The sequence below is a fragment of the Daktulosphaira vitifoliae genome, unplaced genomic scaffold (genome assembly GCF_025091365.1).
Source record: "Daktulosphaira vitifoliae isolate Bord-2020 unplaced genomic scaffold, ASM2509136v1 Scaffold_1, whole genome shotgun sequence".
NCBI lineage: Eukaryota > Metazoa > Arthropoda > Insecta > Hemiptera > Phylloxeridae > Daktulosphaira > Daktulosphaira vitifoliae.
The window spans coordinates 74587592-74659680 of record NW_026099572.1 but is presented as its reverse complement, the minus strand read 5'-3'; the positions used below and the strand labels follow the sequence as shown (position 1 = coordinate 74659680).

General features: G+C 29.3%; 4 protein-coding genes across 11 annotated transcripts in view; 1 reads left to right on the top strand and 3 right to left on the bottom strand.

Moving 5' to 3' along the window:
• Nucleotides 1–12938, bottom strand: part of LOC126903240 (neurogenic locus protein delta) — a 14311-nt gene extending 1373 nt beyond the window's left edge. Inside the window, exons 1-7 of the mRNA XM_050681323.1 lie at nt 12275–12938; nt 9133–9399; nt 6852–6909; nt 4499–4774; nt 2208–2268; nt 1508–1826; nt 241–1388 (exon numbers count right to left, since the gene is read on the bottom strand). Coding sequence (XP_050537280.1) covers nt 241–1388; nt 1508–1826; nt 2208–2268; nt 4499–4774; nt 6852–6909; nt 9133–9399; nt 12275–12331 — 2186 coding nt within the window. The 5' untranslated portion in view covers nt 12332–12938. The remainder of the gene's footprint in view (nt 1–240; nt 1389–1507; nt 1827–2207; nt 2269–4498; nt 4775–6851; nt 6910–9132; nt 9400–12274) is intronic.
• A 26499-nt stretch (nt 12939–39437) lies between these two features.
• On the bottom strand, nt 39438–52734 carry LOC126897078 (chromatin-remodeling ATPase INO80). 2 transcript variants are annotated; one of them, XM_050670483.1, is made up of 28 exons: nt 52391–52734; nt 52275–52333; nt 51590–51786; nt 51354–51473; nt 51120–51293; nt 50932–51030; nt 49892–50050; nt 49582–49751; nt 45877–46081; nt 45725–45812; nt 45544–45659; nt 45136–45311; nt 44682–44884; nt 44361–44501; nt 44187–44296; nt 43042–43246; nt 42886–42982; nt 42440–42659; nt 41921–42263; nt 41733–41860; nt 41578–41672; nt 41358–41514; nt 41217–41291; nt 41040–41142; nt 40434–40603; nt 40004–40079; nt 39857–39931; nt 39438–39799 (listed from the first exon to the last, which is right to left on the bottom strand). In XM_050670483.1, the coding sequence occupies exons 1-28, from the start codon at nt 52510–52512 to the stop codon at nt 39672–39674; spliced, it is 4011 nt and encodes a 1336-aa protein (XP_050526440.1). In that variant the 5' UTR covers nt 52513–52734; the 3' UTR covers nt 39438–39671. The 2 variants fall into 2 exon arrangements, with proteins under 2 accessions (XP_050526440.1, XP_050526441.1); XM_050670484.1 differs by having other exon boundaries at nt 52275–52321.
• Nucleotides 52735–53003: 269 nt separating this feature from the next.
• Nucleotides 53004–60168, top strand: LOC126897079 (uncharacterized). Of its 4 annotated transcripts, none has more exons than XM_050670489.1 (11): nt 53004–53629; nt 54474–54597; nt 55732–57561; nt 57622–57738; nt 57811–57887; nt 57980–58093; nt 58618–58689; nt 58772–58948; nt 59251–59355; nt 59423–59610; nt 59808–60168. In XM_050670489.1, the coding sequence occupies exons 2-11, from the start codon at nt 54474–54476 to the stop codon at nt 59881–59883; spliced, it is 2880 nt and encodes a 959-aa protein (XP_050526446.1). In that variant the 5' UTR covers nt 53004–53629; the 3' UTR covers nt 59884–60168. The 4 variants fall into 4 exon arrangements, with proteins under 4 accessions (XP_050526446.1, XP_050526444.1, XP_050526445.1 ...); XM_050670487.1 differs by lacking the exon at nt 53004–53629 and adding an exon at nt 53790–54332; XM_050670488.1 differs by lacking the exon at nt 53004–53629 and adding an exon at nt 53791–54254.
• A 1218-nt stretch (nt 60169–61386) lies between these two features.
• LOC126903883 (uncharacterized) overlaps nt 61387–72089 on the bottom strand; it is a 12022-nt gene continuing 1319 nt past the window's right edge. The window contains exons 5-25 of one of the 4 annotated variants that reach the window (XM_050682431.1): nt 70800–71739; nt 69146–69283; nt 68947–69021; nt 67769–67810; nt 67203–67277; nt 67005–67138; nt 66760–66919; nt 66600–66682; nt 66103–66238; nt 65916–66033; nt 65660–65827; nt 65425–65598; nt 65159–65276; nt 64856–65067; nt 64513–64764; nt 64096–64194; nt 63884–64031; nt 62776–62972; nt 62071–62196; nt 61865–62009; nt 61387–61802 (exon numbers count right to left, since the gene is read on the bottom strand). In XM_050682431.1, coding sequence (XP_050538388.1) covers nt 61687–61802; nt 61865–62009; nt 62071–62196; nt 62776–62972; nt 63884–64031; nt 64096–64194; nt 64513–64764; nt 64856–65067; nt 65159–65276; nt 65425–65598; nt 65660–65827; nt 65916–66033; nt 66103–66238; nt 66600–66682; nt 66760–66919; nt 67005–67138; nt 67203–67277; nt 67769–67810; nt 68947–69021; nt 69146–69283; nt 70800–71739 — 3656 coding nt within the window. In that variant the 3' untranslated portion in view covers nt 61387–61686. The remainder of the gene's footprint in view (nt 61803–61864; nt 62010–62070; nt 62197–62775; nt 62973–63883; nt 64032–64095; nt 64195–64512; nt 64765–64855; nt 65068–65158; nt 65277–65424; nt 65599–65659; nt 65828–65915; nt 66034–66102; nt 66239–66599; nt 66683–66759; nt 66920–67004; nt 67139–67202; nt 67278–67768; nt 67811–68946; nt 69022–69145; nt 69284–70799; nt 71740–72089) is intronic. The other 3 variants (XM_050682441.1, XM_050682446.1, XM_050682456.1) reach the window with 3 other exon arrangements.

The window sequence follows — 72089 nt, the reverse complement described above, 5'->3', positions numbered from 1 at the left end:
GTCATTAACGACGTGTACCACAGTCTCGTATGACTTAATAATTACCCACTACCTTAAATAAAACGCCACTACGTTTTAGGAAAAGTTTTTATTTTAATGGGTTTTGAGAAAAGGATAACTGACCGTTCGCATTGTAGTTCACCGAGAATTATTAGAATACATTAAAAAATATCTAAGCTCTGTGCATTTTTTAAACCTTTCTCGCCAACACCTCGGGATAATATCAGTAAAAGTACTTACTTGGAGTTGTTGCATTGATTGGAATCGACGGATATCATTGATATTCTGCGGTCCAACGCGTTAATGACCGCGTCCTGTTCCTTGAAGGACATGCGGTTTTGTCTGTCTGTATTGAGCAGCTTTTGTTTTTGAAGCGACGTCGACGACTGCGACGGCGTCAACGGCGGCACCTTGGAACCGAAACACAACGGTTCCGAGTATACGTTCTCCTGCCTGACAGGTGGAGGCAACGGGTCCCACGAGTTGCGAATAACGTGTGGGTCGCCCAGCTTGGCCACGCTGTGTATGGAGTTCTGTTCGTTTTGTATCCGCGCGTTTTCATCGGCTTTCTTTTGGTCCCTACGCCGGCGATTCTTCATGCACAACACCACCGCGATGGCGGCCAATACGATTATGGGCACGGAAACGGAAAGTATGACCATGAGCACGCCGTTGACGGACGCCATTTGCGGTTCCATGGATACGTGTTTGGAAAGGTCTCCTGGCGTCGGTCGCTCTTCGGTGCAGTTCGCGCCCGTATACCCTTTGGGACATTCGCATTTGAAACCGCCGCCAACGTCGTTGGTTACGCATGTACCACCGTTGGCACATGGGCCGGACGCGCATTCATTGATATACCGACTGCAGTCTTTGCCACCGAAACCGGACCGGCAACTGCACCGGAAATCGTTTTTTAGATTTTCACATGTCCCTCCGTTGGCGCAAGGTTTGGCTACGCAGTAGTCCACTTCGCTCTGGCAAACGTCACCAACGTAGCCGGGTACGCATTGGCAACGATATCCGTCGGCTTGAGCTTGGCAAGTGCCTCCATTTAGACATGGATTTTTTTGGCAGTGATCAGGTAAATGGCAGTGAGCACCGGTGAAACCAGGAGCGCACTTGCACGTATAGCTTGAGCTATCCTTGCTGGGTACGCAGGTCGCGCCATTCCGACAAGGATCTGGCTGACACTGGTTTGTCGGTTGATGGCATGTTGGACCGGAAAATCCGACGGGACAGTGACAAACAAAAGTATTGTTGTTCTTGTTGTTAACGCATGTACCGCCGTTACCACAAGGAGAGCTGGAGCAAGCCGGTAAAGTAGAAGTCTCACATCTAACGCCTTTCCAGTTGTTGGTACAAGAACAAGTCGAAACTCCGCCGCTTTTCTAGAAAAATTAGAAGAAAAAAACTTATTATTAACCATCGCAAAATTTATGGATAAAATACATTTATGACTTTTTAATATTAAACTGATTCGATTTTGTGTTCAGATGTTTCAGCTTACCTTGCAAGTTCCGCCGTTGAGGCAAGTCAATCCCGTTGAACAATCTAGACCTTTTGTCAAACCCAAATCTATCTTGCATTCTGGTCCACTGAAACCCGGAGGACACGAGCACGTATAAAGTCCTTGTCCAGTGTTAAAACATGTACCTCCGTTTTTGCATGGTGCGTGGTTGGTACAGTAGTTGAGATCCTGGTTGCAGAACATACCACCCCATCCTTCTTTGCACAAACACTGCCACGGTTTTTGGCAATAACCGTTTACGCAACCCGGATATATCTGACACTGATCGCACCTGGATCCCGTCCAGCCAGCGTGACATCTGCAACAATAAAACGGGGAACGGTTTTTTAGTAATTACAATCGTGTATTTTTATGCAACACAAGATTGATAAACTATTGATGGGTAAGAGAGGGAGGTCGAGAAAACAGCGTTTATATTCTCGGCAGTGATTGAATCAGATAAATAGCCACAGCACGATCAATCCATAAATAAACATGCGATAGGAATGGAGTGTACACACGATGACCGGTTATGCGGTAGAGGCGCTGGGGTTAAGGTCGGATATGGATGACCGTGAACCAGTCGGAGACTTTTAATTACCAACTTAGGATAAATAATGACAAAAAAAAAAAAAAAAGGAAGAACATAGCACATAAAGAAGACATATGAACTCGTATTTATAAAAGAAGATATACTCACTGGCAGGTTCCTGGAGTCATGCATGTACCTCTCTTCTCGTCACAGCCAGGTGCACATATTGCTGAAAAAAAAAATCATAACATTTAACAATACTGTACTGAGTTATGGACAGGAGTTAATTTAAAACGACAAAATTTATTACGAGCTTTACATTTAGCGGATTTTTATCCCTCCCACCTAGAGTCCGAAAGTGGCAAAACCGGAAAACGGCAGATGTTGTCTCATGGGGTTCGAACTGTTTTTTGGATAGTATGAGGGGGGAAGGGAGACAAGTGACCGTTTTGCAGCTGCCACCCTGCGCCTGCAATGGGTTTTTGTTGTTGTGTCGGAATACACCCTGTGGACATATCTAATGCCATTGTTGCCCATTGGGAAAACACAAGTCCGCTGGCGGGCGCGCACAATAGCTGCGTTGGTATGGAAAACAACAACAGCGGAGATAGCAGTGGCACCGAAGGATAAAATTAATAAAAAATAAAATAAGAAATAGTAGTCAAGAATGTTGAACGGCGGCGGATGGTCGAGTGAGGAGAAGGCTGAGATTTAATGCGATTTTCGTGACCGGACGGGGAATTTTTATATGTATCTGTTTGCTGTGATCTTGTTTAGAAACGTTATGAATGGCGACAAATTGCACGGGTTCTGTAACGTAATTACTCTCTTGTGGGATCCACGCGGGACTATGAAAAAAAAAAAACGAGAAAGAAATCCGAGAGGAGAACATAATACCTCGAAGAAGTGGAAATAAATAAATACATAAAAAATAATCTTGAAGAGGAAAAGTAAAAAAAAAAAAAAAACCGGTAACTGGATATATAATGTGTACAAAAACAATGGCGTTTAATAATCGACGGTATAAACGGTTGTGATGCAGCGGATGGTCGGTGGCGGCGGCCGTCAAGCGGCAGCGGGAGACGCGATCAGGACCGGTAACCGATACCACCGTGTAATTACAGGCTATATCGTCTATATGATTATTGTGTCACCGGTTAAGAACTCCGGTCTCGTGTGCCGCCGCCGCCGCCGCCTAGTGGTGAGCCAGCCACGGCCGAGTGTATTGGAGTTATTGCCAAGTTAAAATAATGTAACAAATGACACATATAAAAATATATATGGACATGTAAAATTTAAGTATTATTTTCACACGTGAATACAGTACTCCAAACCCAAATTAAGTGGTGAATTCCTCGTGTCGGGCAGACAGCGCGGTGCTGAAATATTACTACTACTTGACCCAGGTTAACGAATATCGCGAGACAGTTCCATTACGGAGTAACAATAAGTCATAAAACGAGCATACACGAGACCATCGGTTAAATAAATTAATAAAAATAAATGAACCGTACCGGTTAGTAATTACTACAATGCGCCGATCGACACACGGTTTGGCAGACGCTACCGATTTGATTTATAGAAATAATTTTTTTTCTTTTCTTAAATAAATATATACGTAGTACATTAAACGCGTAAAAATGTCATGTTGAATCTATGAGTCACGGGACGTGGTACTGCACGAAAGTATACGTACTATAATCATATTTTTTTTTCCACATAAAACAAAAGAGATTGTAATCGAATACTGCAAGGTATGTGCCGCGCAATGCGTTTTGAGAACCCCTGCGTGCATAACAACCTGACAGGCACACACGGAGAGAAGCCCATAGCTATGGAACGAACGTTACCGTGGGAACCTGGAGGACTACCGAAGCAACGGCGGCAACGTGTCCGAGACGGAACCACTGCCAGTGTGCACAAAAGGACTGGTAAGGCAACGACGGCGATGTGTACGGGGCGGACGCGCGCATCAACGGAAGGTTGACCGGCCCGTCCAACGGAGAAAACTACTACCACTCATCACACGGTCCAACACCACACCGATAAATTATATAAAACGCGCCAGTCAGTTAATTTTACATTTTCCTTCTTCTAACTTATTTATTATTATCGTCAATGTTCACCGGTAAAGCGGCAGCCCGTACAACCTATTATCGCCATCGCAGTCGTCATTATTAGTACTATTATTATTATCGGACATAATACAACCGCATGTATTAAACGGCGTTGTAGCAGAAACGTCCGAAACAATGAAAACCACCGTTTAATACGTTCCTTTTTTTTTACTCGATATGTTGTTGTAATTTTTATTCTTTTTTACTTGCTCCCACCTAAAATTTCAACAGAGGCCCCCCTATATTTTAACTTGACGTTTTCGGTAAAAAGGTTTGAAAATATATCACACACACATCAATAAGGTACAAAGATACGCCTCTAGGGTGTAACATTCAACATACCTTTGCTGCAATAGCTGCCAGTCCATCCGGGCATGCATATCATGTCACCGTCGTTGGAACACAAGTAATGTCCGAAATTGTCGTCCCTGGGGCGGCAGAATTTCGCACACCCGTCTCCGTGATAGTTGTCTTCGCACCGGACCCTGTGCTCGTACACCAGCCGAGACCGGACACCGCCGGTAGACCCGGCGTACTCCTGTTGCACCCATCCGTCGCTCAGCTTCAGGTATCTTTGATCCGTGATGCGCGTGATCAGCGCCGAACCGTTGGTGGTACCTGACAACGAAAAAAAAAAAAAGCATACATATTAAAACAATGTACGTAAGTATTCAGTGCTCATACAAACAGGCGCCGCCGGACAAACGGGGCAGACACGTCGGCAAGAGGCACCGTGGGAGAATAAGACGGTCACCCGCCGCCCAACAATTGGTCACACACACACACACACACACCATATGAATGCTACGTGCCTACCGTTTTCTACGAAGCCGTTGCTAACGTCCGAATAAAATGGAATAATAATACCCGGTGAAATAAAAAAATCTATATTATGCACCTATAATGATAACAATAACCGATTGAGCAGATCGACTGGGAGATGAGGCCAATACCGATACTGTGAAAAGCATAAACCGCGTTATTACTATTTCACTGTTGCGCGATGGTGACGCTACATTCGAGTCGTATTATAATAATAACAATAACGTTAAGCATACATATCGAATAGGATTTATTTTCGGTTTGAGTTTCCGACTGTGGAATTCCTATTATTTTCTCCAAATTTCCTATCCAGACGTGACGAGATTATTTCGGGATTACACGTTCCGGTATTGTTGTTTAAAAGGATGCGATGCGACTTCCTTATCCTATCCTTGTGTGTCAGACGATTGGCTCGGTATCAAAAAACAGCCGAAGGGCAAGTAAAAAGGTCTATTATAAAATTCGAACCAAGGGACGCGGCGCGAAGAAAGAGCGAACACGAAGAAGAAAAGAATTCCCCGTCGTTGACAACAACGTCTGGTCCGGATTTTATTCAATACAAAAGCACGTTGAAATTTATGCGCTTCGCTATTACCTCAGCGCATACGAGTATATATATATATATATATATATACACACAACACGCGAGAATCACACACACACACACAAAACAACATGCGCACATTTTTTTGTTCGACCACAAATCACACAAAAGAGTACACGGGAACAACGCACACACCAGTCGTATACATTCGAGTGTACGCTAGATGAATTTTAAGAATATTATTATATTTATTGTGCGTGTGGTACACCCTTTTAATTTTCTGTGATCATATACGGGAAGACTACAACTCACGACGCTTTTAGTCGGTATATCGGCCAAAAACGCACTCCGTTCTCATGGTATAAGTTGAATGAAAAAAAAAAAAGAATTATGTGATAATTTGCCGGTGATTGGCCCCCGTCGCCGTATCAGTAAACACCAGTGAGAAACTATTATTGGGTGTGCGCGTGTTTTTTCAACCTTTAAATAATTATATTACCGACAAACCACAACAATAGGACTCGTACGATAAACACAGATAAAGAACGGGGAAGCATTTTACTGCATGAAAATACTTTAAGATAAATATTGATTCACAAATATAGGTGGATAACAGTAATACAAATACTTGCTGACGGCACGTTATCAGTTCGGAGTAGGAAAAAACCCCAGGAAAGTCTCGTGTGTCGGTAATGTCTTTTGAAAAAGCTTCTATGACTAATAAAATATACGGTAGGTACACGCGACGTCGCATCGTCGCCACTAATCAGTAGAGGTAAGCGGAGAGGAGCTTTGAGTATAGGAAATTGAGGATATCCAAAAGGACAGTAATTAAGCCGTTAATATTCCACGAATTCGCCTCGGAGATTGGTCTAACACAAACAATCGCGTCCACAAACAGCCGCCTTTTAAAGGCGTTTTATGATAAAGTTCAATGAATGGACATGTGGCTTGAATTTCATCACAAGGTTATTTTCGGGCGATTTCTATTCTACTGCGTCGGAAATATCGTGGGAAAACGGATACCGTAGTTAAGAACCGAAACAGGTGTTGTTTAGGACTCTCGAACGAGAAGGGTACAGAGACTGTGAAGGCAACTGCGAGGGCGCACGACCCATATAAGGTTTCTGAGACACACACCAAGGGTGACCCTACTGACTCACAATAACATGACATTATATTTCCAGCCCAGATCGTATTAATAAGGTTTTTCGGGAGCCGATTACCTACTTCACGATAATGGGTGATTTTATTAGTGTATGTGTTTGTATACCAGAGTAACTACATTTTGTTTTATTATAAATTCAAAATTCAATTGTAGATAATTACCTGAATTTCTCGCTGATGATGGTTCATGCCAAGCTTCAACAATAAGTGAAAACGTACCCTGAAAAAAAAATTACACAATTAAAATAACAAAACAACACTTTGTAATATAAATATCTTCACTGAATATTACAAAATAGACTTTCTTTTATATGTTTACAAGTACTATGAAGTATTTTACAGTGTAACTGATGTTTTAGTCTTCAGGTGTAAAAAAATAAATAAATAAAATAACACATACACGACTGGGCGCTATTTAAAGAAGCATTGAATTAACTACTACACATAGTAATAATGATCTTCTAAGGTTTTTTCGGAACAATAAAAAATATTAATAATAACGAAACCACCTATCCTTTCTTACAATGACAAGCGCTGCAGCAGCAATGGCCAAGTCAGGTAAAAGAAGAAAAATATACCGTCTAATAATAATAATAATAACTACAAAATGAAAAGATCGATTAGTTTTTATTCCTCTCCTATACATTTCATACGCCCATACTGACTGTAATTATTTTAACAATCGGGTACCTCTTTAATTGCCACTCGTGTGACAGGTAATCCCAAACAATTGCGGACCAATTAAAAATAATATAAATTCCAAACCTTATTTTAATTTGTGAGAATAATCAAATCTAATATTTCTCTGGAAATTGCTACGAAATTATAATATTTTTATTTTTTGTATCAGCCATAATTCGTACTGGAAATCAAAAACTTTGCACCCCAAATCATACGCCTATCACTTAGGTTATCAATAGGCTCAGGTGGTGTTCAACTAAAATATTCGGGCTAGATTATTCATATTAATACTTTTCAGTGAAGAAAATCGCCGTATTGCTACGAAAAAAACAAGTATACGCATTTTTATTAAAAAAAAAAAAATGGTTATAGCTCAGAAAAGCAATCATCATTGTATGCAAATGCGGTCAACTTGACGGACAGGTCACCACAGAGACGAAGCAGCTCGACAGAAGGACATATAATTTATGCCATATGGGAGAAGACTGACAATATTCAGTCAAACGCTTTTATATTAAAGGTTATCGATTTTGTTTCGAACATTTCCTCTTTCCAACCGCTACAGACTCCCAGTGGAAATCGGTCAGCTTTTAGAACCGCAAACTGACTGCATTACACGTCGCCCGGCTGCTGTTACACGCCATCGAGTACACTCTTATTATTATTCCCAAGAGACGTGACTCATCCGCTCAAAGCTCTTAAGTTCTCTCCCGAGAGTACATACGCGTTTAACTGTTAAATCGGAATATTTTGAATAATGCGTTTTTACTTATTCAAGTCCATTGTAGGGCGTTTTAGCATGTAAAACTAATTCCCCCTGACACGATGCCGATATATAATTTTCATAAAACCAGTTTTGATTTATAGTGCGTGATGTGCTCTAATTAAAATTTCTGAATTAAACATTATAGATAAAAAAACGGAAGCGACGGTAAAATGATTAAGTATTCGAGAAACAGGTATTCACGAGACGCCAACCGTACGAAAGGTCGCTGCTTCAGTCTGTTTTCTGGCCCCGATTGCTGTCAGTACAGTTAGACCTTCGTAGAAAAAATACAATAGTAAAGTGTTTTGTTGGCGAGGAAAAAAATGGCCCATAATTTTAACCGCTTTGACAGGTATAGATTTCACACTACCTATGAGTATCAAACATACAGCATTTTCGGCCACTCACTCCTATTAAAGGGTTCTTTCTCCTTATTCTTTTAAATTCAAGGTTAAGGTCGGGTCCCTGGGCCTTAACGGTAAAACGGCGTCGCACACCGGGTGCCCTGCTGCTATGCCCGTACTGACTTATGAGGAAAAAAGGCTTCTGAAAAACACAAATACAAAACAAACTAATCCGCCGTGAAAAACACCCTACCGAAAGAGATAGAGGATTCGGAGGTCAACCCTTTTGTTAGGAAACAAATGTGCGAGCACTGCTGTTAATCTTATCTGGTTTCCTGCGGTGTGGTGGCCAAGAAGGAAGTTAGTCTCATATGTCTACTTTATGTACACTCGGTTGTCGTTATCCGTAAATACAATTTATTGTTATAAATGTAAACGTGTACTAGTGGTAAACACCACACTCTTCTACCGACTGGTAAGCAAATAGTGGCGACACGAAGGAAACTAGACATTTACATTAAGCTAGGCGACTTACCGGCCATGTGAAATTGAAATGGAACGCTATCGGCGTGGCGTTAGCCGGCAACGTTAGGCTNAGCAAATAGTGGCGACACGAAGGAAACTAGACATTACATTAAGCTAGGCGACTTACCGGCCATGTGAAATTGAAATGGAACGCTATCGGCGTGGCGTTAGCCGGCAACGTTAGGCTGTTCTCGCCGAGCACAGGCGTGACGACGTCGCCAAACGTGCACGTGGAGTTCACGTTTATGTTAGTCTCGTAATGCTTGAGGCACGCCCGGAACTTTGTCCGGCATGGCGTTCCGCACACTCCGCCGCAACACGTGCCCGAAGCTTCTCTGCCCAATTCATTGCTGAACGATTTTATTCTCAGCTCGAAAACGCCGTTGCAACTGACCTGCAAACAAACACACATCATTACTACGTAAAGAAAAAATACTTGGTCATTGAAGGGTATAATATGTGGTACAGGAGGGTCGCGCACTTATCATTGCGAGTGGATGTTAGTTTAATAAAACGCGTAGGAGTCCAGTCCATTGTGAGAGAGGACCCGAGGGCGGCGACTTTGTCATCGCCCCGTCATTAGGCGGACAACTTTGACGCGAGTCGAACACGAACTCGTTGACGTTGACATAAAGGTCTCTTCAAAGGACGTGCCAAAACAATGAGTGAAAGCGACTACCTAAATCGGTATGGTATTATAAAGATGACTTGGGATAAACCGAGACTCGGCCGGATTAACGTCTTGATTATTTTTCCCCCTCGTTATTTGTTTGTACCGCGGTATCGGTTTAAAAAGGTCATCGCTTTGAGTTCCAACAAACCAATGGGAAGGTGGTTTAGGACTCGGCCTGTTATTATCTGTTTACGTTCATCAAAAATTCAATCGTATGACTAGGTTTGCAAAAATAATTTTTAAGCAAATTTTTCAAGCATCCATCCATTGTCTCATTAATAAAAAACGTTTTGCAAAGAAACTAATAAAAATAAATAATAACAATAATACACTGTCTGAAGTATTCGTCAAGGCTAATCTCGATAACGGAAACAATCAATAATTTATTAGCAATTTTTTTTTTCTTCAATAATATTTTAATGTCTTCAATACATTTTTATTTTCTACGAGTCGTATATCAAGTATAACGGAAAACCATTTGACCGTCAATTAATCGCATAACTAATCGCCAACGTCAGTTCTTAGGTTTTATGTGACATAATTTGACACAGCTCACACACTCACGCAGGGGTTTTAATAGTTGCTTAATTAATACACGGCTTGAAACACATAAAAAACCGGCTCAATTGAAATATTATTATTTTTAAAAAATCCATAACGACACAAGAAATGACAGTAGAAAGATTATATATGATTTAGTGCTCGTTATTGCCGTGTACAATTTTTACATCACAATAATTTTTCCCTGTACGCGCCTTGAAAATGGCCTACATAACTATGGGGATATATAATTGCCACTGCAGTTATTTCATACACCATCTTATTATACCAGTTATATTCAACCAAGTCGTTGTGTTTTTTTTGTCATAATTATCACCAGACCTACGATTTAATTCATTATATTTACACTCTGCTTTTTATTCTTTCATGATATTCCTATTATCCTACGTTCCGACCAACGATTATAGGCGTTCTCTCTTAAAAATGCTACAAGATGACACATCTTATTCTCCCAACATGACATAGGTTAAAGACGATATACCGCTGCATTTTATAAAAGTCATTCGTTTCAAAAAAAAAAAAAAAAACAATAATAACCAATGACTCGACACCTTTAAAGTTTCTTTTTTTTGTTAAATAAAGTTAGGTAATGAACGGCGGCAATAGCATTGTTAGCCACTCATATTTGTAAATATATAAACCAAAATGTACGATTTTTCGTTTTGCAATCTAGGTATATATATACAACCATTTGACGAAAAAAAAAATAAAAAGAGAATAATCATAACAATACTGCCGTTGCCTAAGAATGGGTTTTCGAACAAAAAGCGCCCAATCGTCGACTGTACAAAAAAATAATAATAATTCATCGAAGAAGCCCAATGTGAATGACAGCTGCCTCCTCCCCTTCACCGCCCATCGATCACTCCCGTTTAGGACTTGCTCCCCATCGAACAATGTAAAGATGCACATTTTTTAATCATGAGATTCTCTGTAGAGAAAATTCGCTGTCCAGATACATGCCAGACGATATTTGCTGTAATCCGCATAAAGTTTGAAGAGGAAAACTCACGTTGTAGTGACTGGATTTGATAAGAGGATATTGAAGTCGAAGGGTCACGCTGACGGCACACTACGCGAAGTCACGACCACACGTATCAATCAATTTTTGAATAGATTCAATGAATACATTAACAAAATTTAATTCGTTTATTTGTAAACAATTATTACCATTGTTTTGATAAAGTGAAAAACGCGAACATTTCAACAATTTATTGTTGTAACCAATTTAAAAATATATTCTTCATAAGATAGTAGTCATTAATGAGTGTTTAAAAATAAACAACAGTGTAACTATTTATACAAGAGCGCACGAATTCACGTACTTTAATTAAAATGATTTTAGGGTATCATCACTCGTCGACCGTTTTTGTTATCGCATCCCTGGCAATAAATTAACAGTCAGAATAGAAAAAAATAGTAATCGAGAAACCGCTAACCGGCGACGAAGATGCTTTTATGAGATTAAACAAAACACAACGGCCATTATGAGACGATATTGAATAAAATAAACATACTGGAAAGTTATGGAGTATATTAAGTAACGCATAACAGGCACATAATATCGGTTATGATAGAACATTGTATATTGGACACACAGGGAGATATAAATAAACGGGACAGGAAGATGAGTGTGTGTGTGTGTGTGAACGCGCGCGTGGTGAATCGTCGTCGCCGCCACCATATATATGTCAGCGGATCGTTTAATAATAAAAACCGGGTTATGGTTTTTTTTTTCGTATATCTTATTTACACTGACGGTTGATTAAGAGTAGGGTCTTTAGAGCCAAGTTGGAAATATATTAAACGATTAACACGCCGACACGCAGTCAAAAGTTTGCTCTAGTTTTGATTTTTTAGTCCAAGAAAAATGACTAGCACGTTGAGCGACCGACTTCCCCGCGAGATAACATCCCTCGAGACTATCATCGCGTACTATCAGAAATTTCAACCTAACCCAAAAGTTTTAAGGTTAAGCTCAAGTGGCGGGTTCCAGATTTCTCATGTATAATTTAATCATTAATTTTGTACTCACGTTTGCAACGATGAATGTTATTATGGAAACGGCGATACACAAACACCGGCACCGCATGGTCGCACCGTAAATTTACGAACACGGCACACAGCGAGATAAGAACGCACACGAAATTTCTTTCGGATATCTATGTGTTGGTATATATACACACACACAAATATATGTATATATATTGACCGCAATGCGCGTTACAAATACATGTATGTTAACAACAACAGCCGTCTACACGCCGTTGAAACAGTTCAGACCGTTGCGAGTTAGTAGATCGCACTTCGGAGACATACTCGGATGACGTTAATGATAAAAAAATTAATTGAAATAAAAACCACACGGTGGTACGAAAAAAAAAAACACACACACACACTATATATATATTTTCACACTGCGCGGTGGCGGTCGCAACGGACGGCTACTGCGAAATAATTATTACAAAAATAATACATATGTGACACGGTAGTAATGTATAAAAAAAATGTATAAATATACTGTCGTTAAACTTTTCACTACCGTTAAGTATAAAAATAAGAAAATTGATAATAAATGATTACACACAAATACACATATAAAATTCAACTACGACAAATGCGTTAACGATACGGCGCAGAGAGACGCTCTGTCGAACGGTCACAGATCAACGACTGGTGGCGGACTGACGTGGTGACGATACCCCGACCCGGAGGATACGTTCTTGCGTGCGGTTCCAGTGTGCCGCCGCCGCCAGGTGTCGGCACCGTACGCCTATCCGTCCGTCTATCCCCCCCGGGCACCAGGTGACACACGGTAGTGGCTCACCCTCGTCTCCCTACCGCCACCGCTACTGTTGTTATTGCTAAAGACGGGTTGTATTTTTTTACATTATTCTCTATTACTAATGTGTATTTTTTTATTTTTGGGCGTACGAATTTTCGGCTAGGTGGGATACCGAAGTCTGAATAGTGGACAATAACAATGGTACTTATTCCCCCACCGTGAACTCGGTATTATCAGGAGACCGGTGCAGATTATTCCCCCTAAAAAAGTAATAAGTTGCCCTCATCTCACCGGTATCATCCCTATTAAACAGTAAACGATAATAAGCCTAATAAAACTATTATAAACGCTGTGATGAAGATTTTAAATTCGGTTCGAATTTGTATTGAGCACGTGACATAAACGAATTTGTCGATTTTTTTCCCTCGAGCTTATTGAGACGTTCTTTTTTTTTTCTGTAACACTACTAAACATAATATAGAACACAAATATTTCTTACTATTTTAATGAACGGTGTTTATATATTTGATTAAAAAAAAGCGAGAGAGACCGTGGACGTCCAAATATCTACTGAAACGTGGCGGTTATGTGGTTCAACAAAATATACAAAAATTAATTCACTTTGAATTATTCAGCTAAGAAATACGTTTCGGTTACACATGTAGTACACAATTGATATATTTTTATATTATTTTGAAGTATTACTAAATTATATTTAAATGTCTATGAAATGAAATCAATTTTAAATCTAAATTTGTTTTCTCAGGTTCTACAAAAACAATTAACACTATTGAAGATATGGACGTAAAAAAAAATACTTCAATATTATATTATCGTTGAGTCTGAAAAAAGTTTTGAATATTCAGCAGTTATTGAATCACTATATCGTCAAGGTACACACCATGCGAATCGTGTTGATCAGTAATCTCATTATAATAATAATAATGAGCAACCTACCAAAGAGCTACCTCTTCATTAATTTACTTTCTAAATGAATGCTTGGCAACCGTGAATTTTTATGAAATTAAAAAGAGGACATTTTTTTAATCTGATATCACTATGGCATAATTAAAACGTAAATACTTGATTCAATTTAGACAGTTTTTTCGTGACAATTTCAAATAAAAACTTTACACCTCAAATTAACTATCACTTGCTAATTAATAATAAGATTCGTTAAAAAACGAATTCAAAAGTAAAGGTGTAAATGAGGGCGTACTAACAGTTAACTTAACACATATTTGTTGTTTCAAGTAAAACAATGCGAAATGGACAAACATGGATTATGATGGGTAAGTAGTGTAAGTTATACGCATATGTATAATGTGTATCTAAAGCGTGTCCACGTACGAAACTACACTAAAACCAGAGATGGCAGCAACGGAAGAGTTTGAACTTCCGGGCAGTAACTGCAGTAGCAGTCTAGATAAGCGATTAAAACGCTATACATACACATTAATCGTGGGTGCGCTGTCTTTCCATGTGAATATTTTCTCTAATTAATCTCCGCTATTGCCCAATTCGCATGATTTATAACACAAAGCGCCAATTACTGTAAATTATTTTAATTTTTCGGTCGGCCATTATCGTAGGTTGTACTATTGTGATGCCGGCGATGAGTATAAAACGATGTTGTGGAGAGTGTTACTCTCTGAAACACACGCGACTTGCACATATTAATCTTTCTTTTTGCGTTTTATATTTCGAACTCGCTGACCTGGTGCGTATCCAGTGCACTTAATAGAGTAGTGATAACCACAAAAACTGTGCGTCTCGTTCGCGTCCGCGGTGTGCATTAGGACGTACCGCCAACGGTTTGATCAACCGGCGAAACAAAACGCCTTTTTCAACGGCCCCGCGAAAATAATGGCACTAAACGTTTTTAATAAATCACACGTGCTTAATGCCAAAATGGGATTTTCAAATCCTATACATAAATATGACGTGTACCGTTTGTGTAGGAACTATTAGGCCCGTGTAAAAACCATACAGGCGAACCCGGTGCATTGTGTGTCGCGGATGGTGTCCAGTGAAAACGCAACAGCTTATATTGTACACGTCCTATGTGTTGTTGTTATTTTTACTGGGTGTTGTAACGGTTTTTGGCTCCGAACCCCTCGCATACATAATACAATATAAAAGCGGGAGGGGTTCCGAGTGAGCGCCCCTGCCCTGTACGTTTTCTATACGTCATTTTATATTCCACCCATTGCATGCGCGATGATAGAACTTGTATTTCGTCGACTGGCCGTCGTCATGCGCCGCCATACATACAAAAATCGTAGTGCACCGTATGTGTGTTTAAAAAATTATTTATGATTTATTGTTGTCATTGGTGTTTTGGAAAAAATACGATTAATCTCTGATACTCTAGTGACTGCAGATTACTACTATGTAGTAATTTATACATTATAATTTAAGTCTGTGTAACTAAAGTTAATGGTTATTCCACTTACATCTCTACACTGTAATAAACCGTAGTTGTTTCTTAAATTTGCCATACATTTATGGAAGACTTACATTTTATCTACGCAACAAAAATTTTAAGCCTGTTCTAGTATGTTTTTTTTATTAAAGACAATCACACGAGTTTGTGCAATCTAATTTATAACATGGTATCAAAAGCAATTAAGATAGAACTATTTAGGTTGCAAATGAAATAACTTTAATATTGCAAAATAATATATTAGTTATGAATGGATATACGTTTTTTATTTCTGTTAATAGTAAATGTGTTGTTACTAAATGTTAACAATTTTTTTTAAGATTTTATTTTGAATTTTATTTATAAATATTATTTCACAATATTAGTATGCTGTCCAACTGAGCGCTTGTTTTTTTTAATTGTTAAGTTTGTATTATTTATTGACACAAAATTTTGGAAACATTGTTAATTTATCAAACGAATTTGCCAATAAAAAATTGCATATAAAAATTTTTTAAAAAAAGTTTGGAGTGGATCACTCAATTTTTTAATTGAACTCCAGAACATTTTTGTGATATTGTACTTTTTAGTACGATATCACAGTAAGTTACGAATACCCAAAGTTTTAAATATATATCAGTCATAACGGTTATGAATGATATGATATTTTTAAATGTGAGACGACATGTCTGCCAGTGATCTAATACGTTATATCCAGACATAAACCCTAACATACACGTTTTTATTATTATTATTATTATTATTATTTTACAACCCCTTTACTGGTTGCACGGGGTGTGTGACAGACAGCCACCGGTTTGACAAGAGGGGTATAATAGTATAATAAGACCGGCTGCCTGTACCTGATACTAGTAAACTTAAAAAAAAAACCAATTTAGTGTGCCAAGGCGAAGAAGTATAATTATGAATTTTTTTAAATTATTTTCTATGTAACCAAGTATATCATAGTAAAATATTATATGAGCTCTTCATAAAATAAAAATTAATTATTACCGCATGACCAATAAAACGCCAATGTACCAGTAATAATAAGATAATAAAATACAGTGGTTCAGTGCACACTGAGAGGCGGCTTAGACTTGGAGTATAAATACCTCTGTAGATGTACAAGTAGATATTATACGGTAATATAATGCAACTGAATTTTCGCTGTTGTTAATTAGAATAAGAATTCCTACTAAGTTTTAAAATTAAAATCGAACCTGTTTAACACAATTTCTTATGTGAATATGTAATTAATAGATCAGCATTGGATAAACATCGTATAATATTATTACACAAACTTTATTGAATGTTTATTTTACTATATATTTCTATAGTTGTTATATTTTAGTCAGTATTTACATATTAATTGAAAAACTAATACTGTTATAAAAAAAATAGTTACTTCTATTTGTGTACAAACTGTACAAAGATAGTATTGAAAACTGATAAGCTCTCCAAAGAAGTCGATTGTTTATTTTAATGTGTCAACTTTTTAAAATATATTAAAGTTGACTCATAACCTCGCCTTAAAAAGATAATTTTTTTACATTATTTACATTTTTAAGGGTGGCCAGTGATTAAATATTGGTTTTAAAATTCTTTAGATAATTTTTTATCTTGCAATAAGAATAAATAAAATTCAGCTACTTTCAGGTTCATTTCCTGTTAAACGGTTTACTTAACCTTAATTATTTTATCATTGTTCACATTGTTCTTACCAAGCGCAAGCAGTTTTAGCAAAAATTTTACGTTTTAATTGCTCCGGAATAAACATTTAACACAAAATTATAATGAATGATTCGTATTGTTGTTATTCTAACAGTACCTATTTTTGTAACGCGTTACAATGCTAATGAGATAGCAGGGCGTCACGAGCCGAAATCCAGGTGCAATTATTTCTCTTTTTTAATTGTACGCCGAAAGCAATTAATTGTGACCAAATAAACGGCGTGTATGAATTAATTCGTAGGAATTAATTTTCCGTAACCCGCGCGTTTTAAAATATAACAATATTTTTGATGATTTCAAATAGATACATCCATTCGCGCAGCGTGTTCCAAAAAACACGCAGCACTGGATTAATTATATGCATAACACGGGCGTATAGGTTTTTTTTTAAATAGAAAATGTTCGCATCAATACCGGTCTGTATTTGAATAATGATTTTTTTAAAAGGTGTATTGAAAAGGTAGAGCAGCTGCATTCACCGAACGCGCACCCGAGAGGAAACGGCCAGCTGCAAAGAGCGAGGCACACGCGCTGTAGTATGTGTACAAGAAACCCCACCGACCACAGTAGTAATGTACACTGAGTGTTATTGCAACAAGTTCTTAAAAGTCCTACACATCATCTAGGGGACCGTCGCTACGTCACAGTACGCGAAACGGAATGACAATTGATGCATTACACGGCGGTGCGATGCAGGAAGAAGTGTTTTGCTTTTTTATTTATTTTTTCACTAATGTATTTACCTTAAACGGCGATATTTTTAGTCGGCTGCGCGGTGTTGCCTAAAAAATGCGCCTATATACCGTCTGGTATTTCGTTTCGGGATATAAATTTTTAGCAACACACATGTGTGGTTCGTTAAGGGACCGCATGCAAATCCTTTTTTTACACTCCTAAATATAGACTTGTAAAAAAACAGTTCCATTTGACGACTGACGAAAAACCAAGCGGCATCGGCGCAGCTGTCTAACAACTGGAGTGTCCCTTTTTGGGTATAGTTTTTTTGGTGGAAAAGGTGTTGAAATAAAGGTATCCGCTACCGTGAATAGTCGAGAAAGGCTTATCTGAAGTAAAGGGTTCTGCCAGAACACATCCTTGCTATTGACTTTTTTCTTATATATTTTTTTTTATACCTAAACACATAGGTGCGCGGATGTGTGTACGATTCCAGTACGTACGTATAGAAGCAACAGCTGCCCAGCAACAGTTGGCATGGGAAAAAGACAGCTGTCTTCTTTTTCAACCGAACCAAAACACATCTATTGTATCGACGTACTATTGATTTCAGAAAGATTTAATAATTATCGGGACCGAATATGTTCGCGGGTACATTCGTTAAAATCATACAAAAATTTATGTCACAGTATAAAAACAATAAAAATAACGCATTGTATGTACAGAGATGTGACAGATATAGTGTCTGTACAAAATGATTTTCGAGTAGAGCTGAACGAGTAAAGTTTGATTGTGAGAAAAATTATTGGTTTTTTCATAATTAAGGGAAGAAGTATTAATATTTATTCAAGTATACAAATGTTTCAGAATTTATTTATAAAATATGATTGCTAACTTAAAAACCTCAATTATAAATAGAGAAAACAAAAGATTATTCTTTATACTATCAATTAAAAGCCTGTGAAAATTACATCAAGACTTTCATTGTTAATGCTGTCTTAAGATTGCTATTAAAGAGTAGTATAAAATATTTTTCAAAACAATGATTAGAAGAGTTTAACAACTAATGTTGTCAAAATAATAATAAATAAGGTCAAGTAATATTATTAAGTACAGGAACTTGTAGCAATTAAACGTAAGACGGGTGTCAGGTTTTTACCGCTTATACTTGAGAACGCCACAAAACTGTTCTCAGTCCAAAGGACGATGCTGTCAATATATATCAATCTATTTCTACATAATAAATGACTTTTGAATTATATATCTAATACCTATACGTTCATATTGCAATTAATTATTCAGTCGTATAAATCAGTTAAACAAATAATAATGCACGATAAATGTGTCTTGGTAAAAATTATACTACTATTTCATAAAAACCTTGAACATAAACATATGCTTTCATCAATCTAACTTTTCCTTCTATGTAAACCTGTACTTTATCAAAAGAAAACAAAACGCTGTAAAAATATTAACATATTATCAAGTGGGACGCTGCAATTAGCATTATAATGTATTAGCTAGTTTGCGCAATTTGTTTTATAGGTTGACTAGATAAGTTTATAGATTGATCATTTGATACACAGATGTAAAACACCTATGTATTCTACAGCTAAGTAATAGTTTTTTGGTTCTAACATCTATTTTAAATTTCTGGAAAAATTATTATATCGTTGAAGTAAAATTTATTTTAACTAAATTACAAATGAACAAGTTTTATTACTGAATAATTTTTTCTTTCCCAAAAAAATCTTAGCTAGACAACTACTACTAAAACTAGTAATACAGAATGACCCGTGTCATAAACCACCCAATTAAACATAAAATAAATACAATATTGAAAAAAAATTATTTTATTTAGTTACGTATATTTATTGATTTATTAGATATTAATTATTTTTTAGCATCATACTTTATAACTCATATAGTTGTCAACATTATTTTTAAAACAACAACATACATATTTAACTAGTTTAATAAATGATTAATTTAATAGAATAATTTCTATTAAAAAAAATAACGGGTCAATAACAACTTTTGAATTAGAGAATCAGGAGTAATGATAATTTTAAAATATGACTAAAGAACGAAACTATTCATATCAAATTTATCGGTCACATTCCTCCTCCTGCCGATTTATAAAAATGTTAATAACTAAAATTGTTTTTTGATTTTAAAGTTGACAAATTTTTCATTTCAATTAATAAATTAACTTAATTTTTAAAAACTATGAAAGTGAATAAAGAATAACAAGTATTTAAAATAAGTACATTTTTGATCTTAAAAATTAACAACAATATATCACATTTATTATGTTTATTGCTGTAATACTAAATAAATTTTTCGATTAGTAGAAACACTGTGCTACGCGGTGTTACAAAGAGTATTTTTTTAATCTAGCGTTAACATTAAAAAGTGATATTTAACAAAACATGTTGCCAAATACAAATGAAATAATCTTATTTTTGGCTTGTTTTATATAAAAATATTCTTATGCTTATTTTATTATCTAAATCATGTGTGGTAAATGTGGCAAGATAATTTTATAAAAAAACTTCCGGATAACGATGATTAATCTATTTTATTAAAAAGAATACGCGCTAAATATAACATTGTTAATTAAATAAAACTGTTTCATACTATCATTTACAATTAATATAAAAATTTAACTATGTCTCTACTGGTCCAAATTAAAACTATTCTACTTTTGTTGATTTATAAATAAAAACGTTAACATTTCGTATTGTCATTGCAAAAAAATCGTATTTTTAAAAAAGTCGATTGTCTAAAGAGAGATGATTGACTTTAAAGATTTCACCTTCCACAAGAGTTACATTGTGTGTTAATGTATTTTTTTATTTATATTCNTAACATTTCGTATTGTCATTGCAAAAAAATCGTATTTTTAAAAAAGTCGATTGTCTTTATCATCTAAAGAGAGATGATTGACTTTAAAGATTTCACCTTCCACAAGAGTTACATTGTGTGTTAATGTATTTTTTTATTTATATTCAATTCAGGTCAACTTTATGTCGAAATATTTAGATAGAGAATAATAAACTTGGGTAATTGGTTCTAATTTCTGAACTTCCCCAATAAGTGAACACTATCGGTATTACTTGCAATAGTAACTTTAAAGCATTAATTTTTAGTATTTTGTATGACAAATTATAACATTTTAAATACTTATTTTGACATTTAAATATACTGTAATAATACTATAGCAATAGAAATTCCGTTAAATTACAAGACATTCTCAATTTTCTTAAATTTAAATTCAATTTCGTTTGTTTTTATTCGATATAGACTACAGTATCAACATTTAAGAGTGGATTACATTATTTATTTCATATTCATATATTAGAAATTAACTCATTGTAATAAATCTGTTATATACAGATTTGTAGTTCAATAATTTCTTATTTGTTCGATAACTAGACAAGTTACTGTACAATAACTTGTAAAAAAATGTCAAATATCACGAATTTCAATATTAACATCGCACTCGTAGTTTATACGTTTTTTTCTTACAATCAAATCTTAAAGATACCATTCGTGAAATTTATTGTGCGGCGTGTTGAGAAAACTGATTACTTGAAAGTAAACAAACAACGACTGGTGATTACAATCTTTGTTGTTTTTTTTTTAGTAAATAAATTACTTTTTATCGCTATAACTGTAGCATTGCCTAAACTTAAAATATACGTTGTAGATTAGTAAACATCTTATACCATTTTTTCTTAAGCTGTCAAATCATACAGACATTGTTTTAGAGGCTACTCGAGTAAAATCCACGCAAAGGTACACCGACCGTGTCATATTGTTATGTATTCGTGCGCACGACCATTACTCGGTCACAACTCAAAAACCGCGTTTCATCATCGGACATACACTTGTTCATGTGATATTATTGCTGTCCATGTACAAATAAATGTACTTTGTATGCTAGCGGATACTCGCGTACACAATCCGCTTATGATACATATAATGAAGAGGTTATTTTTTTGTACATCAAATGACTATCAGCACATGGGCTTCGTGATGAATGGAGACGTGCTGGAAGATTACACGAGTCCCGGCGATGGCTAATCTATGTATGAGTTTGTATTGTTCGTTTTATAAACGTTTTCATCTATCATTAAACATTATTATGCCAATGATGAATTCATTCAAACATATTTGTCGCTCCATTATGTTCATTGTAAAATCAAATAACAATTTTCTTCCGTTTTTAAAGCGCACGAACGATGCCTAATTGATATATTTTAAAAGAGCAATAGCGTAACCAGAAACCGCTTTGAATGAGAGGGCGATGGTGCTCTCCGAACAAGCAACAACCTTAACAATAATTTCGTGTAAAAATACTATTAAACGACGTTTAACAACAAATAATCAAACAATTGGAAAATGAGATACCGAAACAAAATTAATCGTACAAATGTATGTTCAGAACTTATCCAGTCACAACTATTTTATCGTTAAATGACATTTTTCTTGTCACAATTACTTCCGTACTAACAAAAATGTCCCACTTGTCCAAAATTTAAAACAACATTGCATTCATAATATTATTTATTGATTTATTTTCTAAAACAAATTATATCGAGCTGAGTATTAAGCGATGAACTGTGTTGTCTGTTTACTGCTTAAATCATAATTTGTTTTTTAATGTAAATATTATATCTACGGTCGATTAGTCGGATGTTTGAATAATGTTGGTAAAGTGTTACTATTTATCGAAACAAATAGTCTATATTAAATCTAATTTAAGTATTAAGTTTAACAGCTGTATCAATGGCGTATCCCGAATTGCTTTCAGATGTGGGGTTGAAAAAAAATATACAAATTATACTTTTTTAAATTTCAAGTGATTTTTACTGTACATTTATTATAATAATTACATTATTATAAATTGTATATATATACATTATTTGTATTACTATGTTAATTTCTGATTAATTTTTGTATATTATATTTTGTACATACTTGTATTTAGAAAATTTAATTATTAAAATTCACAAACACTTTTGGAGGGGTTACAACCCCTTACCCCCTGGATACGGCGTTGAACAGTAATATTCATTGTTCGTCAACGACAAAAACTGTTTGGTCACCAAAACGTGCCAAACTGAGAGGACAGTTGCTAAGCGCAAAGTACATGTTAAAAAAAATCATACATTTTCCGGGTTAAGTGCACTGTAACGCGTACAATGGCACACTAATACACATAAGGTTCCCGTGCACAGAGACGTGATGCCTACACGTTGCGGCGGTGCGTATAGGTGGACAGATGGTGTGAGCCAGGTAAAGCTGGAAATCAGGGTGTTTTCGTGAAGACGCGACCAACTGTTGGAATGAGCAGAAATCTGGCGGCAGATGCGGATTGATCGGCTGTGTACCCGGCACACGCGTCCGTCCACAGGAGACATCATCGGTGCGCGGTGTTGCTCAGTGTGTGTACTTCACATCACATCATACACACGGCAGCTGGCACGTGCCGGGCAGATGGTCTGACAGCAGACACGTGTTGCATGTACACACCACCTGGCCCCGCACCCCAACAGGTTCGCGCTGCACAATTTTGGTACCTATACGTTCACGTACGATAGAATCGCGTTCAATACAATAATATGCGACATACGGGAAAAGGACAACCGTGCAGGACCCCCCTCGCGTCGGATGTCGGTACCCCCGCAGCTCCAGGTTTTCCCCGGTGGCCTAGTACCGAACCGAAAGCAACAAGTCTGACGGCCAAAACATCAACTGCAATTTAAATAACAATTACGGTGCAAATAACGGCAACTTTCGAAGACTGCTGACAAAATTACGCGAGCGGCGTTTCAAAAACAAACTATTTTACTATTCATGACACTCAAAACGGAAGCCTTCGGGGCAAAACAAATGTTAATCAACGCCCTGAAGTTTTTAATTGTCTGTGAGCAAACGCATGTACTCAATAATTATATGTTATTATCTATAAATATGTAAATATTATTTACATTTATATTTTTTTCAGTCAACATGACAGCTAGAGTATACTGATTTGTATTATCAGCGGAAACTATTGATAATAGTTTTGACTATACTGATCGACCACTCCAAAAATGTAATGAAAATTCCGAAATCATCGGGTGCTGTGTCCGTTCGTTTGAGTGGTGGGCGCATCTCGTAATTGGTTTTCAAAATGTATTTTGCTCAAACGATGAATGAACAAAAATACTTATTGTAAGCGTACGCTTTTAGTAATCATCTGTATTGTATCTCTAACACTTCATTTGTCAAGACTCCAACTTTTTTTTGTGTGTTGTTGAGTGACCGAAGGTTTTTTTTTTTTGTGCGAGTGTACAGTATTTTTTATATTTTTATGATCATTAGACTTAGTCATTTTACTCTACACCCCGGCATTGGTCTCGCTGACATCTAATGTTTTTGCCCGTTAATATTTTTCAAACACATTTTCCACGTTATTATTACCGGTTTATTATTACAACTCGGTTGGTAGATCGCTATACAGAGATTTGTATTTTGACCGTTTCGTGGACTCGTTTTAATTTTGATTTTTATTTATTGTATTTTGACCGTTTCGTGTGCTCTCGTTTTACTCGTACGCAGAATCGATTATAAAAAAAAAAACGGACATGTAAATTATACAAATGTTTGCCGTGTAACCTCCTGACAGTGACGTGCTGTAATTAAATTATTCAATTTCCACGCAGCGCTTTCAAAACCGAAACCTTTTTTTCTAATTTTGTCGGTCGTTTAATAAAGACCGAGTCGTTTCCATTCACATTTTACAACACGGTGCCGTCTAAACGTCGCATAAACTATGTAGTGCGATTGTAACACTCATAAAAGTATTGTATTGCTCACAATGTTAATTATTATTATTGTCCGTTCATTCTGTTTTGTGGCTACTCGATCGCACGACTTGGTCTCATAGTTTTCCTTTTCGGTCTCATTTCAATCCACCGCCTCTGCCGCGTGTTATGAGTGTTCATCGAAATCGATTCACAATGTTTTAATGTTCTCGAGATCAACTCGGTTGTAACGCAACAAAAAATATTTGTACACAACATGTTATTGTGCGAAGACTCTTAAACGTGTGTACGTGTCAGCCACTGAAATAATAGCGACGGCCGTTCAATTATAACGTACGGCCGCTCCGTTCATAAAAAAACGCGAAATTTATGTGCATTGTTGTGGCGTCTACACTACACAAGCGGTTTTTCACAATGAAAAATTATGAATTTTTTTACAATTACCAATCGTATAACAGTGGTCGTATTGCCGTTCAATTCTCAATAGCACACAACTGTAAATAATTATGATATATCCAATTTTGTCACATCACTTGACGGTGAACATCATTCGCATACATAGACGTGTATTAAATCCGATGATCACATCTCTTAAACGCTAAGATTGAAATATGTAATATTATTCTTGCACCGAGTTTTAATAATGTCCTCGGCTATCGACAAACTTATGTTTAAAAAACAACGTGGTGCGAACAGAATATATTATATATATATATATATATATATTGTGAGAAAAACGTTTCCCATGGGTTAAATTACTGAGAATCACGTGTTCAGCTCAAAGAATATTGTAATATGCTCAGTCACCATTCGAAAATTCTGCAATCTGTACATAATTAATGAGATTACAGTTATAGATGGACGACCATGTGAGTATGTGCATCGTGTGTTTGCGTACTATCTGTAAAAATATATAATACCCAAAGGATAGGAATTCGGAATGCAAATGTAGAAGATCTCTCTGGTGCGTTTTTTGTTGCCACTATTTAATTCTACTTAATTTTGAACTATCGTGGCACTTTGAGTAACAAACTTATTATAAGTAATAGACTTATATACGGCAGGTTCTACTCGTTTAGTTGTTCCGTATCGGGTGAAGATTTGAACAAGTTATTTCTCTCGTTAACAAACTGAGCTTCTTGGATTTTCATTATTTGTCTTGATCATTAGCAGAATAAACGATTATTGAATTTTTCCAATTAATATTCTTTAAGTATACTAAAGCATATTTTGCGCTACTAAATTCAATAATTTCCAAAAGATTATTATGTAACGCGATGAGAAAACTAGTGTAGTCGTTGTTCCTTGAACAATTAAATGAATAAATTACCGAGGACACCCTGAGCGATTTATTATGAATCATCAAATTCTTTTTAACAAGTGTCGAGGTTCTCTCTGGTAGGTTTTTTCTGCGACTTGGCAACTTATAGATTCTCAATCATGTCACCCAAATAATACGTCTGATTATAGTGAGAAGTAGCTACTGAATTTAAACTGAATATTAAAATGTTTTGCGGAGCCAACTGTTATTAATATGTTTTATAGACACGTAATAGTGATTTATGGCATTCTTCTTTGTCTATAGTTTATTTTAAGTATTATGTACTCTGGGAGTAGTAGAATTGATCAATTTCGCGTTGTCCAAATTATTTAGAACTTACGCATCAACACGGAACTTTACCTAATAAATACTGATATCCAAATTTAATATAAATAGAAAAATATAAACATTTTTTAATTCTTCCGTGCCAATTGCTTTCGTTATATTTATGTACTCCAATGGTTCGCGTAAACCTCTAAGAGTTTCAAAGAATATTTTGTCACGCATAATTTCGAATTGTTTTTTTTTTAGATATAGAGCGAGTAAAATATTAAAAATAAATATCAGCGTAACATTGAATTGTATTGGTATTGAGTGTCGAGTGTGAGATATGCGTTTGCAATTGTAAATAAGTTTGAGGAACCTTAAACTCTGTTTGCAGCATTGACCAAAAGTTCTGTACCCTATTCGAAATTGGCCAGGTCATTTCAAGTGTCCCTCGCGCGAACCTATTTATAATGTTTATCAGCGTATTTATTCGACCTGTGTACAAGTCATTACTCTTTTCGTAACCGGAATTAATATAGAAGGTATTCAAAACGAAAATAAAAATGTAAATGATAGTTGTATTGTTTGGTGCGCATGTATAAACGTGACTAAAATAATATCACACGATAGTCCCTATATAGTAATACGTCGTGTAACAATCACTACAGCGCAGATATTACCGTGGAAACTTGACATTTTGCCTATATATTCTACTTGCAGCTTATTCGCCAAAGGTATAAGTTGTACAAATAAGTCGCATTTGCATCAGAATGTCCTGACTAGTGACATTGCATATAAATGGTCTTTTCTGTATTATAAAACATTCCTTGTCCGACAATCAGTAACAAGCGAGTTCACATCATTTTGAACTAATAAAAAAATAGACTACTGTTTGTAATAATTTCATGTTACACACGTACAACGAAATAAAAATTAAGTGTATATTTATATACTAAAACTGTTGGGGCTAAATTGTTGCAAAGTAAAATTCTTTGCTATTTAAAATATATGCAACAACACTGATATTCTCAATCGCAAGAGATTATTATTTTTTCTGATATTGAGCAAACTCTTGATTTTATTTTATTCGTTAATGACAGAGAGTAAATATTATGTTTAGAATCGCATTATTTATCAACAAATATCCCATCAATTTTTACTGTCTTATTACTTTAAAGTACTCAGAGTTAACCATGTCCAAAGCAATTGGCATTCTTTACAAACAGTCTTTCACTTTTAATTATTTGTTTATAATTCTCATGTTCATCTTATTTTACGACTCTTATAATAAGATAACCAAATAAGTTATAAAAAATATTTGATATACTTGGTTTTTATTCCTTAACAATGTGTGTTTCAATGTACGTGCTTGAAAATAGTACACAGTGTAGTCTGGAATAATTTATTTATTTAATCTGTTTTAAAAATTAAAATTACACGCATTAAAAAGATATAATTGTTAGAGGTGGCGGAAAATAATATGTATATACTGTAATGGTGTCAAAATTCACTTGTCGTATTTTTATCTTTGAAAAACACTATGTCATCATGTCCATATTTGCCACAGTAGGCAACTACTTATGGCCTCCGTTTATTAGTGGCCTCAGATTTTTATGTCAACCCTTTTTTTTTTATATATATATATAAATTTTACTGTATAAAATAAGGGTCCTCAATTTCAATTTAGTCTTAGGCCTTAAAATACTCGAATCAGGCTCTGTATGTAATGTTTCTTGAAACTATAGCTCGGGATATTTCAAAATGAATATCGACCACGTTTTACCTTATTACTAAAATAATAAATTTCTTTAAGAATTTTAACACTAAATTTTAAAGGCATGATTATTTATAACACAATTCGTAAATAATGTAACATTACTAACGTTTTTTTATAATCTATAAATATGAGAAACAAAATCAATTTATTTAATTGACTGGTAATTTGTATTTTTGTCGACAAGTAGAACTGTTCAAATTATTTTACTAAACCAATTTGATTCGAAATGTTTATTTTAATTAAATGCTGATCGATATTTTGACTACTATTGTTATTTCGTAAAAATTCTAAGTAAATATAATAGTTCTTAAAAAAAAAAAAAAATTGTTGTAGTTAATTTTTCTTTAGCCTATGACGTTTACTGAGATTTGTTACAGAAGTGTGTATCGATTGAAACTTGAAATAACAGCACATTGAGTATGCATTGTGTATTTAATTCAATTGTATTGCCACCAGGAGAAAATTGAAATATTTATTGTTTACTTATCACAAGGAAACGCGTGCGACGGGAAGGAATTTTCAATACGATATCCTCGTTTACCATATTGCTCTATTGAAACTGGGGTACGTCCTTGCGGCAGCATCAGCCGATGACATAATATGCATACGGCTTATCTCGCATTATAAATACACATTGTGTTATTGTGGAAGAGCACAATGCAAAAGGTACCAACTCGCAGATAACCTTATTTTTATACCTACGTAACACACTAACCAACATACTGGCTCTGATGCAGCTACACATGCATGCCGTCGCTGTTGCTGTGCAATGTGTTGAGGCGCATATGTCGACAGCGACCCCGCGACCGCGATACAATCATATAATAATAACATTATGAAACTGTGAATCACGGGCGAGGCGTGGGGGTGTACTGGTAAACGATTTTTTTCATTCCGTACCTGTGCGATTGCCTGCCGCCCAAGTCCCCGTAACCTCCTCCGACAGGGTACACAGTAACACCGGTGGCAGTGGCGGCCCGGAGCATTTGGTGCAGCAACAGGAAACCATGCCCCAAATCCCAACAAGCCGGTCAAACAGTATCCTGTTCCTGCGACCAGGTGCCACCGTTTCCTTGGCTGTAGGCACACGTGTCGTGCACCAACACCGCTCTAGTACGCACGCATAGGACAACGACGCCATCAACCACTGCGTCTACCGTAATAATAATAATATAATATAACATCATCTTCCTGCACCTTATGTTACACATAATTAAAAACGCGTCATTGGAAACACGAAAAAAGGGGGCCAAAAGGAGGTACGCAGAGACTTATGGCGACGACGACTGCCGCTGGGTCCAAACTCTTGGCATTTGCTGTTCTTGCACGTCTCCCGCCTCTTTAACATAAAAATTTGTCATTGCGCAGACGGCCAAAGGAACACCGTCCTACAAAAATTGTTTGTAATTTCAATACAACCTTTTTTTTTTTTTATCGTAAAAAACCGATTGGCATTATTTGTCACCTTAGTCAGTCCCCCATATAATGTACTCCACGGTGCAATACACTATTAAAGAGGAAGGACTAGGTGTCATCCTCGAACGATTTATCGATACAAACACCCGCATTTATATCAGGCAGGTGCCTTTCAGAGAAAATGCCCTCATGTAACGAATATCATACCGGTATGCACATTTATAATTAACATAAAATATGTAGAAAATCATAGGTAAACGAATGAATGTTTATCAAAATTACATTTTAATTTAATTTGACTAATAAGTATTTTAATACTTTTTTTTGATGGGGAATATGATGTACCTACTATTTATCTAATTTTCACAAATATTAAATTTCAGTATAATGTAAAATTTAGGAAAAAATAAATTTTCCTATGTTTATTATTGAAATAGAAAACGGAAAAACCTCAATATAATTTTTACATGAACATTTTGTAATTTCGTGAAAACAGTTGTGTGATAAAAGATACATATGATTCGAAATTTAATAAATTGATGTGTTGTTTGAAAATATTTGTAAATCTACATTTTACCGGTACCATTGATACTTACACGGTAATAATAATTTAATAATAAATTAATTATAATTTTATACATAATAATAAATTTTATTTGCAAGTTTAATTTCAATTATTATTTCATTATTTATATTGTTATATTAGTAAATATTTTTATTTCAAGTAGTAATAACTGTTTAAAATTAACTTATTTAATAAATTAAAGAAAATTCATGAATATTCATAAAAAAGTATAATTAAAAATTATATTTAAAATTTTATCAACAAAAAAATATATATGCAAGATAATTCTTTAACTACGTATTACGCAATATATTTAAACAAGTAAAATAAAACTTAAAATATAATTAGATTTATATCGTTATTTGTTATACTTCGAAATTGTAGTTTTTTATTTCTATCAATTACATTTAAACAGCTTAAAAATTAAAAAATTGTGTTGTTAAACACTTTCAAACTATTATTTATATTCAACGGATTTACTGTCATTCATAATAATAAAATTAATTAACCCACAAATAACTTAGGCCTTTATTTTAATTTTTAATGAGTAGCAAAACAGAAGTTATAAATAAAAAGGAGATATAATTTTTTTTTAAATCAATCAAAAACTTGACTAAAAAACATATCAAATTTTTTTCTATTTTCTATTTTCAATTTTTGATAATCTTCTGAAAAATTTACGTCCTTTAAAACTAATTTAAAATAAAGATGTTTCAATGTACTTCAAGATAAAAAAAGAAAAACTCAATTTCTTTGAGTTAACAGGCAATAAAGTCAAAAATCATAAAATTTTCTACAAAAATGACTGATTTTTTTTGTATAATAATAAAATACTCGCTTTAATCTTAATTATTTCAAATAAAAGTTTGTTAAATGTCATATATGATTAAAAAAAGGAACAAGTTTTGGAGATTTGTCCTCTATGAGTAATTGAGCTCGTAAGTCAAAAAGCATATCAATTTTGGTAAATAAAATAGATTTTTTCTTTAATTTGTTTCAAATACGTGTAGAAAAGTTTCATTACAGAAATTGCAATCACTGCCAGATATGTCTGTGATTAATCGCTGAATGGCAACTGTAGCTAACTTTTTATTTAGTTATTGGTTTCGTGTTGATCCAAGAACCCATTCAAAAAAAGGCACTGTGTAAAGTTTTTGAGATGACAACTGACAGTGATTTATATCACTATCACAAGAAACGCTTCGATGCGAAACTGTTAAATTTCACAAATTTAGGGCTGGGCCACCATATCCAATATCGAATTAATCGCTATGGGGGTTTTTAAATTAAATATTTATACCAAAATAATTGTATTAAAAAACCTGTAATCAGGATGAATTTATTAGAATAACTGATAATTTGAGAAAAAATATTGTAACTAAAAGAAATTAAATGAAAAAGTTGTTACTATTAATTTTATTTTCCGAATAATCAACTAGTTCATGATAAATGAATCAATAATTTAACATTTATAATCAAATAGAGACATTTTTTATCAATATGAGATATAAATTAACTTTTATTTGACTGTTAAAAAACATATAGACACAAATATATAAGTTGAATGACTTGAACAAGACTCTCCTGAACCTATTAATATGGAGAGAGTAAAATAATTATTTTAATAAACTGAATTTTTTATAGCAGTAGTCTATAGCAATAGTAAGCCTAGTTCATACGATGACACAAATTCTATAGTACCAAGTTGCATGTTTTGCCAGTGTCACAGTATATCAATTGTTTTTTAATAAGTGACGTGACTGTCGTCATCGAGATTTTTTTGTATAAACGGCAATAATTGCCACTAATTTTTATACTTGATGCATTAGTGTCATAGTATGAATTGCGTATAGTTTAAGCAGAATTATTCAGTTGGATTTTGAAAAAAGTATTCTAGTAATTAATTAAACTAAGCGCATGCAATATTTGAATTAAAACAGCTAAATAAAATAAAATATTTAGATTAATTTTATTTAACTAAATAATTTTAACCGGAGTAAAAATTTAATTTATACTATTTAGTCAGCCTGGATTACTTATAACGTTGTATACCAATTTAAAAATAAAACGTTACAATAGTGAAAAAAAGCACTACTTACAGGTCAAAAAAGTTGAGAAATACAATTATTGAATTCATAAAATATACATTTTATATATTATTTATATATATATATATATATATATATATATTTATTTGTTCATTTGTCTAACATATAGAGAAGTTAAGTACTACCATCAGCACCAAATCAAAACAGTATGGATTATAAAACGGCTATTCGTAAATAATATATCACAAAGTAAATCATTGATTTTCTCAAATTAATTTAAAAATTGTACAATATATTATTTTTAGCCGAAATATAATTTAATAACTATTGCACCCTTTAATAATAAACGATCAAAAATAATAATACACAATTGACTGAAGCGCAAAATATACAGATAGCATAAAAATAGTTCAACCTTTTTTTTGCCGAGCTACAATATTAGTTTAGATTGAGTATCGATTAATCAATTACTATTCTGCCCAATTAAACCTCCTAAAAATTCTAGACCCTATTTACAGTGAAAGGAACTATATTTATATAGTCGGTATGTATAAAAATATATACCTTGTATACAACAGGGATTTTCGATCTTATTCAATGATTATCTTAATGTATCTTAAGTTACATTGAAGAATCTATTCTTTAAATAACAAGAGAAAAAATTGTGCTTTAATACTGTATAAAATAGTCTAATATTTTAAGTTCAATAGCTAAATATAAAACACCTTAAATTAATTAGACTTTAAAAACTTATGACTGACAACATCATTTAAAATGACGTTTTAGCTGTTTAAAATATTATCAGTAATATCTTATATATATACACGTATGCAGTGGCGTATTTAGAGGGGACACAAGGGCACGTGCCCCCTGCCCCAAGGACTGAGTCATAAATATTTATAATATTTTATTATTTTTATATTTTATAAATTTTCCATAAAATGGAATAAAACAATGTTTTTATCGTCCTTATACGTTTTAACAATGGTTTTTAGCAACATGAAGAATTAAAGGTCTCGGTGTAAATTTGATTTTAATAGTTTTCCAGTAGAATTAAATAATTAAAATATTTCCTATAGAAATTATTAGTAAATGATTTAATGTTTTTTAAATATATAAATAATTTGTATATTATAATTAAGTGTATATAATTGTGACACGTTAAAAATACATATTTATTTAAAGTTAAAATGATTTTTTGTTTTTGAAATTATGACATATTGCATATTCTTTGAGACTAACTTTTATAGTCGTTTATAAAATGTTTAAATTAATAACATTTTTTTTTTTTTTTTTTTCTTTTAATGTTATTGATGATTTGATTTGTCTATCAAATCATCAATAGACAACAAAATTTCAGATAGTCTATTATAATCCAATCATTCATAATAGTTCAAATATAAGCATAAAGAACATTAGTATAAACTATTTCTCCGGAAATTAGTTGGTAAAGTTTCCATAGCACAGTATTTTAAAATGTTACATAATTATGTTTATAGAAATATTTTTGGCATTAAACTCAAAATAGTGAAATGTACAAAATTATTTTATTTCTAAATATTCATCCAACATTTCTTAATGATACTGCAGGTGACTCCTACTTTATTGGTGAATACATAGGAATTCATTTTTTAAACATTACCTATACTAAACTAAGGTATGTCAACTTACCTTATGCCTAGGACAAAATGATGAATTTTACTTTTTTTACTAATTAATTGCTAATTCTTTAAATAATAAATACAAATTAATCAGATATTTACCAATTGGTCTCAATATACCAAGTAGTACTTCTACCACGTTTTAGGTTCTATGGCGAATACTTAATTTTAAAAGATTCAATTAATGTTTAAGAGATTCCAATTACCCCACTCTTCACTAAATGAATTGACAATCGAATTTTTCGATTTTAAAATAACCACAAAAATTATTAATAGACTCATAAATAAAATTCTATTTCGAGGGGAAATAGTTTAAACTCCAATAATTATATCAAATAATCGAACGGCAATTTTATTAAGGGTGGGCATGTCCCCTTTTTAATAACATCTTAAATTATGTTTTCGGTTAAGGACTTAATTTATCTGTTTGATTACTTTCCAACTTGTCGTTTAGCTCTTATCATACTATAATTATCTTTTGAATCAAAATAAAAATGAATTAATAAATATTTACGTCTAAAATTAACATAATCATGCAAAGTTTCCCCACTAGATCTAATGTCTCCTTCCATTACCTGCTGTGTTTCAATTATACATTAATAGTATATGAATCTAGTTAATAGCAAATGAATTCAATTATTCGTTATAACTAAATTAATTTAGATATCTTACCCTCTGAATTTACATTTTTGCGCATTCTTGCGTTTCATTTGGTGTTGTTTTTATTTTAAACAAGTTATATTAATGTGCAATTTAGATAAGAAGTCCAAATTAGTCATGGAACAAACATTAGTGAAAGATATCGCATGCAACTTGTTTATAATTACGTTATTTTTTAAATCGTTTATCATTTTGTTGGAAAAGTAATCTAAGCCCTGTGTAATAGTTAATACGACTCTGTCTATAAATAAAATTACAGCAAATTTACTACTACAGACAAACACAATTTTTTGACTACAAAAATATCTAATTTTTTTTTAATTGAAAAAGAAATTATTCATTTGAGTTAAAAATAAAACTGCCAAAAAAATTATACTTTTAAGGGTGAAGTGCTCAACAGCATAGACTGTTCTACTTGGTACAATGGGTCTTCAATCGTTACCGTTCAAATCTCAGGTAAATCGGTCGTAAATTAGTGGAAAGCAAGTGCTTTATCGAAATAGTCAACAGTGCGCTGAGATTATGAAAATTCTTATCTAAGTGGTAGACTTTCCGCTCTAAGCGTAGAACCGATCGATTCAAAAACACCTGTGCTGATAAATACGGAGACATGGTCTAAGTGTTGCGTTGCAGTTGTCTGCTTTTCATGACAAGGTTTTCGGCCCCGTTCGACGAGTTGGTTTTTCATTTTAAGTCGGCACTCTGAAACGGTCTGACCGCAGTCCGACGTTAATCCGCACGTACCCGAATAAGGACGAGTAGGTAATCGCCGAGTGCACGTCACAGTAATCTCCACAAAGACACGTGGCCTATGAAAAACTAATGTTTCAGTAGCTTAACAGGATGACATGTACATGGGTTTTAATTATCTCATACGTGAATATTACCAGTCAGGAGAGACACGCGTGCCCGTTCTTCGGCTATCGGTTTAATGTATGTGTTGACACGGAATCATTGTCATGACGGTGCCATTGGATATCCTATACGGTACGGTTAGATATTCTCCAGTGCATGGAGACGTGGCGTTTCGTGTCGGGCAGCTGCGACCTGGAGGGACGTCGTGCCGCCCGGGCAGGTGTTTGCCGGTGGTAATGTGCCCCTGGCTGGCTGCAGCGGTTGAAGACCGAGCCACGTGCCCCGACAAGCCTAATTGATCGGAACCGAACGAGAGTCCGATTGTAGTTCTTCTCGGATACGCACGTTGAAAATCTGGCGATAAAAAAACAAAGACGTCAAAAAGTTTTAATACAAATGAATTATTAGAGTATAGGAGAGAAAAAGGACAATTTATAAAGTCACGATTTGTGTTATAATTTAATATTTTATAATTTATAAATAATCGCTGTTGATCGAGGGTGGTGTACTCGAATAGAAAATTTCGGATTTTACATTGTTTGGTCAATAAAAAAATACTAAGCAAATATCATCTTTATAATGAATTATAATTGATAACTTGTTAGTAGTGGATATATTTATGAAAAGACTTCCTAACGAGTTTTAATAAAACACTTGCAACAGTTAATACTCAATTCGTTTTGCCGTAACAAAAAAAAATGTATTTCCTATGGTAATTTTGAGAGTATAAATTAGGAAAATTTTCTACAGCGCATCAAGTATAATTTTCGGTGATTTAAACGGGCGGTGTGGTTTTTGCCGAGTTTTTAAACGAAGAATTCAAATCGCACAGCTGCTTGTCTTACGGCCTATCTGCTTAGCATCGATACGGATGAGCTGAAAAGATAATTTTTTGGACTGAGATTATTTTGGCTTGCTGCGACATACTCTTTATCAAAATCAGGTTTATTGCAGCTGCACGAAACGCATTTGAATTCAATCGGGATACGCACTGCCGACGTCCGTATGGGTACGTGCAAGTGGTCGTTTCTTATTTCTTCTTTTTTGAAATGTTTATTCGCGTGCTCTACGGTGAATATATTATTTATACCGCCCGCGAGACGTACAATGAGACCGGAGATGATAATAATTTCATGATAACATCATTTGCCGATGACAAATCATAGAAAGTATGTCCACCGAACAAGCGGAAACGTTGACAGACAACAAGCCATAATGCAAATTTATCGAAATAATTGATACTTTTCTACTGTTGTTCGCTCAATCGCGCACCAATTATTATTTACAAACGAGTATCTAAGAGTTGCGGACGATTCGTCAAGTCCGTTTTGTCCAATCGTTATTCTTATTTGAGTAAAAATCACACGTATGCAAATCTCCATTGCCTTATATAAACTTCATGCATAATACTAACACTTTGAAATATTTATTCGAGTTACCCGAAGGTATGCCATTTCAGCGCTTACATTTTAAACAAAAAATTTAAATAAATATATTTTATTTATTTTGGAATGACATTTTTGTTTTCAAGAACTACAAAAAATATCTCAACCCTTTTTTTAATTCGGTTTTACATCGATTATTTGTAAATATCAATCAACTAACACACTGAGAAAGTTTTACTTTAATTGAGCTAAGCTACCTCTATTAGTATCTGGAAACAATTACCAACAACTAATTACTGTCACTAATTGAAATATAATAATCTGATATTATAAATCTATTATTAAACACTGTATAGCTGAGCAACAAACTTTATAACTTGTAAATAAAAACCTACGACGTTCAAGTTAGAATTACTAATTAAATAAGTTTATATCATTTTTTTTTGTCCTATATTTAATAAATGCGCATAACCATACAACCAAATACATATTTAGCTTTTCCCGTCACGTTTGATTGTTTATTATTTAAGAAAAATTTCTACATTCTTTCAGTATCATGTCTAAGAAATATTCATTTCTATTAAAATGAATTGTATTTATAAAAAATGTTGCAATTATTGTTATTATTTTTTATTTTATAATATCTGTGAGTTTAATTATAGGCGACTGCAGCTTCTGCCAGCTAGTCCAATAGGTGTATAAAAAATTTAAAAAATAGAAATTCTGTGTGTAATGTGTACGCCACACTCGCATATTATACGAGACGTTGTATACGAATACACATACATAATACGTATATAAATGCGCGTACAGAAGGATGTTATAAGTTTCCAGTGGACAGACACGGTGGCCAACCGAGCAAAACCGAATAGCACAAGGCACCAACGGACCACCACAGTACTTCAGTGACGCTAATTGCGCCGATATGTTCTGGTCTGGTTCATAGGGGAACCACGGGTTCGTGGTCTTCACGGTTCTCTTGTTCTACACCGCTGTTGCGCTTCACATGTCTTCTTCGAGGAAACATACGCGCATATAATACAATACACGCACGCGTGCCCTAAAAACTGCACCGGTTGAAGCTGACAACAAGATAGTTGGAACGTAAAGTAAGAGGAGTCCCTGAAAAAATCTTGTAATCCTTCTGGTATACCGACATACAGCTGTTTTCTACATTTTAAAAAATCCTGATCAAGTACAAAAAATGAATTCGAGAATTTCCATCGGCAGATATATTGAACAAGTTATTAAATTATTTTTACCGGCGACGAATATAAGGGAAGAGGCAAACTTCGTAAAAATGTCAATAAGCTAACTAGAGTTGAAAATATTATTATTATTATTATTGAAAGATTAATTTTATTTTTGTTTACTTACAAATGTTTTCTTCATATTGTTCTATTTCTAGATCGTTTATCTTTATTTTGCTCATATCAATAATAATCATTGACAAAATTCTTTTAAAAGCAATTTTTTCTTATTTAGAGACTATTAACCTCTATATTTGGTATAAGGTCAAATATAAAGTTTTAATGGGATTATCTTCATACAACCATCGTGAGTGGATGTTTTTCATATTTTATCTAGAGAACACCAAACCTTGACTAAATAAACCAAGAAAATATTTAAAAAATTTTGAAGTTTTATACTTAAATTTCCGTAAAATAACTGTTGACTTTAGTTTACTAATTAGAAATCTATAACTCAAACTCAATTAGAGTATTATTTATAACAGTGAACTTTGTTTTTAACAAAACTTGATTGCCAAAATAATAGAGTTCAAAAACAAAAGATTTCCAACAGTACGCAATAAAAATACGGAATAAATAATTGTAAAGTAACATGCAAAAAGTTTTAATTCAAAAGAAATGAAATTTATTATTTTGAAAAACTAAGTTGTAATAATATTTTCAATTGCAAAATATGCAATTTTAAGATTTATAAATTTTAACCATGGTTAAAAGTTCAAACAAAATTTGTTTTAACTTTAAACAAACTTATTAATAACCAAAAATTTTTAAGAAATATGACGTGCGTGCGTCAGTAAATACATAATAAAATCTTATAGATATATATCAGTTAAGGTTGACGAAGACGTTCCATTTCATGCACAATATTATTATTCTTTCGTCATAATATTATTCATAAAGCGTTTCTACCGTTGAATCGTGTTACATCTCGAGTACTGAGTTTTATAAATTTTTGTTTGTGTCCTCTATCCCTTCTCACATTATTTTCATGATAATTGAAACATAATATCCCCTTTATACTGAGTAAATAATATTTCCATACCTATACTACAACTATTTTTTTTTTTTTGAGAACAATAAAATAAATGGGCATTGTTAAAGGTTCATTTTTAACGACAAGATTTTCTTTATCACTTTTAAATATTGTTGTATATTCTTAGAGAGAATTTACTTTTTTATTCGAACATCTGAATATTCCTAGCAAACGAGCATACTTTTAAAAAATAGTGGTCAATTTCTATAATAAACAATTTAATTTAAAAGTAAAAAATTGGATCATATCTTGTTAAGTACCATAAATCTCCATAAAATATCATACATAAAATCAATTAAGCTTTTTTCAAATAATTATACCTAATATTTTCCATCTCTATCTTAAGTTTCTAACTACATAAATTTGAAAAGTTTAATAATTTTTTTACAATAACTGTTAATAATTAGAGACCTAAAATAATTTATTAAATTCAACTATCGAAAGAAGAGATTCCAAAGCACTATTCAAAACTTAAATATTTATTTGAAGAACTTAAATGAAAACAAATCATAGTCAGTCAAAATTCTTATTTATATGTTTATTGTACTAATAAAAAAAATTATTTAGATATTTTTAATTTAACAAAAATAACTGATGTCTCTAGTCACAACACATTTAATTATTATACACAAATCTATAATATAAATATTTAGAGTAATTTATTTAGAAATTACCAAAAAAATTGTCTAAAAAACAAAATACTTGCATCAATAAAACAACATACAAATCACAAATCTGAAAAATAATAGGAGAAAAATTATGATTTTTTTGGTGTACTTCTAAAACTTGAACTAGATGTTGCTGAGGGCATGGGTTGCCTTGGACGACCCGGTCCTCTTTTTGATATTATAATTCTTTTTCTACCAAAATTGTCATCTCCCGAAACTAAATTTAGTTTAAGGGTTAATATTATACAACAATATTAATTTTGAAAATACATACCTAAATTACCAGGATTTACTGAAGGTCGAGTTCTTCGTCCTACACGACTTCGTTTAGCTATTGATGTTGGTGTTTCTAAAATAAGAAATTTATATTTATTTATAGTCATTTAATATTATAATCATTTACTAATTATGAACATAATACTTGGAGATAATTTAGTAGGGGAATCATCATGTTCAATTGTTGTTTCACTTCCTGTTTCATCATGAATAAAACTACCCTACAAACATATGAAATTTAAATCATAAATAAATTCTAAACAATAATAAAAATTACTATAAAATTGGCTAATATTTTTTTTTTTTATGGAAAATATTTAAATATTTTTGAAAAAAAAAATGGCTAAATTAACATAAAAGTGTTATCAATTCATAAGTATTTCATATGTATTTTCAAAAAATTCAGGAGGGTAAAAATTTGTGATTTTAATTTTATTTATTAGTCATAAACTAATATGCTAAATATTTTTCCTTTATTCACATTCATAATTCAAATGATTAATACATTAAGAAAATGTTTTTAAAAACAATGCATTTTTATCTATTATTATAAAAGCTAAATCAAATTGTTTTACTTCACTAGGAGGACTCAATGGAGGTTCATCAGTTAATATTACTTCTTCAGTTTTCTTAATTTTAGGAGAATTTTCATTTTTAATATCCAATTTTCGTTTACGATCTTTTTCTTTAGAACCTTCAGCTCTTGTTTCTTCTAGTTGTCTACGTTCTTCTTGTTTTTGTCGATCTTTATAAAATTTTAAAAAATGTATTAGGAATTTTATACCACAATACAGCATTACTTGTTTTAAACAAATTATGCTTAGTTTTTTAAATAATACAATTTTAATTAAAAAAAATATTCAATGTACTTTAATATCAATAACTGTTAAAAATATTGATTAATTTATAAGAATAAATATACATTTTAGAATTGAGGAATAAGATAATACTCTAAAACTATTTTGATATGTAATGATGTAAAAATCATACAAATTAATAAATAACATTCAGAAACAGAAATAAAGTAAATAAATTGAAAGAATTGGAAAAAGTTTTATATAATTTAAAATTATTATAAAAAGTAAAAATAAAAATAAAAATATATACATATGTTGTATTTTCAATTTAACTAAAATGTTTAATTATTCATCTTGTGTATATTTGTATAATACTATACTAACATTTGGTTTCAATTTCATCATCATCTAAAAGTAATGAAACAACTTCTTTTGGCTTTAGTGTATCTGGTTTCAAATTACCACCACTAATTACCATTCTTTGGATCTAAAATTGTTATTTACACAATGAATGTTATTATTTAAATTTTCAATACACAGTTTTTCAATTATAACACATACTTCACTTTTTTCTTTAGCTCTTTGTAAAATTCGCTCTTCAATAGAATGTTGAGTTATCAATCTATAGACAGTTACCTATGATAATACATTTTAGTAATTTGTTTATAATTCAATAAAAATGTATTATTTCAACAAACATACTTGCTTAGTTTGACCAAGTCTGTGAGCTCTATCCATAGCTTGTTGATCTACAGTAGGGTTCCAATCACTATCATAAAAAATTACTGTATCAGCTGCAGTTAAATTTATACCCAATCCACCAGCTCTTGTGCTCAACAAAAATACAAATATATCTGAACTAAAAGCAATTAATATATTTGATCATATTACAATTATAAAGCATTTTTTATTAGTTACTAACCGATTTTGAAAATCAGCAACCATATCTCGTCTTTCTGATATTTTCGAGGACCCATCAAGTCGCATATACCGTAATTTTTTAAACCACATATACTCCTTCAATAAAAACGTAGATAATACAGTTTATAAAATACTGAATTTGATTTAATATTTTACCTCTAAAATATCAATCATTCTAGTCATCTGAGAATAAATTAAAACTCTATGATTTTCTTGTTTCAATTTAGTAAGTAATTCATCTAATATCTTTAATTTACCACAATCAGTGACCAAACTTTGTTTGTCTAAAAATCAAATAATTGTTAATTTTTTTTAATTAATTTTTTTATGAAAAAATTATATACCAGGTATACTAATATGAAACCATCCATTTTGAGGCCTAAGTGCATTTACTCCTCCAATATTACTACAAGCCCATTGATTATGACACAAGTTTGGTTCCCCATTTAAAATGAAATTCTTTCCTTCATTTGAATCACAATTTTCATGTCTTTGCCAAACAAATGCAGCAGATCTGCTTCCGGGAACCCATAATTCACGTGCTTTAGTAGCTACTTTTGGTGAATAAAAATATATAAATGATGGAAACTGGGTTGGGAAGCATTCATATATTTTAGGTGGTCTAGAGTTAAAACTATCAACTGCTTTAATCTCAATATTTTCTAATGTTGTATTGCCATCATTAACCTACAAAATTTAAATGAAATTATAAGTACATTTGATTAAAGATAAAGACAATGTGCAACAAAGAGAATTATAACACCCGTTTTTTAAGATATTTTTTAAAAAATATGATGCTATGGCACACATTTTGTTTAATATTAGCCTAAAAATTTATAAATAAAATTATTCTTTAAAAATACTTGTTTCAAGCGATGAATTTTATGTTCCATTGTTTCATTCATATGATGATGAATATGTGTTGCATGAGTAATTGTACAATTACTAACAATTGGTTTTATAAATTTGAACTTTTCTGGAACTAAATCTTCTACAAATGGCCATAAAGTAGAATTATTATTCCAAAAGCTCTTTGATTGCTCTAAATAATTGATTTTCTGTTGTATCAATATATACATAAACCTAGAAGTACAAATTATTACGTAAAATTTAATTTGGTTTCTTAGATTATAAAATTAAAATAAAACTTTATTAAAAAAATATAATTAAAAATATTATAAATTTTATAATTGCCATTATAAATTGAATTATTACTTTTAAATACCACTTAAATTAAAATATTTCAAGACCAAAGATAATTTTTAAGGTAAACACTCACACTGCATAATGCAAAAAAGTATATGCTTACTTATTTAATAATTCTCCATTGACAAATTGATAAAGTTCAGTTGCTGAAAGTTTCAAAAGTCTGATAAAACAAAATACATTGCACTTTACTGAAATATCTAAAGTTAAAACAATATAAGAAAGAAATACATTTTTTTCTTTTTCATTTAACTCTTACTATTTTTACTAGAAAAACAACTGTGCTGGACATGTTCAACATTAAAAATAAAAAATTTATTTGCAAGTAAATGTCGTTTATTTAAGTGATTATTCTGAGCAAAACTATCAAAGTAAATTAATTTAGGTATAATGTATTCAGTCGGATGAAAAAAAAAAGGCGATCTAGCTTCTCTTCTTTCAAATAGTTCTGGATGGTTACATACCTAGAAATAAAGTGAAATATTAGTTATCTCTTTGGTATAAGGTGAGATGGAGTGTGATTTTTAGTATGTCTGCTGCATATTTGTATATCATAACATTTATGAGTTTCCATTAGAATAAATTTAACTGAAGCATTATGTTGTCTTCTTTTAACTGTTTAAATTTTTATGCTTGTAGTCCAATTAAATATAGTTATTGAATATTGTATAACATAGTCTATTATCATTCACTTATAAAAATGTAATATCGTTTGATACAGGTAAAATACTGATTTTTTCATGCAATTGATTTCAACTAAACGATTAATATATCTTTTATATTTTAACATTTAACAATTTAATTATATAAAATAATACATAATTTACTTAAATGCGATTTAATATTTACCTTAGTAAATTTGTGTACTTGGGTAAGAGTAATACCATTTGTATAGATCTTATTAATTAAGAATATTATGACTTGGATTATTTGATAAGTCATAGTTTATTTTTGTTTATCAATAAAACATGACAATAAATCGATTAAACATGAAACTTGAATAATTGATTCGAGATTAAAAATAAAAATTCATAATTTTTAAATCTAATTAGATAATTTATTTTATATTTGTTTCAAATAAATTATATTATATTACAAACAGCCCACATACTTAAATGATTAAAAAATATTTAATATCATTGTTTAATTTGCAGAATCTCACTTGTCCTTTATTGGGAAAAATGTGACTATCATTTTTTTTTTCTATAGTAATGACTGGAAAATTGAACTTCAATTTATTTGAACTTTTTTTTTAATGCAGATACTCCGATAGTTTTTATGATATATATGAAAATTATTTAATAATGGAATAGTACACAAATCATTTTATGATCACATAAGTAAGAAAAAGACTTCAAACTTACCCCACCTTGCCTTACTCCTATTATAATTCATTATTCTTACTTTTCTAAATTGCATAACTAAATTCATAAGATTTGATGTTACATTTGAAGATGATTGATATGAGCCATCTGAATGTAATAAATCTTCAATACGAATTTTTTTTCTTAGGGCTACAATTAATAATTTATATGTAAATCACCATAAACCATAACTTTAAAAATAGAAAGAAAATACCAGAATACAACATTTTTTGTCGAGAAGTTAAAGGACAATACATTAATATTTCAATTTTATCTGACAACTCATTTTCAACATCTTTTTTAATTCTTCGTAACATAAATGGTTTAAGAATTAAATGTAAGCGAGATAAATGTTCTAAAATAAAAAAATTTAATTTTTTTAAATTTAAATAAAAGTAAGAAGAATAATAATATATCAACAATAATAAAAATTGTAAAACATTCATTTTTTAATTAAAAAGTTAAATATTCCATAAAACTAAATTCAATAACATAACAAAAAATAATACAATTTTATTAAAAAATTTGTTTATACTTTCATCAATGCCAGTTTTATTTTCTGCATGACTTTCAATATCTTTAGAGAACCATTCAGTGAATTCATCATGTGAATCAAACATTGTTGGCATGATGAAATGTAACAAAGCCCAAAGTTCAGCCATACTATTTTGTACAGGAGTACCTGTAAGTAGAAGACGATTGCGACATCTAAATGTTAGTAACAGTTTCCAGCGTACACTGAAAATCAAAAGAAATGATATATTTTTAAAGTACAAAATTTTAATAATATATATTTTATATATATATAATCAATCTCCACACAATGATCACCAAAACAAGGTCAAAGTCTTGTTTATAAAATAAATATATCATATTAATCCTATAAAAATGTTATTAAATTTAACATTTTTTTATGCTATCTGGGTAATTATCAGAATGTAACACAAAACAACATTTGTTTTGAATAGATAAATAAATAAAATAAATACCTATTTGTACTTTTAATAGCTTGTGCTTCATCTAGTACTAAATATTGCCATTTAATACGGTTAAAATATTTAAAATCACTGACAATTAATTGATAACTAGTAATAACAACATGAAAACTTGCTTCTTCAGTATGTAAACCTTTTTGATCCCAAAATTGTCTTAAAATTTTTCTTTCCTATTGAGAATGACAATTTAGTAAAATAAATTTAATGAGATTTGATCAATTAAATTCTATGAATTTATTGTAGCAAAAAGAGAAAAATTAATGTAAATAAATATAGTAAATGTTAAATAATATGAGTATTAGTTTCATAAGTACTCTAATCTATTTTTATATATTAATAAAAAGAAGAAAAATGTTTCTTTGTTACTTAAATACTTCTTTTAAAAAATATTTATTAAATTACCTGAGGATTTCCCCAATATGGAACTACTTTAAATGCAGGAACAAATCTTGCTATTTCTTGTTGCCAATTATGAAGAGTAGATGAAGGAGAGACAATTAAAAATGGTCCCCACACACCTATTAAAAAATAGTCACATAAAAGGAATAAAGTAATTTTGAAAATTATTGTAAATATTACATACGATAAGTTTCTGCAATATGGCACAAAAAAGCAATTGATTGAACTGTTTTACCTAATCCCATTTCATCAGCCAAAATTCCATTTATACCCTGTATTAAAAAATCATAGATTATTTATTTTATCAAACATAAATGTGTTAAGTGAATAATTTACTTGATCATAAAGATTAGCAAGCCAGTTCATTCCTTTTAGTTGATAATGCTTAAGGCTACCTTGGAATATTGTTGGCTGAGGACGTTCTTCATTCGGGGGTGGAGTATTGATTTTTAAATCAGGATCATCAAATTCAAAAGATTGGTTAGCATGAGCATCTAATGCTTTTTGAGTATTTTGTAAAGCTTTTTCTTTCATTAAATCACTATAAATTTTTTGACAAATAACTTGAAGTATTAAAATTTTATAAAATAATATATAAATAATAAAATAATCATAATAATGTATTTATATATTATACTTAAATATCAAATTGGCAGATAATGTACATTATTTAGTTAACTTAAGCTAAACTATTTTAACTAATGTCGATAAAAGATTTTTAAATTACTATGTTGATTATAAATTATAATATGCAGCAAACTTATTTTTTTTAACAATGAAGTTCTTTTGATCATTAGTAATTTAAATAATCAGCAAATTAAGACTGAGTATAATACTCATTTAGTTGGCTTATTTAGTCATAATGTTGGCTTCTGTTAAAGAAAATGTTTACATTATTACAATATTTAAATTGTGTTTTGCGATGTAGATTAGATATTTTATAAGTTTCATTTTAAAATCGTCTTTTTTTCTATCTTAATCAAGCACAACAAGCTAATAAAACTGTACTTCACAGCTGTAAAAATAACCAATTTCTTTTTTGTAAAAGTAATTTTACATTGAAAAAATAATTTTCAAATATTTCTTTGTTACTTGATTATTAAAATATGTTTATTTACACATTTTTCATTTAACTAAGATTTTCAACTTTTGAAAAAAAAAAAAAAAATGATTGTTAATAAAAAAAGGAGGAAAACAGTAAGTAAGGAGTCAAAATAAATTCCCTTGAAACAAAACGAGTAAATAAAATAAAAATAAATTATTAGGTTTACAACCTTATATTTTCCAAACTTAACGTGCTACAGAGGGTGGTGGCCCTCTTTCACATGTTAGGGGGTTAAAAAGTCTGGTTAAGCCATTGATGAACAGGATGAGTATTATCGCTGGCTTGCACCTGACACAGACATTACCAAAGAGTTTCTAATAATCCTGTATATTATTATAGTTTATTTATCGAACGGTTAACTAACAATAAAAGGGCCTAGGGCATTTTTTCCACTCTCTTAGTACTAACACTGGGGCTGACAATAAACAATGATTACTTCTTAAATATATAATATTTAATACATATACTGTACGTCATAACAGGTGGTGATTTTAAAGTGTATTTCATTATTTATACATATTTATAAATATTTTTTGTAAACATCATATCTTATTACGTATTAGGTCACTATGTTGTAAGTAATGCTTTACGACTAGTTTTACCGGGGTGATTTAAAGATATACATAAAAAATAAGAGGGTCCCTAATTTTTTTTTAAAAATAAGGTATAACAGGAATAAAAAAAAGAGGCAAATTTTATTATTCCCTATTCTATAAAATGTTTTATATCAAAATAAATAAATAAAAATATATTTAAAAGTAATTATATGTAAATTTAATATCTAATTAATTTTGTTGTCAAGCAACAATAACTAGTTACTGTCAAATAATATATTGTGAAATCTATTTTAAGTGTTAAAGTTGATAATTCTTAAACATTTTTTAGTGTTGGGATTTATTACAAAATTAAATAGTGAAAACAATATAACAGAATGAAGTTCTTAAAGAAAATTTTTAATAAGATTATCAGAATAAATAACAAACATGATACGATAAACGTAGGAGTACATGATTAAATAATTAATAATGTAAAAAAAATTGCAAGTATTATTATGACCTCCAGGCAGCCGAGAAAAAAGCAAGGCTTTTAAAAGAAATGTTGTCAAAGTCACAAGACAAAGTACAAGATTGTTTGCGTGAGATAGAAAATCTTAAGTCATCACTAAAGATTAATGAAAATGTTATGAATGAAAATTTTACGAGTGACGTGTCTAAAGTTTTGGTTGGTGATGATAAACTTTTGGAAATTGATTGTAGAATTTTTTTAGCTGGAGATACCATTCCAAAAAAAAAAAAGAAAAATTGTACATCTCAGTTGACTAGATCTGCTCAGCACAAAAAAAGTTTGAAAGAAAATTGATTAATGCTAAACTAAATAAGAAAAATAATTTTACTGAAAATTCAACTGAAAAGTTGAAGAATTTGGAATATTAGGGTTAAAAAAACTTATTTATTTACTTATTTAAAGTTGACAATAAGAGTCTTGTCAGATTTGTTTGTGAATAATTTGTAATATTATTGTCATTAGTTAGTTATTTAGTAAATTTATATTTGCCTATTCACTTAAATTTAATATAACAAATAGAATTCCATGCATAAGTACTATGGTAAACAAAGGGTTTACTTCTTAATTTACCATAATCTAGTAATTATATAGTTACCTCAAATAATTATATAGATCATACACCAGTATCTCCAAGTCTATCATTGTTTAAGTTTAGTTTTATGTTATTGATTGAGACATAAGTACTAATTGTATTATTATTGTTGTTGAAATTTAAAGAAATTATTTTTCTAATTAATTTTATATTTTAAAGACAGCTGATGTGAGAGATTGTGTCAAGTGGAAGTTTAGGATAAGGGTGGCCGGCCCCAAATAGTTGGGACTAAGGCAAAGAAGAATTTTTTATTAATGCTATTGAGCCAGAAATGTTATTTAATTATATTTTATTTTACAATTTGTTGATACGCCAAGGGAGCTAACATTATATATTAATTAGTGATTATTATTTTTGTTAAATTATTTATTGATAATATTATCTACTATTGTTATTTAGACTTTGAGTAACTACTTATTTGTTTAGTTTTTAAGTACTACATACAAACCTACATTCCTACACACTATACACATTTAGCATCACATAGATCACTTGTCTTGCGCAAGTGACCCCTCTCATCACTAGTGACTCTATTAGATATTAATATACATACTAACAGGTTGATCTGGTTCGGTAACAAAAGACGACTTAGCGTTGGCATCTTAAGCAGTTAAAACTAACATCCCTAGACACTACAATTATATAAAGAAATAATGTTTTTTTTATATTATAGTTATTAGATTAATATTTTGATTAAGAATTTATTAAAACTTTTCAATGATGAATGATAAAACTTGATAATAAAATGACATTATAATAAATATGAAATTGTTTTATTACAACAAAAAAGGTCAAAAACTTAGGTCAAATTTTTATCATATCAAAGAAAGCAAAAAGTTAACTTTCGACATCGATATTGACGAAAAAAATAATAAGTTGATTATTAACCATAAAATGAATTTCTTATTATAATCACTGTTAATTTATTATGAGATCGATACGTGTACAATAATATGATGTCGAATAAACTGATTTACGATAGGAAAAATCATTACGGTCTGTAACGCCTCATCGAAAAATTAATAAAAGACTGAACATACTCCCCGCCTTAAAATATTATATTTCAACATGAATAAATAATAAATAAATATAAAAATCAATAATATATATGATAGAAACAACTGTTACAAATATCAATAAAGCATAATGCAAAGATTAGCAAATAATTACAAGCACATAATAGCTATATTAATTTAAGGAATTTCTTACGAATTTCACTAGACTTCTTTGAAACAAAAAGAGTAACTGACTTAAAATTTCACTTAAGATAAAAATTTACCTGTTATAGTTTTCAATTTGCATTAATCTAGGAATTTTTTCTTCATCTAGTTGATTTAAAATTCTTAATTGTTCTTCAGCAGAACTTTGACCAAGTTTTTTTGACATAAAATGTGCATATAACTCAGTTTGAGTAATTAAAAAGTTTAGTTTTCTTTGTTGACGTTTAGCCTAAATTGAAATACAAATTTATCAAAAAGAACAAAAATTATAGTAAAATGCTTAATTTATAAATATTAGGAAAATGAATAATTTTTATTAATTTAACTAGTTTTATTGATATTATAAATTGGAATTGTCTTAGAACATACTTCCATTAATTCAACATCCATTTTCCTTTGTTCTTCGGCTTCTTTTTCTTGTTTTTTGCGAGTTTCTCTTTCATTTCGATCATATTTTTTCCAATAAGTAAGCATTTCACGTGTTAATCGTTTTGCTCGCCATACATTTTCCTTCATGTTTTTTTGACTCTATTTGGTCAAAATAAAACATTATACTCTTAAAATTTGAACTAACTTTCAAAATAATTGAAGTGATAAATTTTCATTAAGAAATAATTTTAAAAAAACGTGGAAATGTATTGTTAAATTAGAAAAATAGAATGATATAAAACTAATCATTTATTTTTTCCAAGAAATAATTAAATACTCATAGGAATAAGTAAAGATTCTAAACCTTTACACAAGTGAATTTGAAAAAAATTTTGGATTGCATTTTGTAACTTTTATATATTTTTTATTTTTTTTCTTATGTTCAAGTGAAACTAGGAGTTTATTATCAATCTGGAAAAGGATATCGAGGCGGTGAAATTAATTTTCCTCTCTAAAAGTTTTATAAAATTATATTTTTATAATTATTTTGGCTCACATAAAATGCTTACATTATAGTTTTTAAAATTAATAATTTTGTAATATTATAATAGTGGAAGCTCACTTGGTCAAGTTATGCCTTCATTTTTTAGAAAGGATCCAAAATATAATAAATAGATTAGTTGGCACCACTATAAGTTTGCCTATGTTGATAGGATAAAAAAAATTTGATGTTATATAAAAAATGAAATATTATCAAGGTACATAAAATAACAAACATAATTTATAAATAGAATATTAACAGAGTTTAAGAAACCTTAGACTCGAAAAATTCACAATTTTTCATTATTTTTAGTTAAAAAGGATTAACATTTAATTTATTTAGAAAAGTTACATGTAATATTATGTATAAATATTTTTGAGAGGGAAAATTAAATTAATCTTAGTTTTTAATGATTTTATTTAACTCTATGAAATAGTACAATATAAAAATAACTATCACAATTGGAATATTAATTAAATTTAGATTTCATATAACTTACTTGTATTGCTTTTTGTCGTAAATGTTTCATACAAGATTGAGCTGTTCGACGGCAAGTAATCAAAATTTCTTTATGGTTATTATTTTTCATTCTATGTATCTAAAACAAAATTTTTTTTCTCTAGATTTCACCTCTTATTTTATAATATTTATGTCATACTAATTATAAATATTTAACAAATAATATACCTTCCCCATTTCTTTTTTTGCCATATGCAACCATAATTTTTTTCTTTTCATAATAACTACTTGGGCTGTTTTTGCTTCTAATAAAGCTTTCTTTTTTTCAAGTTTCAGTGTTTTGGCAGAAGGACTAAGTGATCGTGTTTTTCGTTTAGTAAGTTTTTTATCATTCTCTGAGCTCTATAATATGAATACATGTAAGGTTTATACATGAAGAATATATATAAAAAGTATAAGTACTTTATGCTTGTGCCTGACATTGGATGGTTTAATTTTTTGTATATTTTTCTTCTCTGTTCTAGTTTGATATTTGTCAAAATTAGATAGTAACCCAGAACTATAATATCGACATCGGTTTTTCTAAAATAATAAAATTTAATCAATTTTTTGATTTTATAAAAATTTAGAAAAATAAAGTAATAAATGAAATGTATATTTTTTTTTTAATAAAAAATTAATAAAATGAAACTAGTTACATTTTTAGCCACTTGAAATTGTTGTTGACATTTTTTCTTAAACAAATGAAGCTTCAACATATTTTCCAGATCTTCTTCAGTTACTGTTTCATCTGGATCATCAGAATCATTACTATTTAAGAGAAGACTTTGAAGCCATAAACGGTCATCTCCTACATTAGATAAATTATAAAATCTCGTACGGTCAGCAATTCTTTCTGAAAAATAATTTTAAGTACTTTTAAAAGTGATACCATAATTTTAACATTTATTCAAAGATAATTATAAAATAATTCCCTCCCTCCAGGGACTTTCATACACACGTAATTTATCTTTTGTCAAATGCTCCTATACAAGAAACTAATTAATTTATGATGCATTAAAAAAAAAAAAAACTTTTCAGAGTTATTTATATTAAGAATAATAATCTTTACATCAAGATATTTTTAGCCACTATTGATATAAAAATTACTTTAACATTTTCAATAATTATTGATGTTGAATTAATACCATAAAGAATGTTCAAAAAAATTCTAGGGTTCTAAATAAATTAAATATTACTCTGTGTGTGTTTTTTTTTGAAAAGACTTTTAAATTAATTAAAGACACATGACTACATGCTACAAAATAGTTTCAACACTAAATTTAAGAAGTGTCCATAAGCTTAAAGATTGATAATTTAGTTTTAAATTAGTTAAATAATTACCTTCTGGAGTTTCAAGATCACTAAAATCTCCATCTAAATCAGTATCACTAGAATCCTCACTATTAATAAATATTAAAATAAAATAAAAACATTTATAAAACAATTTTTTAAATTACCCTAATGGAATCTTAAAGATATTTTCTACATAATTTAAGTATGGCTCAATATTAATTGCTTGAATGATACGTTGATAATGAAGAGGTAAAGCTATCTCATTATTATTCATTTCTCCATACATTATTATTTAATTATAACTACAATTAAAGTCTGTACATTTTTTTTAATTTTTGTCAATAAATATTAGGTACACAAACATATTACTAAACTATTTCGTTTTCTAAGAAGTAAAATATATTTTATGACACACTGAAAATTTCAATTACACTAATTACATAAATATCCATAAGAAGAAGTGTGTATAAGTAAATAAATAAGTTAAGAGTTAACATTTATTTTCATTAGAATTTTAGAAGATTGTTTACTGTCAAGCCGACTAAACTGATAATGAATTATATTATTTATAAATGATAATAATATTGATGCTATACCTCAGATCATTTATAATGATACATTCACATGCGACATTAATCTATCCGACAAAAAGCCACATGTCAAACAACTTACTAATATCAATATATATTATTAATATATGAAATTACACTGATTAACAAAATGATTGTTTTTTTTAATCATCGGAAATAAAAGTGTACTTTTAGAAATTTCTAAAATTATCTATAATTGTGTACTTACTGGGATTAATTGTCGTTAGTTTTTCATATTTTAATACATAAGTTAGAACCTTAGCTAGTCAAATATTAGACTTATTTTTATAGTTGCGTTTCCACGCATCAACATACATTTTTCAGGACCGTTGAGGGTTAATTTTTCCTAGATTTAAGCGTCGTCGTATTTTTTTATTGCAAAATTACTTCATAAAATTAATTTTGAGATGTAAAAAAAAGAAATTTTATATAAGGTCCAGATAGCTTTTAAAATATAGAATAGTAGGGAAATTCACACCTCCATTACCTCTCATACAATGTTTTAATGTCTAAGTGGGGCCCGAACCCCTATTAAATAGCTCTCCATTTTTAAACAAAATAGTCTTCGAGATTTTTGTAGTCAATTAAAAATGGACATTCTGCCTAATACCGTGTCTTAATCAGTAGAACGTGTGTCCGAATAATTCGACAACTCAGAAAACTGGAATTGTTCCATACATAGAGATAACATCTTTTAGTATGTTATGCTCATCATCCTCGAGTTCGTTTTTAACGGATTAAGTTAGGTTGTCTATTGGTTTGTGAAAGAATTGTTTAGCATCAAAATTACGTTTTGTTCACAAAACATAACAGGCATGGATCATTGTTGATTTTTTCGATTTCTTAACTCTATAAAAAATAATAATTTATTTTTCAGTAACCATTTGAACTAGTAAATGATTTGTTAAAAATTATTTAGGATATGTCTATTTTTAATACCAAGAGTAAATTATTAACTTAATTTATTTGTATTGAATTTTTTTAAAGATATTACTTAATTCAAAGTTAAACAATTCCCTTGTATAACATGAGAAGGATAGTTGAGTTTATATTTTATTACACAAAATATTTCATGATCAGGCTGTGAAATTAAAAAAAAAAATTGTATTTAGGGAGAAGTTTTAAGAAGATTGAAAATCTGTGCGGCTGCTAATGTGTTTGAAATTCTACCGGAAAAGAACTTTACAAAATTTATTGTCCCTTTTTTTATTTGAAACAGTAGGGGTGTTTTTATTATTGATCTTCCGATGTTAACTTTTATCAGTTTGCTAATGGCACGTATTAAGACACGTGTTGATCAATCAACATGTGAACATTTCAAATCAAGTAAAAGTGTGTACTACGTAGTAACGTATCAATGCTTGATAAGGAAAATATCTAGTTTAAATTTTAAATTGAAAAAACCCACCAGGAAACTACTTAATGCCACTAATTTCAGGTTTTTATGTGAATTGCACAATTAACTTTTAAACTGTTACTTCATTTTCTAAATGCCTTAAGTATCAGTAGATTTTTAGTTCAGTAAGATAATTTAATCATTTAAAACTACATTACATGAATTATATTCTATTTATTTTTGTTATTTAATGTGTATAAAGTCTATATTGAACAAATCCTATTAAATTACTATTTTCATTAAAGCAATTTATTCTCATAGATGGCTTCTGCAGTTGATATGCGCTGGAACTGTATGAATACTAAAGAAGATCTAATAAAAATGTTTACTGGATATATTGATCATGATGTTATAGAAATGATAATAGAATGCCGAAACAATGATTGTAAGTTATACATTTAATAATATATTTGTATTAATATTTTATTGAAAAAAAAAACAAGTCCATATGTTATTTTTCTAACTGAAATATTGAGGTTGTGCTTTAAGGATTGTGTAAAAATTAAACTTCTTTATTATATAAAATAAAAACTACTAGTGGTATCAAAAAAAATCATTTTATTTTTGAATTAATCAACTCAAAAATGATTTTTTTGTACCCTCTTTATTTTCTAAACATTTTTGTGATTGTGGTAGGCTTTTACAGTCTAGCTTCATAGCTCTTTGTTGTCCCTCCCTTTAAAAGTCGGTCAGGTCTAGAGAGAATAGTGAATGAGGAATTTTGTCCTAATTAAAAGATTTAAGTAAAGCAAAAGAACACCTTTCAACTATAAACTATGACATTGATTTTGAAGATTCTTTTATAAATTCTTCAAAACTTTTCAATATTTGTTAGCATTAATAGTCTCTTTTTTAAATTGTCAACGAGTAAAATGTCTTTTTTTTGTTAAAAATATTCCAGTAGAAATACTTAGGAAGCTTAGGAATTTTTCTAAGCTTATCTCTCCTCTTGCCAACATTCAAGTTATATCAAAGAACTGATTAAATAGTTATATATATTTTTTTATAAGAACAGTCAGTTAAATTATAGTTTGATTTATTACTATGAATGGTCTAATAACCCCCTAACTTAAAGATAGATTAGACACAATAAGTAGTATGCAAAAAATATACTATTTTGACAAATTTTTGGAAAATTTTTCTGTGATTTAATTTATCAACATACTATAAAAATAGTATTTAGAGAATATAAAAAACAAAATTAGTTATTATAATATATGAAATTTAGTTATTAAAAGTAAAAATTAATGAATTATTTTTAGTTTTTAAATTTTGTTGAAAACACAGCAGCTGGCATAATTTTTATAGTATACTACTATAAACTGCTCCTCAATTTTCTCTAACAATGTGTGTTATATAAAGGTCTTAGTTGATTTTAATCTTTTTTTTATCAAATTTAATTCTAAACTGTTAAAAATATTGGAGTAAGATTGAGTTTGGAAGGTAAAATATATTTATTTAAAAAAACAAACTATGAGTACATTAAACATTTTTGTTAAAAAGTTATTTCCAATTTCAGTACTTTTAGCATATCGAGATCTACTTCAATTAACTAATCCAGCACCAAATAGTTCTGTAGAACTATATACTGAAGAGAAACAAGTAATGAATTCTGAAAATGATGCTTTTAATACTCTTGATAATGTCAATTGGGATAAGTTATCATCAAATGAGACTCCCACCAGTAGAATACTTTATTTAGTTTCTAAAGGATATAAAGTTATGATTATTATGAGAGGTTGTCCTGGAAGTGGAAAATCATATCAGGCTACTAATATTTTAAATCAATGTTACAAAAATGTAAACTGTGATGAATTTATATATAGTGCTGATAAATTTTTTATCAATAAAAAAACAGGTCGTTACCACTTTGATCGTTATAAAATAAAAGAAGCTCATCAGTGGGCATTTAGCAATACACAAAAAGCTGTTAAAAATGAGATTACTCCAATTATTATTGATAACACAAATGTTGAGCTTTGGGAAATGGAAAATTATGTTAAATTGAGTGTTAATAATGGTTATTGGATTGAAATTTTGGAACCAAATACTGAATGGGCTTGGGATGGCTATGAATTGAGTAAAAAAAATTCTCACCAAGTGCCTTATCATACTATTTTAAGAATGTTACAACAATATGAACGTATGCCTAATGTTGAAAGCTTATTAAAAAAATTTAAATTTAAATATAATAAAAATAATCAACCTCCAAAATTGTCTAACACTTATAAAAAATATCAACTTTGTGAATTACTTAAAGATGAAGAAAAAAAAGTTAACAAACCACCTAATGAAATTAATGATCAATACATTAGTGATCAGTTTAAAGATTTACATATTTCAACAGAATATATAAATTGTAAACAAAACTATGAATGGCCTGTTAATAATATAGATGAAGATTCTTGGACTGAATGTACAATTAATGAGAAAGAAATCAAAGATTCTTCTCAAATATTTAATTCTATTGAGAATAAAGAAGATTTTATCAATAATATTCCTTCAAATTTTATTGATAAATCTGTTAATACCTATGAAAATGATTTTTTATTCATGCAAGTATTAGAAGAAATTCCTTCAGAGGAGTATAACCAATATGTTTTTTATGGAAAATATAGAGACATAAATGAAGGAAATAATAGTAATATATTAAAAGTTTGTGATGGTAAGTTAGATAAGGGTACTATGACATTAGATGATACAAACTTAGTTAATAAACCTACTTTTGATGACTTACAAAAACAATTTCCTCAAAATGTGTGTTCACTTATTATTGAACTATTTGATAAATGTGAAGGAAACATTGATTGGATTGTAGATGTATTAATTGAATCTGGACATGATATAACTAAACAGCAGCTTCATGGGCTAGTAAAAGTAGAAAATTCTCATATTGGAAAATCTTTTAATGATAATAATACACAAGAAGCCATAAAATCTGATTTGATTCCTGATATTATTTGTTCAACTCCTCAAATGAATATCAAAGATAAAATTGAAAGTGAAATAAAAATTAATAAAAATACTAATGATTTTAAGAGTAAATTACTAGAATTGGATAAGTATAATAATTATGATGTGCTAAAAAAAGAATTGGAAAATAAATTTGTTTTTGGTGAATCATCATATTCTGAGCATCTATTGAATATCAAAAAAATAAAAGAAGGTTATGATTCTACCAATAATTGTACTAAAATGTTACCAACAATCATAGATGTGGGTACCTCTGCAATACTAAATGATATGGAAGAAAATTCTAATCAGGATGATACATTTGTTCAATTAGTAGTTGATACTTCTGTTTTAATTCAACTATGTGACTATTTTGGTGATTCCTCCTCAGAATTAAGTAACTAATTAAAATTTTTAACTTAAATTTTTAATAATTTTAGTTACCTATTGTTATTAGACAAAAACACTATGCCAATGTCAGTAAAACTACCTGAGAAGTTAGCTGAAGACCTGTATTTTTATTTAGTTGCTAATGTACCACCTAATATTGTTGATCAAGAAGCTATTCTGCAAGGTTACTTTTATTTAACTTAAAGACATAATAACTGATTAAAATTACATTTTATTTGAGACAAACTTTGTATAGATGAAACGTTGGCAAAAAAATTGCATGAAGAAACTATGAAAGAAAATTTTCCTGGTACATCTAATTCAATTAGTAATGTAAGTATTTATAATGAAATAGTTTTGGAACATATTTTTGGTTGCAACATTAATATTATTCCTATTTTAATAATTATCAATTATTATTTTAGGGTGAACTTACCTTTGCTGCAGTATTATCAAGAAAATTACTTCTAGAAAAATTTAAAAATCTAGATTCAAAACTTGTATTAAATGTATTACGGGCAAAGGATTACAAGTTTCAAGTATTGGCAATTGAAATAAATATTTAGTAATAATTAATTAGTTATAGGAATTAATATTTAAATTGTTTGCTATTTATTTTATCAATATTAAGTGTCATATAAAAGTTAATTATAAAAATTAAAATTTGTTTTCAAAGTATAGTTCACTTTTTAAAATATTAAAATAACAAATTGACTGTGAAGATATCTAGATATTTAAAAATATATTAAGATTTATTTAAATAAAATAGTATAAACTCAAATGTTAAATGTAAAGTAATATGTCAAATATTTCAAGAGATGAAAAAGTGTATTCAATTTTGTATGTTTATATTGCCAAAAAGTGTTTCACATTTTAACTGAAAATAATTATTTTTTTTATTATTATTTAAACAAATAATATAATATACTTTTTTTTTTTTCTGGTATAATCTTAAGATTTTTAACATTTAAATGTTGAATGATTTTGTATTGTTTTTAAAATTTCATTACTACATATTAAAATAAATATTTAAATAAATAAATCTGTTTGTATTCTATTTCAGGAAGCAAGTGATGTTTTGAGTAAAGTATCTGGTATAACGCCAATAACAAATAAGAATAAGGAAAATATTCTGGTATGTAAAAATTATGTTTTAAACTTTGTATGAAAAAGTTTTAAGCTTAAATATTATTATTTTATTGAAATTTCCTATCTAGTCTAATGATGATGATGATTATTATTTCCAAGAAGAACAATTAGAAGATACTAGTACGCAAAATTACACACAAGAAGCTTTACAGCATGCTAATGTAAGACAGCAATTTTTAAGTAAAGCTAACCTCTCAATTAGTTCAAAAATTCATCCAGCTGTTACTGCATACTACTTGGATAAGGTAAAAATTAACTATTATAGTAATAACTTCATAGATTATGGTATCTTAATTAGACCATCAAGTAATGGTGGTTTTATTTATAGAAATATATCTTAATATACTAAAAAAGGAATTTTGGTGTCATACTCAATTTTACAACCCACACATTTTTGTCACAATACAGTGCCTTACCATTAGTCTTACCCTTAATTTTTTTCTGATTCAAACTCTTTAAATATGAGATTGCTACATGTACAGTTTAAAGTAGAAGAGATTTGTTCAACCTAGGTAACTAATATTAATAATTAATAATAAAATTTTAGGCTGAAGAATCAAAACAAAATGAAAAATATGCAAAAACTAAAGCTTTAGTTGCAATACTTACTAATAATAAAAATGTAACAACTTTAGATTTACATTATTTGCAAGTATGAATGTATAATATATAAATCATATATTACATAAATAATATTGTATTAAAAATATATATAACAGGTTCAAGAAGCTTTGTTAGTGTTAGATTTATACTTAGATAATCATATAACTTACTTGAAAAAACTTAGTGGACTTTACAATAGAGGAAGACAATTGACTATTATTACTGGTCGAGGAAAACATAGTCCTAAAGGGATTGCTCGTATAAGACCTGTTGTTTTAAGAAGACTTCAAATTAGAGGCTTGACGTATGTTAAATAATACTGACTAAATTTAATTTCTTTCCACCTAACAGTATTTTTGTATAAAACAATACACATGAGTTTTTTTTAATTAAAAAAAACTTAGCTTAAGTTTCCACATTTTATGCCAATTCATTCATTTTAATTTATAATGTATTAAATTTTATTTAAACATATATATATATATATAATTTTAATTGCAGTTACATGGAACCAGAAAAACCAGGTATGATCATGGTAATCATTAAAAAAACTTCTTTACTCAGTTCACAAATATAATATTGACTAATGTAAAATATTGACATAATGACTGACTCTTCATAATTGTGCACTAATGTACTTTTTATTTATGAATCATCAAATTACACTTAAGCTTTATGTAATAACTTTTAAGGTTTATTATTTGTATATATTGTTTATCAATGATAACTATATAAAATTTAATAATAATAATGATGTATTTAATATATTTGTCAACAACATTGTCTATAATAATAAATATTTGTGTAATAGATACAAAGTATATAAATACTAACAATATTTTTATAATTAAATAGATTATATTTTTCTGTGTAATTGTTAATTTTTTTTACTTGTAAACTTGTATTTGACATATGAACCTGTTATAATTTTTATCATTGTAAATATTATTGTTGTCATTTTTGTAGTTAAAAAAATTGTTTAAAACTGTTGAAATTGGAAGTATATTAAAAATAGTATGATTAATGAAATGCAAATATATACAGGATGATCGAAATCTGGTATTATTTTCTCAGAAACTATTGAGAATTTAAAATTTTTGTAAAAAGAAAAATTATTAAGTTTATAAAACTACAATAATATGAAGTTACATAAATTTTTTTTTTTTATCCCTTCAGGAATAAAAATGTTTATTTACAATTTTTTTAAATGGGAACCACTATTTTTGATTTGATATGATAGAAAAAAAAATTACAAACAATTTTGTTCTTATAATTTTTTTTATCCGAACAACCATTTACGTTTTATAATTGTTTAAAGATTTTGACTATATGTTATAGGGGTATCAACTTTTTTTTATGGAAACGTATTTAACTAGCTTTTAAAATAGAAAATAATGTAATTGAAAAAATGACTGGTTCATAACAACTTTTGGTCAAGTATTTCAGAAGCTATTTAATTTAACATTTTATATTTGAGTGAGAGGAGGAATAAGGCTGAGAAATATCTAATCATAAGAATATCAACACTCCACTCCTCAACTTTAGTCATTACTTTAAATTATTAAACTAAACCATAAAATAGAGATTACTTAAAATGTATAATGCATTTATTATTATTATTATTGTTAAACATCATTATTATATCAAGCTTCTTTACTTTACTTTATTTAATGGTTTTCTAATGTAAAAAAATATTTTTATTAAAGTAATAATTTAAAAATTTGAATTCCTATCTAAACATTTTTTCAGTTTTTTTTTTTTTTAACTGAATTGTAACTTAAGTTTTCAATTTCAAGTTAAAAATACAGGATAAAAAAAAATATATATATATATAAGGTATACTTTTTTATTCAGTACTTACATGTATAACATACATATTTATTATAATTAAAATAATTGTAACTATCATAATAATCCCATATTTATTTATATACATCTCACCAAAAAATATATTTAATAAAATAATGCACAAATAATAAAATACAACAGATAATAGATTTACAAAAGAAATATATATATATAATAGTTAAATATGTAAATTAATAAATCACAAGAATTAATATACTATTTCTTAACATTTGAAAATAATTATACATGGTTTAATTATTGTAAAACTACTATTATTTATGTATGGGAATAAATGGACTAATTTGAAGTAAATTTGAAATATTTAAGTATAATAAAACCAGATATGATATACTGCATAATATCACAATTAAATATTTATGTTGTATACAAATTTTATGTCACAACAAATTCTGTATTGTAATTAAATTTAATAAAACCACCAAATTTTAATATTATTTTATCAACTTCTACATGTCTTTTAATGAGTAATAGTTAAAATTTACTGAATAATTAAAATCAACTAGTTTTGTAATCACTGAGACGGATTGTAAACAGCTGTAGATTGATTCATTTGAAAAATTGAATCTGGGGTTATATTTTCCATTTGTTTAGTATTGTTCATTACATTTACATACATATCTTTTGCACCTATATGAAACAAATAGATATGCAAAAGTGAAGAATTTATAATAATGTAGGAGATTTTATACCTCGTTTACGTTGAATTTTAAACTGATTCTGGTTTTGGGTAGCTGGTGAACTATTAGCTACTGGATTAAAATTTAACTCTGAATCCATAGGTGGAGCTGCTTGTTGAGATGTTGCATCACTACCAATGCTGTTTCCAATAGACTGCTTTATAAACAATATTTATACTATAAATAAAAGGATTATACATTTTATGGCAATATATTACATCAGTATTATTGGAAGGCTTCCAAAATTTAGTTAATCCTCCAAGCCATGAATTCTTATCTTTTTGCTGTCTTCTATTATCATTATCTTTTTTAATTGAAGGTTTATTTTCATTATTGTTTGGAACCTATTTATTTATAATCATAAATAAAATTTAATAATAAATATTAATAGATAAGTATTACTAAGTAATTACAATATAAAGGGTTATTTTTTTTAAATGGCAATATACATATTAAACTTTCTTATAATATAAAAAATGATTTTATTAAGAAAATGACTGGTGGATAACAACTTTTGGACCAGTATTTCAGAAGTTATTAATAACTTTCAGTAAAGACTGGAGGTGAGGAATGGGTGCTGCTATTTTTATCACTAGTTATTTCCCAAACGTACTTTTCCTCCCACCTAGGTATGAAAATGAGAATAACTTCTGAAGTACTTGTACAAAAGTTGTTATAAACCAGTCATTTTCTTAGTTAAATTACTTTCAGTTTTATAAACTAGTAATACATATGTTTCTATTTAAAAAAATTAAGTTGACATCCTTATAAGATATAAGGGATGGACCTAAAAATTATTTTATAACAGATAAATGAAAGTACATATTTAACTAACAAAAATCAAAAGAAATTTTTAAAAAACTTATAATTTTAAGAGAACTTGAGTGGCTAACATTAAAAGAATAATCCTGTATAATGTATACCTTAGGTTCTAACTCAGCCATTTGTCTGTCGAAAAATCCAAACTTTGATTCAGTTGAAATAATATTTTCTGGTTCAACAGGAGCAGTCAATGTCATATCAGGAGATATGGTTGAAATTTCAGATGTCATTTCATTCTGGTTACTATGAATATTTACATCTCCCAACATAGATGAAGGGTCATAATAATTTGTTAATTCTAAAAAATAAAAATAATTTTAGTATAAACAACAAGATTTTTTAATTGTCAGAAACCCATATCAAAAGTGTAATTAAAAATTTAAAAATTTCATTTTCTTATAATCTATTAAAAATAAAGACATATTATTAAAAATTATACAAATATACCAAAAGTTGTATTAAATTACTATTAAATTCATTTTATTGAATAAAACAATTTTTTATATATTTATAATTTTAATTAATTACCATTATTTTTTAAGAAATAATGATGCTTAGTATGAAAACAAATTAATTATTGTTTAATACCTCAATAAGATCAAATTCTTAAAGTTAATTTAAAATAAAATGTTTTTATTTATTTTTTATCAAGATCTACAGTTAATAAATTTAGGCCTTACTATTTTTTAACATATAAAAGGCATATAAAATAATAACATATTATTTTTATAAGAACAAATATTTTATTAATTTTTTTATAAAATATTAGTAATGTATTATCTAAATTTACAGTATAATGTTTTTTTTTTTTAATTTTTGTACAAAAAGAAATTATTATATAAAAAAAAACATTGGACAGAAAAATAATTCATACAACATATATATTAAGACACTATGTAGAAATATATTTTGTGATACAATAAGACAAAATGGAATTTTACTTACTGACAATGCAATTGAATGTTAATCATTGTGATCCATTAAAAGAGGATACTATAAACATAGTTTAACCCTTTCTAATATAGCTACTTATTTAGTCATAAAATTTAAAGTAATTTAACAATTAGTTTAAGTCCTCTAACAATAATTATTAACTTGATATAATTACTATAAAAGCTATTCTTTTAATGAAATCTTACTAAATAATGTATATAAAAATGTAATATTATACAATTAAAATTGATACAATTATTTAACTTAACATATTACCAGCTTGTGGAGATGGTTCAACTAAGGGTTGAGAAATAGAACTAGGCTGCCAATATGGATTAACTGATGAAGGTTGTTGAACATTTGGAGGATCTTGGATGACAGGTGCTTGATAACTTATAGAATAATCAATTTTAGTATCTGGTAACTAAATTTGTACACACAAAACATTCATTATTAATTAATAAATATTAAAACACAAAATATATTACAGATTGATGTTCTACAGTTGGTTCATTGATAATAGGTGTAGGGTTTTTTTGTTGATCAACATGTGGTGTCTGTATATAATCATTAACAGAGTTATATTCCTAAAATAAAAATATTATATTATTTTAAAATATTTTTGTGCTTAAAAAGCCATAAAAGATTGTAAATTATTTGCATATCATTGCCATAATGCAAGAAGTGATAATTTATTAAATTATTTTTTTAACAATAATTTCAAAAATTTAAAAAGTTAAAAAATTATTTTAAAACAAATTTATTTTCAATATGTGTATTATTCAATAATTAAACAATGTATTATTACAATTTTTTTTAATTTATTTAGAATTTAGTAAAATTAAAATATTGTGATAAAGTGGGAAGTGTAACAATGTAACAGATAAAATTTTAATGATATTTACTTTTCTTAATTCTGATAAAATGAGTTTCAATTCTTCTAACCAGTCTAATGTATCTATTACACCTGCTATATTTAAATTTGACGTTAGCAAATAATGCAAGTCTGTACTTAAATCTACAACATTTGATATAAATCCTGAATATACAGAGCTGGGTGATACAATTATTTGTGTTGCAATAGCTTCTAAATGTTGCAGTGCATATTCACCTTCACCATATTCAGCTAATCGTACTGCTAGTAAATATTTATAGGGCTAAAATAATATAAAATCGAATTTTTATTAGACAATGAATAAAAATATTATTTATTTATAAGAATTGAAACAATAAAAATTTATGAATTACCAAAAGGCTAGGAATATAAAAATGATTTTGGTTTAATCTAATTGCAAATTCATATGCACTAGTTATCAATATGGCACGATTTGAAACCATAGTATTAAATGGTTGATTAGAATTTGTGCCTAAAAGAGTAAATTTGGATGGCATTCCAGGTTCAATTGGCATATGAGAAGTTATATAACAAAACTGAGCACCAAATAGATCACCTTTAGTTCCTATAAATCAATTTATATTTGATTCAGTAAAATATTTTTTTCCATTTTGTATAAACCTATATATGCAGTTTAAAATTTAATGAAAACCAACCTAAAGTATCCCCAAGTTGTAATACAGCATTATAAGCATTATTCAAATTCACATGTTGGTTACTTAGAATCATTGCTAAATGTTCTCTCCAATCACCCCATGAGTTGTCTGAACAGCACTAGAAAAGGGAAGAATAGTTAAATAAGTTATTTTTTGATATACAGTACACAAATAACATAATTTATTTATTTCTCTATTTTTATAACCATATTAAAAATGAATTAAGTATCACAATAATAATAACAAAAAATAATTAAATAACTTACAGTTACGCATGATGGTATTTTTCCACTATTCAGCTGGAAAAATGTCTGTAATGTGTCATTTAGAGGTATTGTTTGGAAGAATTTAGACTTAACATAGTTAAAAGTTTTTAAGTCTGTAAATGAACTTAGGACAAAAGCTAATCCCCAGTTTTGACTTTGTAAAGCAAATTCTAGGTGATTTACAGAAAGAGAAAATTATTATAATATAAAATTAGTAAAAGTAACACTCACCTAGTGCTTCTGATGTATTTCCTTGTAGTAAAAAATCTCTAAAACTTGTTAAAGGTTCATTTGTTAATTCTTTATCATTTTTAGAACTTATACTATCTAATAAAACACCGTTAGATGGATATTTAGCAACATTTTCCATTAACAATTCAGATACATCTGTTCCATCAACTGACTACAATCATCAAATTAATTTTTTTATAGATAAGATGCTCTAAATATAATAGAAATCACAAGTATATATTCTACAAGGTATTACATACTCCACTTCTTTTAGTTATCATACAAATTAATTCATACAACAATCTTTCAGAATTATTTGATGCCTCATCTACTAATCGATTTAAATATTGTGCAACAACATTTTTATGTGTTTTACCTCTACAATGTTACAAAAAAGTTAATTCAAATTATGAAAAATATTTAATTATAATTATATTTTATACTAACATAACAAAAGGAGAAGGAAATTTAAAAAGTTCAATAGCTTCTTTGTTGTCTAAATCAGGTGAGACTTTAAAAACTTCTAAAGTTGAATTAGATGAATCCAGCATGATCAGTTTTCCAATAGTCTTATTCATTTTTGCTGTAATATTCATAAGCTTAAACTATTTTTATATAAATACCATCGTCCAATAACATATTTTGAATAATATTATTTTTGTGTGGTAACAAAATAATAAAACTTTTTGCCACTCATTTCAAATAATTAACATCAGAGTTGTACAAATAAAATTAATAAACGTTTTCACCCAAAAAACTGAATTATTATTTTTCTTTGAGATAAAAGTCTTTTAAACATTATTTTTTAGATATCTCAAATAACACTTTTAAACAGTATGTACAATCTAACTACAAAAAATTAAAAACTTAATTTATATAATTATTTTAAACAGTAACTTAAGTTATTGTTGGGTGTTTCCTACTTTTAAATAACTTATAATTACCATTAATGTGATATTTTGGATATCTAGGTGGTGTAGTACGATGAATTTCTCTTTGTTTCTCTTGCTCCAGAGTTAAAGAAGCTCTAGAATTATATTAATATATTTAGAGAAAGACATTTTTAAATTAAATATTTTGCAATTAAAAAAAATCATAACATACACATCATGTACATGTGGTTGAGATATAGGTGTACTACATTCTGAACCATTTTTTGTTCGTGAGATTAATTTTTGCATCTCTACTTTGGTTTTATAATTTGCATACCACTCTGTATAAGCTTTAGGATTAGTTTCTCTAAATTTCAACAAGAAATTTTTTCCTAAAAATTAATCCACAAGATAAATTATTAAAATTAAAATTTATTAAAATCAATAATGTAATATTATATTAATATTAAATCTTACTTTCATAGGGATCAAGCATTTCTATATGAGTTGAGTAATCTTGAAATGGTACAGGTGAATATCTTCTATGATAATCAGAATCTGTTCTACTAGGTGGCCTTTTGTAATTAATATCCTCCCTTCTATAATAATGACTACATAATACCAAAAATTATTAAAATAATTTTTTCCTTTGTACAGCAGTACATTATAGTTTACCTCATATCTTCTGGATATCTTCTATCCCGGTGATGTCGTATTGGAGGTCTTCTATAACGATCAGATTCTGGACTTCTATTAACAGATAATTTCATAAAAAAATTATAAATGTAAATCTGTTTACAACACTAGCTGTGTTTTATAAATATTTGATATTGGTAAAAGAAAAAGAATTTTAAATAATCATTAAAGAGTATTTTCAAGGATAACTTTTAAAACTTAAATAGCACTAACGGTCATTTATTTTACTTATAAACAAAATAAGTCCAAATTAAAAATGAAAATTAATAATTAATACTGTACAGAAATTATTTTAAGTATTTTTTATACCTGGATATTCTTGTGTGTACTGTGATAATTTATATTAATCATATTATTTTAAGTTAAGTACACTATTTTCATTTAAAAATTAAAATAGCAAAAAGTTTTAAAATTATATTAGGTAAATTTTCAAATTTTATAGTTTAAATGAACTATTATAATTAAATTAACCAAAAACTCATTTAATTAAATACAACTAATAAAACACATTTATAAATAAAAACTTTCCAAAATATATGATTTACCTTAAGTTTTTGCCAATGTCATTCTTTAATAAATATTTAGACCTTTTAATATAACACACACTATTAATAGTTATTAATTGTAATGGTATAAAAGTAAAAAAAAAACCAGCACAGTGGAGACGTAGCATAGTTGGGTCAAGTATAATGATATCTGGCAGTGATTAAAATCATATCATAAAAAATGCTTCGATGCAAATCTGTAGATAGTGTTTAATTTTAAAAAATTGGTGCATTAATCTAAAAGCTACATTATTTCCTATTTTCTTATTTATTCCTGATTACAAGTTTTATAAATTATAAGTGTAATATATGAATAAATATATATCTATATAAAGGGAAATGGTTTTATTTAAAAAGAAGTATTTCGCATAAAAGAAAAATATAGAAAGCACTTATCTTAAAAAAATTATAATGAACTATAAATTTTACAAAAAGTTAAGGCATTATAAAGTTAAAAATGTAAAATATAAAATCGAGCATTTTAACACAAAAATAGTATACGGTAGTCAATTTCACTGTAAAGACAAAATAAAGTCTAAACATTTTTTTTTTTGATAATGAAGTATAGTATATAAGTTTTAATTTAAGGTATATATAAAAGTGTTATTATTTCCGAAACACTTTCAAAAGTTAATTTTTTGTGAAAAAGTTGCCATTTTGAATCCCCCCTGTGGGAAGGTAAAGGGTCAGATTAAAATTAAAAAATATATCAAATGATAGGTAAAGACATTATGTATCTATTTAAAAGAAAAAATTATACTGATTTGTTCATTTTTGAAAAAGTTATGGCAGTTAAAAAAAAAAAAAAAATTAAAAAAATTAGCATTGTCATAAAATTGTTAAAATTGTCATAAAGTAATGATTTATATTTATTTATCTTAAAAATTGATTTTGTATGTTTTTCTTTTTATATAATTTTAAGTGTTCAATTTTTTTAAATTAATTGAATATTTTAATTTAAATTTAATAAATAAACAAATAAAAATTTAGAAGATCGTTAATAAATTTTACTAGACTTATTTAAACACAAGTTATTATGGTAATTTTATTAAATTTTTTATGAGTTATTTAATTTAATTATTTACTGAATTTTGTTATTTATATCTGATATCATGCAAAAATATAAGGTTTTAATATAAATAAAGACAATTTTGTTATATAATAAAATAATACATTACCTATAACGTCTCCTTCTTTCATATTCGTCGTAGTCATCATATTCACTTAAGTATTCCATGTCCATATGTTCATAACTAAGTAAAGCATAGACAAAACATGTCACAAAAAGGACAAAAAATAATAGGTTAATGGCAAATTCGATAATGTTAGTTATCAGCATAAAAAGTACAAATATATAAAATTTAAAAAAATAAATACTTTTCATGAGGTTTTCGAAGTCTGTGACGTTTTGAATTTTGGTTGCGAAGATATAATCTGTAATCTGAATCTAATTCTGGGGGACTTAAAGAAACATTATCTTCTTCTTCTTCATAAAAATTATAGTCTTCTTCACTTCTAATATTACAAATATTTGAAATTAGTTTTCATTTTATAAATAATATCAAGTCCATATTTATTTGAACGCAATTGCTACAAATATTTAATTTTTTATTCCTTGACTTTTCAGATATTTTTCTAGGATGGAAGTGACATTCTTAAAAAAAATGATAGCAAAAAAAGAAGTCTGTAATATAAACCAGGAATAGGCAACTCAAAGTTACCAGAGGGCCAATTTAAAAAAAATTAAAATCAAGCGGGCCAGAGCATAGAAAGCAAAAAAAAAAAAAAAAAAGTCATTCAAAATTAAAATGTACATTTTGAATGACTTTTTTTTTTTTTTTTAAATTAGCATTCAATTTCTTTTGTAGATAAACTTTTATTAAAAGTAAAAATTGTATGTTGCAATTTGAAAATGTAGCGCGGGCTAGATAAAAATGGCTCGCTAGCCGTATGCGGCCCGCGGGCCGCCAGTTGCCCACCCTTGATATAAACCATTCATCCATATTTATTACCATGGTTAATAGTTATGGAAAAAATGTTTGTACTGACCACTTAAAAAAGTACAATTTTTTTTTTTAATTTTAGCCAAAAGTGTATTTACAAATTATTTCCAATAAAACTAAGAGCTAAACCAAAATAAGTAGTTTGTATAATACAAAAAAAGCAACCAACATTTTTTCTGAGGCAGATTACAATTTCAAATAATTTTGATGACTTTTTTACTAAAAAAATTCCTAAAATTCTGTTATTACATTATAATACTTTCTAAAAAAAAATGTTTATTATCTTAATAAAATTATATTAAATGTAATACAATTTTGATAAGATACACTATAGTGTATATCATAGTACCAAATATCAAAAAAGTTATACAATATATAAATTTTAATTGATATATCAAGTACTCTCATAAAATTTTCTAATTTTTCTTAATTTTTATCAGTTTATACTAGTATAATAAGATATAATTTTTGTCCTCTTATTTTAATAAAAAAAACTATTGAAAGTGATATAAGTAGAGGGTTTGAATTACTTATTTTTTCAATCAATGCTTCCTTATTTGCAAAATAGACTGAATAAAATTATTCCTACTTCACTAAGTAAGACACTTATCATTAAAACTAATTCCTAATTTTAGCTTCGATGCGAAGCTGAGAAGGTATTGGTTTTTTTAAGTGATTATTATTCTTATTTTTCTTAATTTTCTTTTATATAATTTTTTAATATTACCAGTAGTAATATTATATATTGTAGATATTATGGTAATTTACTCTGAACTACTTTTTAAAGGATAATTATATTTTAATGGTGCTTTGAAACTATAGTTTACTTAATGGCTTTTTTATCATAATAACACTATTTATAATAATAATTATTAAATAACTTCATTGATTAAATACCATGTGTCAAAGTATCAAATCAATCTTTATAGAAGTAATTCAAATTGTTTTATTATTATTAGTAGATAATTGAGTTTTTATGTAAAAATTTATTGTTAAATTAGGTAATAAATTAAACATTTTTTATTTACTCTCTAGGATGTCTATATGATCTTTTATCTCGAATTTGGTGGCGATCAATATTTTTGGAATACTTTTTTTGTTGCACAACCCTTTTTAAATTTTTATGACCATCTTCAGACATAGTACTTGTCATAGGTAATGATGAATCAGAATCTATTGAATGTCGCCTCAGACGTTCTTCATTTTTTTGGATATTTTTTGGAGGTCTAGATTTTTGAAAACTTTCTCCAATATTACCTTCAACCATTCTATGAAAACCTGGTGGTGGAGCATGTTTTTTATCTAGATGTTTTTCTGATTTATCATATTCTTGATATATCTCTGAATTATCATGGTGTATTGAATTTGATAATTTTAAATTATTTTCTTGAGAATCTATGACTAGTTTCTTCTGATTTTGTTGAACTGTTGATCTAATATAGGGACTTGATTCATTCATATACCCATCTGGTCCTGTCCTTTCAAAAACCTCTGAGTCTCTAGGCCTATTTTTCTTTACAACTGTAAGAGGTTCTGTTAATTCAAAACAAGACTCACTTCTGAATGAACTAAAACTGTTATCTATGTCTGTTTTTGTTGAATCATCAATTTTTTGATCATTAGTCGGTTGACTTACAAAATCCTCAAAATCTCTATGTAAGACTTGTCTAGAATGACCTTCAAACTGATTCTGAAACTGCTCTATAGAAGGAAGTCTATTTGAAGTAACAGAGTTACTATCTATGTTTTGTGCATTAGAATTATTATCTACAGATCTAGCTTCAAGATGAGAACCAGTTACATGTCGCTGTACAGGAATATCTTCATCACTCAATTGTCCTGGTACTGTACGAACATCAAAAGGTTGAGGACCATAAGATTCAATGTCTTTATTTTCTGAGTTACAGCAATCTTCAAATGATTTTGTTTGACCAGTAACCAATCTATGTAATCCAGCTGGTGGTCTATCTAATTTACAAAAAAAAAACATATAAACTTATATATAAATTTTTTATAAACCCATATGATATAAATTATGTGCAACATTTTTTTTAAATTAAAGTTATTATTCACTTAAAGTAGGAAGTATTAATTAGATTTGATCTAATTAATATTTTTTGAGCCCTCCAAATCTAAGATAATTTTAAGGGGCTGAAATGATTATACACATTTATAACAAGTGGATCATATTAATAATAATATTGCAACATAGAAATTAAATATTTGTATTCATTTTCAAGATGGTTGATTTCCTGAATATTTCCGAATGTGGTCTTAAACTACAAAAAGTTATAAGTTCTGAAAGTCTGACCAAATAA

Coding starts and splice junctions, on each gene's coding strand:
- LOC126897078 (XM_050670483.1), bottom strand. CDS start 52,512: ATGTATGGAGAAATGAATAATAATGAGATAGCTTTACCTCTTCATTAT. Junction 45,660..45,724: donor CCATATTGCAGAAACTTATC/GTATGTAATATT, acceptor ATTTTTTAATAG/GTGTGTGGGGACCATTTTTA. Junction 39,932..40,003: donor CCCTACTAAATTATCTCCAA/GTATTATGTTCA, acceptor TTCTTATTTTAG/AAACACCAACATCAATAGCT.
- LOC126897079 (XM_050670489.1), top strand. CDS start 54,474: ATGGCTTCTGCAGTTGATATGCGCTGGAACTGTATGAATACTAAAGAA. Junction 57,739..57,810: donor TCAAGAAGCTATTCTGCAAG/GTTACTTTTATT, acceptor AACTTTGTATAG/ATGAAACGTTGGCAAAAAAA. Junction 59,356..59,422: donor TAGATTTACATTATTTGCAA/GTATGAATGTAT, acceptor TATATATAACAG/GTTCAAGAAGCTTTGTTAGT.